Source organism: Sapajus apella, unplaced genomic scaffold, assembly GCF_009761245.1.
Source record: "Sapajus apella isolate SASKATOON/1434 unplaced genomic scaffold, GSC_monkey_1.0 scaffold2, whole genome shotgun sequence".
Taxonomy (NCBI): domain Eukaryota; kingdom Metazoa; phylum Chordata; class Mammalia; order Primates; family Cebidae; genus Sapajus; species Sapajus apella.
In genome coordinates, this window is record NW_022436942.1 from 84,601,424 (window position 1) to 84,667,968 (window position 66,545).

Consider the following 66,545-nt stretch of genomic DNA (forward strand, 5'->3'; position numbering starts at 1 on the left):
TGTGTGTGGGTGCGTGTGTGTGTGTGTGTGTGTGTGTGTGTGTGTGTATAATCTGCGCTCTGCAAGCTGGAGACTCAAGAAAGCTGGCGATGTAGTTTGAATCCCTGAGAGCCTGAAGCCTCTTGAATAGATTGGAGTCTGAGTCTGGAGGTCTGGGACCAGGAGTATAGAGGGGCAAAAGATTAGTGCCCCACCTTAAACATCAGGCAAAGTTAATTCAATTTTCCTCTGCCCTTTTTCCAGTGTAGACCTCCCATGGGTTGGACCATTTCCACCTACCATGAGGAGGACGTCTACTTAGTTCACCAATTCACATTCTAGTTTCTTCTAGAAACGCCCTCACAGACACATGAAGAATAATGCTTAACCAATGCATTAGTCCGTTCTTGCATTGCTATAAAGAAATGCCTGAGACTGGGTTATTTATAAAGAAAAGTGGTTTGATTGGCTCGCAGTTCCACAGGCCGTACAGAAATCATGGTGGCTTCCGGGGAGGCCTCCAGAAACTTTCAATCATGGCGGAAGGCCAAGGGGAAGCAGGCACATTGTACATGACCAGCGCGGGGGGAAGAGAGAGATGGGGGAGGTGCCACACACTTTTAAACCACCAAATCTTGTGAGAAGACACTCACTACACAGTACCAGTGGGGTATGGTGCTAAACCGTTCACAAAAACTCCATCCTCATGATCTGATCACCTCCCACCAGGTCCTGCCTCCCACATTGGGGTTAGTAACTCAACATGAGATTTGGGTGGAGTCACAGGTCCAGACCGTATCAACTCATTATCTGGGCATCTCATGGCCCAACCAAGTTGACACATAGAAACAACCATCACACTCACATTTCTCTACTCAGAGAGAACCATTTTCTACTCTTTTAAGCTATTTTGCTTTTAAAGTGATTTCTATATCTTAATATATTTTGATTATATCACTAGGTCTTCATCTCTTCTTTAACACTTTCTTCTCTCTACGTAGTCTCTAATTCCTAATAAGGGGACCCTTTACCTCTCCAATTCCAGCGATTTCTGCAAACCTCAATCCTCTAGCTTAGTAACTATGTTAAGCAACACTCACTCACTCACTTCATGGAAAATGATACATCTGCCAAATGATGGGTTTTTGGTATGTTTTACACGTTTTACACTAATAAGCTCAACATGTGTTGGACAAGTTGAAAAGAAACATTATGGGGAAAGTTTCTACCCCTCCTTCTTTCCTCTCCTTTGCAGTGTTTGGTCTATAGGAAAGAGAAGAAAACAGAAAGATGTCATGTATGTCGCTCACACAAAGAGACCACCAGGCAGGCTTTGTGTGGGCAACAAGGCTGTTTATGTCCCTCTTGGGTGCAAGTGGGCCAAGTCCGAGAAAGGAGTTAGGCAAAGGGGGTAGGCAAGGGGATTGGTTATGTAGGTTGGGGTAAATGGTCAGCTAAACGTCGCAATCTATCTTGTGGAGGGGAAGATGTCACAGGATGCATGATCACAAGGTAGGGGTCATCTATTACAAACAGGCATGATCACAAGGGTGGGGAGTATCGGTTGCAGTCGGAGGGGAGGGTGCGGTAGATAACGTAGTTACAGAGGTGGGGGTCTTCAGCAACCCAGTGTCTGGGGGAAAATATTCATAAGGTTGAATAGAAACAATGGTGGCAGGTTGCAGAGCAGTGAGTTGAGGCAGGAACAAGTTGTTTCACTTATTTCTGTGGCCACCTGGTTACTTCAGACTTTCTGGCTCCTGGGGACTATCCATAGGTGTACGTGTGGATCACCAAGGCTAAAATGGCCAGGCTTGGAATTGGAGGCCTAACAAAAGAGAGAACAAAAAGGGAAAAACGTACTCTAAATATGGTGAATTCCCACTTGTGGATGGTAAGCCAGCCATGTTTTTAAATTATAATCCTCTATTTGCATTTTCTAAAGACAAGTATTGCTTCACTCCAACAACTTTACTCTTTTGCTAAAGCTATAACCTCACTTTTATTTCCCTAAAAACTGCCTTCTATACTTTCTTAGACACTCAAGTTTTATCTTAAATTGACAGTGATTGCTATCTTGTTCCCTGAAAAATGGGGGTTAAGGGAGAAAAAACAGGACTGAGCTCAGAAAATCTCACACAAAAAGATTAATTGCTGCCACTCTGGGGACTTGGGTGCAGCATAGGATGAGTAATCCACAGAAGGCAGAGGAAACTGGAACTGGCACTGTTTCAACATGTGAACATCTGGGCATTTGCAAATATTCTTGCACTGGAATGGTAAATTGGGAGCAACCATCTGGATGTTTGGCTAAAATTTTCATTTCTTTAGATGGATTTTTAAGATTGCTATATAAAACCTTCCAGCGTTTCTCTTCATTCTTCTAGTTTTTAGTGGCAGCAGAGCATGTTACGATAAATTCCACAATATTTTAAAAAATGTGATAGTGGGCCTCTCTTTATCCCATAACTGCCTATAGCTTGTGATTTGTACAAGTCTTTCTTAGATTTAAACTTTGATATGTTTGTTCCTATCCCCCAGACTGAATTTTCTTTTTTTTTTTCTTTTTTTTTTTTTTTTTTGAGACGGAGTTTCGCTCTTGTTGCCCAGGCTGGAGTGCAGTGGCGCGATCTCGACTCACCGCAGCCTCTGCCTCCTGGGTTCAGGCAATTCTCCTACCTCAGCCTCCTGAGTAGCTGGGATTACAGGCATGCGCCACCATGCCCAGCTGATTTTTTTGTATTTTTAGTAGAGACGGGGTTTCACCATGTTGACCAGGATGGTCTCGATCTCTTGACCTCGTGATCCACCCGCCTCGGCCTCCCAAAGTGCTGGGATTACAGGCGTGAGCCACCGCGCCTGGCCTGAATTTTCTTTTGAGAAAATTCAGTCTGGGGGATAGAAACAAACATATCAAAGTTTAAATCATGCAGTTAATGCTGTTCTTGTTCTTAAAAATAGGTCTGGGATTCACCTTGCAACGGGGTGCCTCCATCACAGAGAATCTTTTGGGAAGATTCCAGTTCCCCTCCATTGCTCTGTTCCTAGATGCTTTTTGTTTTGTTTTGTGTGTTTTAATTTATGAAGTTGCTCTGGAATGTCTTTAGATCCTTAATGCCATCAGCACCGTTAAGGAGACTCTAAACACACCTTTCTCTAAACTGTAGGGATGCCGTGGTGACCCCAACACCACAGTGGGTGGAGTCCAGGCCAAAATAATTCCACCAGCACAAACTATGGGTTTAAGTCTCTTAGCACATTGGGTTTACTTGCAGGCCCTGTAGGGCGGTGTGCCTCTTTGCCCCACAAAGCCTACCCTCAGGAGGAAAGGAATGTTTTCCTTTCAGTGTTTGCTGCCTCATGCTGGGTCTTATTTGTGACTCCCTGAGCAGGCTGAAATGTGTGGGTGAGTCCAGTGGAATGTCTTTCTACACTACAGCCTCCGACAAGGTGAATGGAAAAGAGAGAGGGTGTATTAGTTTGTTTTCATGCTGCTGATAAAGACATACCTGAGACTGGGTAATTTATAAAGTAAAAGAAGCTTAATGGATTCACAGTTCCATGTGGCTAGGAAGGACTCATAATCGTGGTGGAAGGCGAAAGACACTTCTTTCTCACTGGTCTCAGCAGACCCCAAATCATCGTTTCCAGGAAACTCTAGATCAGGAATAGACCTCAGCATATTGTGAGTTCTGTTCTCTGACTTAGATGAGAATGAAGAGAAAACATTATCCAGAGTTTCATAACACAGGGTCCATGGAGGTCTTTAAGATGTGGGTAAAATCATATAAAATCATAAATCATAGGAGAAGTGTGTGTGTGTGTGTGTGTGTGTGTGTGTGTGTGTGTGTGATCGTGTTAATTGAAAGAACCTAGTGAGGTTAAATAGGAAAAAGTAAATTTGTTTATTTTATCTCAACAATATCACCCCTAAGCTATGCTAGGCCTTTGCACTGAAAGAGGAAGTTGCGTCCCTGGGTGGCCACAGCCTGGGGCTCCTGTTGTACAAAGCTAAGACTTCCTTTCCACTGAGGGACGGGGTGGTGAGCAGGACAGGCTGGATTTCTATGTCAATCCTCCCCCTTGTGTAGCCAGTCGTTGTACACCCTGAACAAATTTCACTACAACCCGCGTTTCTCACTTAAGGCACAGCAAGTAAAGACCTTGCTGATAAAACAGCTTGCATTAAAGAAGCTGGCTGAAAGTCACCAAAACGGAGATGGCAACAAGAGTGACCTCTGGTCATCCTCACTGCTACGCTCTCACTAGCAGCATGACAGTTTACAAATGCCATGACAATGTCAGAAAGCTACCCCGTACAGTCTGAAAAGGGGAGGCATGAATAATCCACCTCCTGTTTGGCAAATCATCAATAAATAACCATAAAAATGGGCACCGTGTCTATGGAGTAGCCATGCTTTTATTCCTTTACTTTCTTAATAAACTTGCTTTCACTTTACTCTGTGGATTCCTCCTGAATCCTTTCTTGTGCGAGATCCAAGAACCCTCTCTTGGGGTCTGGATCTGGACCTCTTTCCAGTAACATTAAGAGCCCACTCATCCTCTCTAGGCAGGTCCTGGCCAGGTATTCCTGAGGACCCTGCCAGGAAGAGAGGACTGCTCCTTGGCAACTCTTGCTTTGTTACCGGCCTTGGGACATTGTCAGAATGGGGATATTTTGACATCCTATTGTATGTGAACATATAGAGGAAAATATCAGCAACATTTATTTATGTCATCAACCGGGGCATGACTTCCAAAAGATCAGAGCCCTTTGCATTGGCAAATGCACCCTATCTCATTCATTTGTGAGAACTCGTGGGAAAACACACACCTCTCTGCCCATCATCTGTCCTAACTCGTGGGAAAACACACACCTCTCTGCCCAGCATCTGTCCTAACTCATGGGAAAACACACACCTCTCTGCCCATCATCTGTCCTATGTTTTCCTGTCTCATTCTTGGGACTCTAAAGAAAAAGCCACCCAGTGAGGATGACTGTGATGGCCCACAACTAAATTACAGGCCATGAGGTTGTTATAAAGGACACTTTTATTACAAAGCCAGTGCCATGCTTGTGTGTGAGACTGGAGATGTACGGCAGCAAACTCATTCCTGGTTCAAATCAGCAATTATTACATTAGCTTTACACATTTTGAGATATTAAAACATAGATCATGTGCTCTGATGAATTACTTTGATCCCTCCAGAAAGAAAAAGAAAATCCGGCTGGTATTATGTTTCATAATTGATTTTGTTTTTGAGACAGAATCTCCCTCTGTCACCAGGCTGGAGTGCAGTGGCACTGTCTCTGCTCACCTGCAACCTCCGCCTCCCGGGTTCAAATGATTCTCCTGCCTCAGCCTCCCAAGTAGCTGGGATTACAGGTATAAGCCATCTTGCCTGGCTAATTTTTGTATTTTTAGTAGAGACAGGGTTTTGCCATGTTGGCCAGGCTGGTTTCAAACTCCTGACTTCAAGTGATGCACCTGCCTTGGCCTCCCGAAGTGCTGGGATTACAGGCTTGAGCCACCATGTCCAGCCTGATATTTATTTTTATCCTTCAGGTGATTATAATGGACCTTTCCTTTAATTCGAAGTGAGAATATGCTAAAAAACATATAGATATCATCAATACAATATTATTGTATTGAACCAACTAATTAGTTTTAAAGCAGGATTGATGCTTTGGAAAAAGAATATCCATTTTCTTTTCTTAAATTAACTAAGTTCTCGATACAAATAGCCTACCAATTCTATCTTCATGCATATTACTCTACTAAGAATTTTGGTAGGTTAGTTCTTGATCTTCAGAAAGTCATAGGATATTTGTATGTTTATATATATAATTTATAAATACATAATGTGTGTTTACATATACAGATGCACACTTGCAAATATATATTATAAATGTAAAATACATATAATATATACTTAGAATAATTACTATTACTATTTGAATATTATTGTGCTAATTTTTAATAATATAATAATTGAGCAAAAATTAAATAACAGGTACTGTGCTAATTGTTTAATATGCATTATCATATTTATTCATCCAGCAATTATTAAAATAGATGTATAACACCTATTATTATTATTTAAATCAGTGTAGTTATTGCACATCTATTTTAATAACTATTGGACTGAATAAATTAGATTGTCTATACCGGGATGGATAGATACCCACAAGCACAGAAAATTTCATGCACAGAAGCACAGATTATTGTTATACCTATTTTACAAATGAGAAGAGGAGAAATGTTGATTTGGCTGAGGTCACACACAGCTAGTATCCACAGCTGTGAGAAGGAAACCCAGTCCTTTCTGACTACAAAGCTATGCTCCTGACCAAGGCAGAAAGAATTAGAATGGTCAATTCCTCAGAGCAGGAACTGTGGGCAGATGCCAGAAGGGCCACTTGGGGTAGGATCTGTCATTCAAGAAGAATCTTGAAGATGACTCACAGCGTTATCTGCCAGGGAGAGTGTGTCCCCAGAAGGATGGAAAAAAGACAACCAGTAGCCATAAACCAGCCTTAAAACACACACATAGGACCTGACAGCAAAATCTGCAGTGCACTGTGAATCACTATGTGTTAGGTGGTGTAATTAAGTGTTGCCAGTGGCCGGGCGCGGTGGCTCATGCCTGTAATCCCAGCACTTTGGGAGGTTGAGGCAAGCAGATCACGAGGTGAAGAGATCAAGACCATCCTCACCAACATGGTGAAACCCCATCTCTACCAAAAAATCCAAAAATTAGCCGGGCATGGTGGTGCACACCTGTAGTCCCAGCTACTCCAGAGGCTGAGGCAGGAGAATTGCTTGAACCCAGGAGTCGGAGGTTGCAGTGAGCCAAGATCGCACCACTGCACTCCAGCCTGGCGCCTGGCGACAGAGCAAGACTCTGACTCAAAACAAAACAACAACAAAAAAATGTTTCCAGTACAAGCACATACACATACATTCATATATTTAAAGTATTAATTTAGAGGATGTAAGCATTTGAAATACATGACAGTTTCTGTAATCTTATATTAGCATTCCACCATTGGAAAAAAAAAAAAAGAAAAGAAAAGAAACAGCTTGTCACGTCAAGAAATAGAATCATCTGGGCCTTCACTCGCCTCTGTTGGCCTGATCCATGAGTAAGTCGCTGACACCAGGATGGGAATTGCATGGAAATGATGGGGACACTGGCATTGGGAAAGTGGAGTGAAACTGGACATGATCAGTATTCGTTCGCCCAAATAGAATTCCAGATGTGTAACCACCCACAAGCACAGGAGAGTCCATGCACAGAAGCCCAGAACACCAGCAGCCTCATCTTCTCTTGAGCAATACCTTTTTTTCCCATGATAAGATGAAGAAGGAAACCCCCCCACAACACCTCCACCAGGCAGAGAGAATGCTGGGGAAGAAAGGTGGCCCTCTGCCTGCACAGATCAGTGAGCGGCAGCCAACATGGAGAGGTCACTGGGCAGGCAGAGTGGCCATGTCCCTACCCCCAGTTCAGCAGCCCCTACCTGAATATGCCACACTCAAAGGCCAGATGGAGGTGGAGCCACCCAGCCCTGTGGCTTGGAGATGCCCCCAGGCATTTGCCCAGAGAGGAAGCTTGAGATAACTCTCAGACTTTACAGACAGTGCTGATCTCAGTCACACAGCCATTCCATTGAGCCCTGTGATACCTTTCACTTCAGGAAATAGAACATTTAGTGTGCTCCATTTTAATTAGAGAGGGTGCTGTGCCTCCTATTTGGATGCTATCTCAAAGTTAATAAAATATTGGCCACAGCAGCCTAGACAGATAGTTCAAAAATTGACTGCTGAATGATGATATTGTTTTTACGTGTTTTTCAAAGGATAGTATTTTTCAGGTCTAAAGGATTAATTGGTCAGAGTATATACCTTAGCTTCTGAACATGAAACACTGTTTGATGTCGTGATTGAAGCGTTCAAACAATTTCTCTCAAAACTCTGTAGATCTCCATTCCTGTTCGGTGTTTCTCTAAATAAGATGATGTTAAAAGGCAATGTTCTATTTTCTAAGGTGGATTATTAGTTTTAGTGTCAGATATTTTCTAAATGAAGTGTTTGTTACATTCTCTGAGGCTTAAGCAAATGTTTTTTTCTTTGATACCCAGGTACTTTGAAGATGTTTCCACTTCCCTTCAAAGATATTCAATGTCCCTGCATAGAATGACAGTTGTCACTTTCTCCAGCATAAGACACATTCCCATATGATCTCTTACCACGTAGCGTCCTGGGTGAGTTAGAAAGAAAGGATGGAAGTCAATGCATCCCATTTATTCTCAAGACACACCCAAAAAGTATGAACTCAGATATTTCACAGAGCTTCCAATTTACCTGCCTGTATTTACAAAATAAGTGTATGCTTTCTCCCCAAACATTATGTTTTGAAAGTTACATGCCAATAACCACCACTGAACATAAGCTGATGTGTTTGCTGAATTGAGCAATGTGAATTATCCTGGTACTTTTCTTTGACTTCATCACACATTTCAGTTACTTCTGTAAACACTGACTGCCCCCTCTAAAATACCTTTAGTTCCTTTCCCCTATCAAATGTGCTGCCAAATAATGTTTTGCTAGAAGATAATGTACATAAATTAGCACGATCAAAACCTATAATTATAGAAAATATATTTCCTTTGTATTCAAGCAAATCTTTCTGGACAGAAACAAGCACCTTGTCACATTTCAAGTAAACATGAATTATGAAAAACAAGTTATTTGAAAGGAGGCAATACAAAAGTGGATGCTGGACTTCTACATTAGAGTGACAGACTTGATATGGAACTTTCTTTTAAAGTCTTAAGTTTTCAATGCTCCTACTGGCAAATGATGTATTAGACTTAGTAATGTAAAATGTAATGAAATAGATTATATCTACTGGAAACATTAGTACCCATTAGATCTGATAACTGTGAGTCTAAATGTGAAATCTCTGCTTTATGAATTATTGCAGATGGTGTTGTAGATAATGTCTTCATGCTCTCTTGCCAAAAAAAACTAAACTCCTTATTGAAGGAAGCCCTGAGAATGATTAAAACAGAATTTAGGGCAGTGGTTACGTCAAGGGAAAGCAAGGGAGAAGAAAATTGAAGTGCACCCAGAAGACATCAGCAGTATTCAGAATGTTTTATTTCCAAACTCTACCTTGTGTGCATGGCCATGTGTTATGTTATTCTTGTTATCTTTGACAAGTTGTTATGTACAGATTCTTTCAGGACGCAGAAAATGACAGAAGGCAAGTTCTCCCCCTTTCCAAAGTAAGGTGCTGACCACTGGTAATCCGGCAAATCTTGAGGATATCAAAGGATTGAAATGGGAGAGCCCGGAAAATTGGACATTAAAAAGGAATTAATTTCAAGAGCATTTTCTCTGCACTGTAATTTCCCCTCCAGTATGAGATTGTACTGGGAAGATGCTCCTCTCCACTTGTCCAGGTGTGAGATGAATTTTGTTCAGGTTGATGTCACTCAGAAATAGATCCAGAGACGAGATTTCAAGTTCTCAGGGTTTATGTGGGAGATGCTCCCAGAAAGCACTAGTAGAGAAGCGGGGAAGTGATACAGGAAAGAGAACCGGCAAAGGATGTGTTATCCAATGGATGTCAACTGGAGTAAATGTCCCTAGGATGAGGGTGTTCCTGCATTCTCATCTTGGGCAGAACAAAGGTAAGAGGACAGCCTAGGTCTGTAGACATGTGAGATGGGAGAGACATGACATCTGAAATGCAGATACTGAAGAAACCAGGGAACCATAAAACCATCACGATTTTGTAAATAACCTAGGGAGGGTACTGGACTTCCCAGTCCCTTTGGGGGAAAAAAACGTACATTTTTTTTCTTTTAATGCCAAATGACTGTATGAGCACAGGTACCATCTGGGTTGAATATCCACTGTAATTTTTGTTAAACATTATTAAATTTACCTGCTGGACTGCAGACTCCTCATGGGTAGGGTGAGATCTATATTTCTCATAGTTTTCTTCCTAGTTTCTTGCACATGCCTGGCTGGAGGGACAAAGCAAGAAAATGATGTTACTAAAACCCAGATTTGGCCGGGGGCGGTGGCTCATGCCTGTTATCCCAGCACTTTGGGAGGCCTAACTGGGTGGATCACTTGAGATCAGGAGTTCAAGACCATCCTGGCCAACATGGTGAAACCTCTCTCTACCAAAAATACAAAAGCTAGCTGGGTGTGGTGGTGCGTGCCTATAATCATAGCTACTCAGGAGACTGAGGCAGAGTAACTTGAACCTGGGAGGTGGAGGTTGCAGTGAGCCGAGATCACACCACTGCACTCCAGCCTGGGAGACAGAGCAAAACTCCATCTCAAAATAAAATAGAACGAAACCCAGATTCACCCAGTGGGAGCTGGAGCCTGGGGAGACTTGGCCAGTGCCGAAAATCTAGCCCAGGGCATGGAGCAAAGGGAAGAAACATGCTGGTCTCTTTCTTCCTCCCACCTCCCAATCTCCCAGCAGTGCCTTTCATTGGCTACATTGAGCCTGATGACAGCTGGCGAGGAGTCATGGGCACTGCAGTTTCCTGGAATCCTGGGCAGATGTGGGGAAGGGCTGGAGAAAGATTTGATCTGCAGGTGACCTTCCTGCATGCCCTGGGAACCATATGTGCAAGAGAGCTTGTAGGGAAAGGAAGCAGGCAGATGCCCCCAAGGACTGCAGTTTGGGAGATGGCCCCAGGGCACCATTCTCCAGGAGGCAGGATGTCACAACCTTAGCTAGAGCAGGGTACCTCAAAATTTAGACCCTTTGTTATGTGGGAGAAGATTAAACTGCTTTTGCATAAGGACGAGCCTTATTGTCACAGGAAAATAAGTTTTTTAAAAAAGTATACATGATTAAATTCTCATGTTAGTGATAACTGTTTTTAATTTTAAATACATTGATTGACATGACTTTTAAAATGATCTTCAAATATAAGAGGTTTGTGTCACTGCTATCTAAGAATTATGCAAATTTTAAAAGAAAAGAAAACATTGCCTCTGCAGAGCTCCAGTATAGAACTAGTAGAAAAAGAATATTATTTTCATTTTTATTATGAAGGCAATGGCTTGATCTAAAATGGGCTCCAGAATTTTCTTCTAAATCCTCCACACCACTTCTTCATCTTTGGATCAACTCTTTATAGTGTTACATCACCACGGATTGAAATTTTCTTTGAATGAAAAGTAAGAAACTCCTATAATATCATGGGGTTGAACCAAGATACGTGGGTGTAATAGGACTGGCTGACATTTGGCAATTCTTGTATCATTTATTTCTTTTTAAATATTACTCACCTTTATTTAGAGAAGAAGGAGAGAATTCTAGGTGAGGGGAGAAGGCCAGAAAATAATCATCAGGAGTAAGTTTATTTGCTCTGAACAAGTCAGCTCTGTCCTTGAGTTTGAGTTCTCACTCAAAACCAACAATAGCCAACCCAGAGGCTAACTAGAGACCTTATTCTTGATAGGTCTGACTGGAGACACACTTATTGTATACATATTCGTATATATATTTAAGTATTTATATAATAATACAGTTACGCACAAAACAAGCATTGTATATTTTATTTTCTCTTTGTTTTTGCCTTTTATGAATATTATTTTTATTTTCCCTGTTTTAATATATTTTAAACTATAATAACTACACTATTGCATTTTCATTTTCATTTTGTATAAATGAGTTGATATATTAAAATATAAAATGGTATCTCAAAAAATTTTGGCTATATCGTTATATTTTGAAATTCTTGGAACGCACCATTTTAAACAATATCAACAGTGCTCAAAATAGTTTCAGAGGCTTGTTTTCCAGCCAATGCATGTGAATTTTTTGCTCATTGTTCATCCTGCTGAATATACAAGAGCTTACCGCCAAGGCAGCTGCCAGCCTTAGCTATCCTAGAAATCCCTTAGTTCCCTTTATTTTTAAAAAGGTGAGCAAGTCACAGTCATACAAACCCCAATCAAGATCCCCACATCACTAAGGCAATGGAGAACCATTGACCACTTGAAGCACCATTGCCTGTCTTAGTTTACAATGTCCTTTCCCACCTCTTGTCACAGTAAAGAAAGAATGGGTAAAATTGCCTGTGTCACCTGGATTGGAACTGAGGTGTGTGGCCGAAGAATAACCCCTACACAGGAACAAATCCAGTCTTCATGGTAGAGAGAGATAAAGCCATCTTACTTGAAATAGGAATAAGGATATTTGTCATTTTGTGCAACCTCTATTGTTCCTGGATCAAACTGAGGGTCAGGCTGCTACTTCTCACAGCCCAGTAACGGGATGCAGATGAACTGAGAAGGAAGAGAGATTTTATTTCTGTAACTGGTTCCAGGGAGAAGTCTTGGAAAATATCATCAGATCAGCTCAAAATTACAAAGATTCCCAGAGCTTATATATGTTCTGAGCTATGTGTCTATGCGTAAGTGCGCACTCATCTAAAGACATACGTAATTAACTTCTTTTAATCTCTAAGACCTGAGTCTTGAAGACCTTCCCCTGGAGCCTCTGTAAATTTACTTAATGTAAATGGGTCCAGGTGCTGGGGTGATTACCCTTATCTTGTCTCCTGCTAAGCCACAGAGGTTTGGGGAGGTCCTTTAGTCCCCAATAAAGCTTGTTTGTGGAGGCCTGGGGAGTTTCTTCAGATCCCCAATAAAACTTGTTTAATCCTAAACATGTCTTGTTAAGAATTCCTTCATTATGTTGTCATGCTTCAAGGCCCAGGAAAGGCCTAAGCAAAGCTCTTACATTCCAGCCTTTGTATAAGCACACTGGCTCTTTTAGCTTTTAATATTTAACTTACGCACTCAGTCAGTGCTCAAACAGTAGTGATGGAGGCCTGCGTTAGTCAGACCTGGCCTGCCACACTGTCACCTGCACCTTGATTTAGATGCTTCCAACTCTCTAGACCTTAATTTCCCCAGATTCAAGAAGAAAGCAATAGTGCTACCTGTCTGCCTTGGAGGCCAGGCGGAGAAGAGGGAAGGACTCAGAAGTATTTTCCAGGAATATTGTTTGGTCCTGAGCCCTCAGCTAGCAATTCAGTGTTTCAGCTTCCTTTGCCCATGAGACTGAGATCCTGCTTTTCACAGTTAATTTATGTCTAAAGGCTTCCAAAACTCTACCATGTTTCTATCCATCCCAAATAATTAACCACCACTGGACAATCCATGTTCTGATTCTGGTGACACTACCAATATGCTCTGCAATTCAGATTTTTGACTTCCAGCCTTTGCAAGTTTATCAGCAGTGAACTGACACCTGTCTTGCATGGCATGATTCTCACTTAGATGATTGAGTTCCTGGAAACATTTGGCATCCATTAGGAAATGGACAAGTAGGGGCACCTCAGAAAAGCACTGTATATGTTACATATGTTAAGTGGTAATATGTTATCAGGGAGCATCTTCTCCAGTCTCTCCTCTTATAAATACCCATCCTAAATATTGCCATTCTACCTCTCCTTACTCATGGAAGACTAATCATTCGTAACAGCCTTCCATCGCCCCTCCTCTAGTTTCAATACTGGGATGTGCTTACTACCTAGAAAAAGAAATACATCTTTGAAACCACAGTTTTCTCTTGTATATTTGAGTAATAATACCTACATCCTAGAGTTGTGGTGAAGGTAAAATGAGATGATACATGAGATGCACATCATCAGAGGGCTAGACACATAAAACTGGTTCCATAAAGGGTAACTGTTATTATTATACTTTAAACCTCTTGAGGTCTGGAATGGTGTTTGTTTTTTTCTGGTTTGTTTGGGTCTTACTACTGATGTCTTTATTAAGGTACAGCTTTAAACAAGTTAAGTATGCAGTTTACCAAAGACAGTTTAATGGCTGCCTTTGTCAGACATCCGAAGCCCAGACACTTGCTGTTTTGTGGCTCAGTCATGCCTAGGGGGATGTGGTGATGTCACTGGTTCAAAATGGCTCTCCCCAATGTCCAATTACTGCAGCAGGGAGGGGACATGGGGAAGAGTAGGCCCTGTCCCTTCCTTTTCAATGCATAGCCCAGATGATACACACTTCATTTAGTGTACCCAAGTGACCACAACTTAGTCACATGGCCACATCTAGTTGCAAGGTATCCAGAAAAATAGTCTTTGTTCTGGTCATCTGGTTTAAAACACATGTTCTATTACCAAAAAAAAAAAAAAAAAAAAAAGACAGTGAAAGAATATTTGGGAAGAATTAGCTATCCCTATCACAACCATACAATAATGCCAAACACAGTGACACAGGTCAAGAGATACATGGATACACGGTGAACACATTATTATTATTTCCTTTTTTGAACATTGATATGTGATATTTGCAGATATTCTTTTATTTGAAATATTTCCATCTCATTAATTCAACATTATCCAGGGTCAATATTTTCTTTTAATTGCTAAATTTGCAGCGTTGAAAAATTAGTTCTAAAATATTTTCATCACCTGGCTGGGCATGGTGACTCATACCTGTAACCCCAGCACTTTGGGAGGCTAAGGTGGGTGGATCACCTGAGGTCAGGAGTTCGAGACCAGCTTGGCCAACATGGTGAAACCCTGTCTCTACTAAAAATACAAAAATTAGCTGGGAATGGTGATGTCCTCCTGTAATCCCAGCTACTTGGGAGGCTGAGGCAGGAGAATTACTTGAACCTGGGAGGCAAAGTTTGCAGTGAGCTGAAATAGTGCCACTGCATTCCAGGCTGGAGGACAGAGCAAACTCTGTCTCAAAAGAAAAAAAAAATCATCACCCAGAAGGAAACTCTGTTAACAGCCACTCCCCAACAAGCAGCTACTCCCTTATAACCTCTCTCCATGGCCCCCAACAATTAGGAATCTGCTTTTTTTCTCTGCGAATCTATCCTGGATGTTTCATGTAAATAGAATCATAAAATATGTAACGATTGGTGTCTTAGCATAAAAATATATTTTAAAGCAAAGAAAAAATTGTTACTACCCAATAAGACAAATAACACAATTAAAAAATGGGAAAAGGATTGAACAGATATTTCTTCAAACAAAATGGCCAATGAGCACAGTAAAAGGACGTTCGACATCTTTAGTCCTCAGGGAAATGCAAACCAAGACCAATGACTGTTAGGATAAAGTGCATCGTTGTGCTTAAAGGTTTGATTTAGAAATATGGGTAAATAATGACCCTCTGTTTCTGGATAGCTGTGTTATGATTGCTTGGGCAGAGTTAAGAGATGGCGCTCCAAGACATAGTCCAGTAGAATGCAAAGAGTTTGGAAATGAGTTAATAGAGTTTGACTGTGTAAAAACTCCTCCACCTTACCCAGTCATTTCCACACACTCTCAATATGGCTACCACCAGGCTATATTCTCCCATTCAGAAATGATGCCAGCTAAGTACAACTCATCCCAATTACTGAAAAAGCTTTTTTCAAACTGCAAAATTGCAAGCAAGGGGGAAATCAAACACGAAAGATGATGCATCACAGAACAAAAGGAGCAGCTGCAAACGTTCTGAGCCCTGGCTCCCATGTGACTTTCCTGTCAACTCTGCTTTCTTAAATGGCCAGAAAAACTACTTCATGGGGAAAAATGTATTTTCTGCAAATATGTTCATGCTTCTATGTGATTCGCATTACTTTTTATTTTCGTTATCAATGCAATGTCTGTGTTTTCCATGTTATTAATAGTTACTTCTCTAAATTAAGAAAAATGAGTTTGAACATAAGAGATAATATCCAGTCCAATATAGCACCATTTAAATGAGCATGAAATCATTCTTGTAAACAAAAGTTTCTGTCACTAGGTAACTGAGTTGTTCATCTATCACCCACATGTGATGCAGCCTCTCTTTATGTCTATTGTGTCAGCTAATTATTTATAGCGCTCTCTTTTCACTCTTAGAAATGCCCTAAAGTGGCTAATACATTAGTTTACCATTCTAATTAGAAGCTTCTTTCAGGTCCTTTACTTTTTAAAATGTTTTTTTAATTTAATTTTTTTTTTTAAGAGATGGAATCTTGCTCTGTTGCCCCAGCTGGAGTGCAGTGGTGCCATCTTGGCTCACTGCAATCTCCATCTCCTGGGTTCTAGCAATTCTCCTGCCCCAGCCTTACGAGTAGCTGGCATTATAGCTGCATGCCACCATGCCTGGCTAATTTTTTATATTTTAATAGAGATGGGGTTTCACTGTGTTACCCAGGCTGGTCTCAAACTCCTGAGCTTAGGCAATCCACCCACCTCAGCCTCCCAAAGTGCTAGGATTACAGACATGAGCCACCATGCCCAGAAGGTCCTTTACTTTCTTGGTGTATTAATAAATCACTTAATTTAAGACACTTTTCAGAGTCCTGTTGGCTGAAAACGATAAGGAGTGCATCCCCTGGCCACATGCCCATGTGCCCTTGGATTCGTGCTTGAGTGTAGAAGGGAGATGGGGCGAGGCTGGGATGGTGGTATCGGGAGGCAGCACCCATTAGGTCTGTTATTCGCACATGAGACTAAGTGCTGGGGTGACTTCAGGCTGGCCCGACTACTGTGCCTAGGTCCTGGAAACACACGCCACATGTTTATATTTGTGTCAATGTTCATGCATGGAGTTTTCCATTTTTCTTAAAGAAAACAAACAGTAGCAAAAAAGATGAATATTTTAGTTATTTAAAAACTGAGCACGCTATTTGCTACCCATGCAAAATAATGTATACCTTCGAGGATTCAGTGTTGAGATTCTCCTACCTGCTTAGCCACAAGAAGAAGGAAATCCCCTGGACATTACAATTGAAACCTGTTTAGAGCAGTTAAACTGCTTCCTGAAAGCCCAGGGTCTCCTTTGTCCACCAGTTCTTAAGGCAGAGGAAGCCCTTGTAAGAGTTAAAGAAAGAGGAAAGAAACCCTGAACACGACCTGGCAGTTAAAGATAAGTTTGCTTTAGGTAAAACCTGAGAAAGGCTTCTGGCTGTTTTTTTTTTTTTTTTTTTTTTTTTTTTGGTCAGGAGTACTTTCTCTTACAGACTAAAAGTATATATTGGTTTTAGGATGAGGACCTTATTAGAAGCTTGGAATGTTCCCATGTGAGGGAGAAGTTTTATGGTGGGGTTGGAAGGTCTCTGGGAGGAGGGAAGTTTATCTTGAGGCAGACATCTTTCTGGCAGGACAGGGGTTACTTTGGGGCCAGCCTTTTCCTGGTCGGAGGGGGTTTCTCTTGGGGCTAGCATATTTTCAGTTAGGGAGGAGTTTGGAATCTTTCTGGTCAGAGATGTTTTGTGATTTATGGTCATGCTGACCTTAGCCATTAGGCTTATGCCCTTTGGGTTTTGGCAGTTTTTTATTAAGGTGAACTTTAGAATGAGGAGCTTGTCCAAGATGGTGATGGTCCTGCTGTATCAGCCCCTAAGTCTGCAGAGACCCCAGAGGAAACTTAGTTTCACTGACCTGTCTCTGTTGCCTCTGAGAGTGGAATGCTCTGCCTTGAGTACCACTTCCCTTTAGGCCTCTTAAGATTCACAGAGTCTGTGTTCCATGCCTGGTGCTCATGGGAGGTGGAAGACTCAATATCGCTGATGTTCTGGAGGGTCAACCATAGAGGAACATGAGTGACAAGGGAAAGAACAGCATCTGAAAGTGGACCAGTCCATCTGCTCTGATTTGTGTCCCTTCCTACTCATTCCAGAGGCCTCTTAGAAAGAACCAGACATATCCTGAGGCTCCCAGCTTAAAACCCTTTGGTGTTCTCCATCACCTTCGCTCTGCATACCAGTCCTGCCCACCTCTCCAGCCACATGCCCACCCTCTACCCCTCATCCCTCACCTGGCACGCTGGCCTTTCTCCTCTTCCTTAAACACATCAGGCTTTTACCTAACCCATAACCCCTGACATGCCCTTCTCTCTCTCTCTCTTTTTTTTTTAAATATATATTTTATTGCATTTTAGGTTTTGGGGTACATGTGAAGAACATGCAAGATTCTTGCATAGGTACATACATGGCAATGTAATACAGGAGCACCCAGATACGTAAAGCAAGTTCTTAATGACTTACAAAGAGACTTAGACTCCCACACAATAATAGTGGGAGACTTTAACACTCCACTGTCAATATTAGACAGATCAACGAGACAGAAAATTAACAAGGATATCCAGGACTTGAACTCAGACCTGGACCAAACAAACGTAATAGACATTTACAGAACTCTCCACCCCAAATCCACAGAATATACATTCTTCTCAGCATCATATCACGCCTACTCTAAAATTGACCACGTAATTGGAAGTAAATCACTCCTCAGCAAATGCAAAAGAATGGAAATCATAACAAACAGTCTCTTACACCACAGTGCAATCAAGTTAGAACTCAGATTTCAGAAACTAACTCAGAACCGCACAGCTTCATGGAAACTGAACAACTGGCTCTTGAATGTTGACTGGACATGCCCTTCTCTTTGCTTGGAGAATCCTTCAATCCTCTGCCCTGTCTAACTTCTTTCACTGAGCTAAACCGTATTCATCTTCCTGGTCTCAGATTAAGTGTCTCTTCCTTAGGGATTCTACCTTGACCATTCCTACCCTAAAAAGCGGTTGAGTTGGATGGGAGAGCACAGGGGATGTTTAGGTCAGTGAAGCTACTGTGTGTGACACTACCATGCTATATACATGGCACTCTACATTTTTCCCAGCCCAGAATATGCAACACCAAGAGTGAACCCTGACATACAAATTGTGAACTCTGGGTGACAGTGATGTCTTACTACAGGTTCATTCATTGTAACAGGTGTCCCTTTCTGGTGTGGATGTTGATAGTGAGGGAGGCTGTGCATGTGGCAGGGCAGGCAGTATTAAAGAAATCTCTGTACCTTCATCTAAATTTTGCTGTGAACCTAAAACTACTGTAAAAAATTTTTTTTCTATTACAATGAAATGCAAAGCCAAACCACCAAGAGCAAACAAACAAGCAAACAACAACAGTAAAAAAAAAAAAGGGGGGTCTAGTGTGCTGTTACTTTGTTTTCATTTTTGTCAGGGTGGGAATGCTTGGTCATCAAACTACCCAGTGCTGGGCACAGAGTAGAAACCCATGGAGCTAGGCTTCAAAAGTGGCCACAAATTTTTATTCTCACTTAGTCACTCACCTTTGCAAATGATTTTCCCTTTCCTTCTAACCAAGGGGGAGATCTATTCATTCACATCTCTAACCTCAAGTTGGAACTGAGAATTTCTTTAATCAATAGTAAGTTAGTAAGTGTCACTTAAGTGGGGTCAAAAAAGTGCTTCCTTTTTAGAACTTGCCCTCTCCTGCTGCTCTCGGGAAGCCTGCAATGGTCACCCCTGAACAGGCTTGAGCTAGACTTTTGGGTGATGAACACATTTCCTATGATCCCCTATCCCCTCTGCCAGGAGCCAGCAACCACTGCCTGACACGTAACTACATTGCTGAACCCCTGGTGACTGGAAACACATGAGTGAACCCATCTCAGCGGAAGCTAGACCAAATTCCCAACCTACAAAATTGTGAGCAATCAAATAATTCTATTTAAAGCTACTTTGTTTGCACACAGTCTATTATGCAGGAAAACCCAACTGACATACCTAATAAGTATTTGTGGAATGAATGAATGAATGAATAATGGTCTCCAAACTTACAAAAACTAGACATCTGTGTCTGTGTATTTATTTTTACAGATATAAGGCAACATAGATATTATACATATGCAATCCCTTCTGGTAAAAATTAAGAAAGTACAACTCTCTCTATTAAATACTCATTTTGTCAGTAGGTTTTTATGGATATTGCCTTACTAAAATTATTAGCATAGATATTTTCAGTTCAAAAGAACCTGAAATATTGCCAACTCCAGCACCCAGAATTTAGTGGTGCAGAAACTGAGGCCAAGAAAGGATTGAGGATATGCCTTAGGTTATGCAGTCATCAGCAATCACTGGGGCTTCAATGCAGAGCCTGGAACATGAGGTCAGCAAGACTCCAAGAGTTGAGGAACAGGGTAACTTCCCAGAGTTCCACAGGATAAAAAGTCAGCACAACTCACTCTTGGGAAAATGCATTTCTGGGTGACTTCGGGAGGACTTGGAGGAAGTTTGCAGATCAAATGGGTGAATATGGAGGTGATAATGGTGTTGGTGGTGAGGGTAGTACTGGTGACTCTGTGTATGTTCATGCTCTTGCCTTGAAACTTGTGGAAGCCAGTGCAGAATGAGGCATTATTCAGGAGAGAGGAAATGGGCATCCCTGCTGCCACAGGATTGCAGGCAAAGTCGCTTGTTCCATTTTCCTGTGTTCTTAACATCTTCTACAAATGCAGACTTGATGCCGGGTACAGAAGAATCAGTATCATCGCAAGAGAAAAAAAAAAGTATTAGGACAAGAAGAAAAACAAATGGTCACTAGAATGAGTTGATTTCATAAGGTTTTTGCATGCATGCAATATTATCAAGTCATGTAATGTTTTGTTAACTTCTTTTATCTACCTTTATCTCGTTCTCTTTAGAAGTTCTACATTTGATCTCCACTTTCTTTCAGGAGAAAGAATTCTGATAACTCATGTCCTGAAAAATAAATTACAGAAGCCTACAGTGTGAAATTTTAATTTGTTCATGTGCACAATTTCCACAGGTTCTCTACTTAGGTATACATTCTGTTAATAAAAAAGACTTTTTCTGCTCTTTTTCCCTCCTTAGTAGACTTTTACATTTCTTATTTTTTTATATATAAAAAGCATAAGAGAATGTGGACATGGAAAAGTCAGATTATAACTACTCAAACATCGGCATGTTTGTTTATAAGTTATCATGATTTAAAAATAAAGATAAAAAACTTTTACAAGAAAATAAAAATGCAATTAATATAAATTGCAGCCAGCTGCTTATTCAATTCCCCTCCTTCCAGAAATAGAAAGGAGAGAGAGAGGAAGAGAAAGAGTGATAAATTAAAACTTTTCTTTTCAAAAAAATTATCATAATTTTTTTAATAGGTGTTTTGGGAACAGGTCGTGTTTGGTTACATGGATAAGTTCTTCAGTGATGATTTCCGAGATGTTAGTGCACCCACCACCCAAGCAGTGCACGCTGGGTATAGAGTATAGTCCTTTGTGTCCTACCCCCCACACTCTTTCTCCCAAGTCCCCAAAGTCCACTGTACCATTCTCACGCTTTTGCATCTTCATAGCCTAGCTCCCACTTATGCGTGAGAGCACACGATGCTGGTTTTCAATTCCTGAATTATTTCACTTAGAATAATGGTTTCCAATTCCATCCATGTTGCTGCAAATGCCACTATTTTATTGATTTAAAAAACTTCTAGAAGACAATTTTTTTGGGGTGGGGGAGTTGCTTTATATCCTTAGTTATTTAACATTTTACTGAAATCTCCTCACTCCGGCCTGCCTGGCCCACCTCTTGGCTAATCAGCATAAGGTCATCTTAAATTAGTCATCCGGGCTGCGCACAGTGGCTCATGCCTGTAATCCCAGCACTTTGGGAGGCCAAGGCAGGCAGACCACGAGGTCAGGAGATTGAGGGCATCCTGGCTAACACAGTGAAACCCCGTCTCTATTAAAAACAAAAAAAAATAGCCGGTTTTGGTGGCACACACCTTTAGTTCCAGGCACTGGGGAGGCTGAGGCAGGAGAATTGCTTGAACCCGGGAGGTGGAGGTTGCAGTGAACTGAGATCGCACCACTGCACTCCAGCCTGGGTGACAGAGCAAGACTCCATCTCAAAAAAATAAAAATATCCATCTGTAGGAGTCAGGACGTATTCAGTCCTAAAATAACAGTGTGGTGTCCAGATTGAAAGCAACTGGAGACTCCATTGGCTAATGGATTACTGGTTTCAATGGAAGAGTCAGATTTAGAAGATAAAGATTTGACAAGTGGGAAATTTTAGAGTGGCTTGGAAGGCTATATCAGAGAGAAAGAGCACCATAAAGAGCCATATGCTGAATATTGCTTCACCTGGGACACAGCAGAGTACAGGCACAAAAGGCATAAACAGGTGGCCACAGAGGCATGCCGTAATACAGAACAGTGGCCTTAAACTCCATCAGGAGTGAATCAGAGAAACCTGGTCTGACTCATTGCTTCTGCATCTTATAGTTGGGCTGAAATTCTACATTTCTGTACCCAGCAAATGTTCTTTGAAATTAATTTTACATTTTAGTAAAATATAGGACAATGTCCTAAACACCATCAGGAGTGAATCAGAGAAACCCTGTCTGACTCTTTGCTTTTGCATGTTATAGTTAGGGTGAAATTTTACATTTCTGTATCTGGCAAATATTCTTTGAAATTAACTTTACATTTTTGAAGTTTTGCTTATTTGTATCTGGCAAATATCCTTTGAAATTTTACATTTCTTAGAAACTAAAGACATTGCTGTTGTTGGAGAAAATACTGTATAACTGCATTTTTAGGTTTATATTTGTTTGAGAAATGCTACTAAAATATAAACTGTTTTTTTTTGTCTTGGTGGTAGTATACGGGTGACTATATTAGGCTGTTCTTGTGTTGCTGTAAGGGAATACCTAAGGTTGAGTAATTTATAAACCAAAGAGGTTTAACTGGCTCATGCTTCTGCAGGCTGTACAAGCATGGCACCAACATCTGTTCAGCTTCTGAGAGGCCTCAGGAAGCTTCCAGTCATGGTGGAAGATGAAGGAGGAGCAAGCACATTGTATGGTAAGAGCTGGAACAAGAGAGTAAGGGGTGGAGATGTCCCAGGCTTTTTTTTTTTTTAAATATATATTTTATTGTGTTTTAGGTTTTGGGGTACATGTGAAGAATATGCAAGATTGTTGCATAGGTACACACATGGCAATGCGGTTTGCGCCCTTCCTCCCCATCACCTATATCTGACATTTCTCTCCATGTTATCCCTCGCTAACTCCCCACCCCCGACTGTCCCTCCCCCAGATCCCCCCCACAGACCCCAGTGTGTGATGCTCCCCTCCCTGTGTCCATGTGTTTTCATTGTTCAACACCTGCCTATGAGTGAGAACATGTGGTGTTTGATTTTCTGTTCTTGTGTCAGTTTGCTGAGAATGATGTTTTCCAGGTTCATCCATGTTCCTACAAAGGACATGAACTCATTGTTTTTTATGGCTGCATAATATTCCATGGTGTATATGTGCCACATTTTCCTTGTCCAGTCTATCATCGATGGGCATTTGGGTTGGTTCCAAGTCTTCACTATTGTAAACAGCGCCACAATGAACATTCGTGTGCATGTGTCCTTATAATAAAATGATTTATAAACCTTTGGATATATATCTAGTAATGGAATTGCTGGGTCAAATGGAATTTCTATTTCTAGATCCTTGAAGAATCACTACACTGTCTTCCACAATGGTTGAACTAATTTACACCTTTAAACAACCAGATATCGTGTGAACTAGTGGAGGGTGAACTCACTTATCACCAAGGGTATGGTGCTAAACCATTCATAAGGGATTTGGCCTCCATGATTCAATCATCTCCAAATTTCATGTAGAAATGCACTTCCCAGGGTTCAAGGTTCAACATGAGATTTGGAGGAGCCAAACATCTAAACCATAACAATGACTTTAATTTTTATTTATATTTTTAAAAACAATCTGTATGTTCTGATTATTCTAAGGTCAATGTAGGATTGCATTTCACATAATTGAATACATTTATAACAAAAACTGAATGGTTTTAAAATGTGAAATGTCATTAGTTTGAAAATGAGGCTGCAGGGGTTATCCTCCAGCAGGGGAACATTCTCACACATACCTTGTTATTGTGCTCGTTATCATGATTCAGTCTGATGGGAAAATGATATCTTTCACTACTGTGATTAGCTCGTGTCAATTTATACTCACCCTGGCTCAGATTCATAACTCACAGAGACACGCTTCGTCCCCACTCCTTAAAATCACCGAGGACATGAATCATAGCTATGTACCATCTTGATTTAGGGCATATTTGTGGCAGAAATGCATGAATGAATATGATGATTATTTACTTATGAACCTAATCAGAGATTCAGGCATCAATCTTCTCAGGATGAATTCAGATGAACTTGGTTCAGAAGGAATAAATTACAGGGCAAGTCCATTTGTGATGCACATGCATTATACACAGATGTTGTTTTCACTGTATTATGACTGCCATAATACATGAATTTTGCATGGTTCTATTTTTAAGGGTATAGCTGTTAAATTGCCAAATTTATAATTTTAGATGTTTTTCCAATTTGTTTTTGTTTTGAGACAGAATTTCCCTCTGTCACCCAGGCTGGAGTGCAATAGTGTGATCTCTACTCACTGCAACCTCTGCTTCCCAGGTTCAAGTGATTCTCCTGCCTCAGCCTCTCTCGTAGCTGAGATTACAGGTGCCCACCACCATGCCCGACTAATTTTTGTATTTTTAGACATCACCATGTTGGCTAGGCTGGTCTCGAACCCCTGACCTCAAGTGATCCAACTGCCTCAGCCTCCCAAAAGGCTGGGATTATAGGCATGAACCACAGAACCCAGATGTTTTTCCAATTTGAAATGACCACCTGAAACTTTTTGTAATGACCATGAAATATGACTTGTCATTAAATGATCAGATTTTAAAAGGCCTAGAAAACTCAAAAGAGGTAACAATGAAGTAACTATTTTTAACATAAAATAATTTCCTTCTCACCCATCTTGCTCAGATTTCCTAGGTGATCTTGAAAGAATCTGTGCTTTAGAAGCAAACTTTAACAACGATGTTCCTATCATTTAACACTTAAAAAAAAAACCACCTTTTGATTTTAATGAATTGATGTATCTTTTTGATGGTAGTTTCTAACAGAGACAAGGAGCTTTATTCTTCTGGCAAGACACAATGAGGATAATTTTTACCTCTAGGAAAAATAGGGGTACAGTTTTAAAATGCATAAAAAGCAATTTTTTTTTGAGATAGGGTCTCACTGTCTCCCAGGTTAGGGTGCAGTGGTGGGATCTCCACTCACTGCAATCTCAACCTCCTGTGCTCAAGTGATCCTCCCACCTCAGCCTCCTCAGTAGCCTGAACTACAGGTGTGTACCACCACATCCAGCTACTTTTTGTATTTTTGTAAAGATGGGGTTTTGCTCTGTTGCCCAGGCTGGTCTCGAACTCCTGGGCCCAAATGATTCACCCACCTTAGCCTCTCAAAGTGCTGGGATTACAGATGTGAGCCATGGCGCCTGGCCTAGCAATTATTCTTGACTGCAATGTACTTTTCTTTTTGAGGACAAAGTCAGTTTTGGACTTAATTTATGTTTATTTTTAAATGATATTTTTCTACTTTTTCTTTCTCACCTTAAGTGCCAGAAAACTAGAGCTGAAAAGTCTTCAAATCTATTGGCCTCCTGCGTTTTTCAGTGTTTACTGTTTTTCACTGTCTCTTCAACAGCACTCTCCCCCTTCCTCCTATGACCAGGACTCTGGTTGGACCCAGCTGCCCATGTTTCCAGTGCCAGGAGATAAACGAAGTCAAACCTAAGCCACTCATGACAAATGTGTCTCCCGCGTGTTTGGTCTAGGCAAAAGCACGTGACCCATTTATAGATAATAAGACAGGAGGGGAAGTCTTAAAGCACTGGAAATATTTTTCTCCTCAACACATAGAAAGTAGTCACACCTGGTAAAGGCCTTTAGCAACGCTCACATTCCATCCTGCTTTGTGGGAAGCACAGGATGGTACCTGAATCTGAGGCAGCCATCTAGGGACCATGAAAGAGTCAGCCTTAAATAAGCTAGAGAAGTCAGGAGAGGATGAGAGAAGCCCTCCTGGAATTTCCAGGTCAACCCTGAGAGTGTCCACCGTGGTAAGCAAAACAGCGCCCTATCAAAGATGCCTGTGTTCTGATTCCTAGGACTTCTAGGCCACTCCCCCCATATAATTGAACCTCTATGGAATTGAAGGATCCATGGAAGAAAGATGAATACCACTGTTTATGTAAAAGACATAGTAAGCATACTAAAATCATAGAGGGGTCACTTAATAGTAGGCTCTGAAAAATTAATTTCTGTGGGAAAGTACTATACACAGTTTTAAAATCAAATTGATACTGTCTTGTTGCCATTAAAAAAAATCAGAACAGAAATCTGAATCTGCAAATCTGCCAACCCTGTAAGTATTGTTTTATAACAGAGTATGGTAATTTTTAAATTTCATACTTTTAAAACAGTGGATAAATACGGTTTCTGTAGTCTATATGTTAAATTATATTAATAGGCATGTATATGTTGTATACATTATAATTACATTTCCCATATAGTATGTCATTGAATCTTTACAAAAACCTGCTTTAGGTATCATATTTCCTAGCTAATTTTAATGCCCAAATGCTTATTATCTAGAAAATGTCAGAAAACTTTTTCTATAAAGACCCAGAGAGTAAATATTTTATGGTCTCTATTACAAATCCTCAACTCCGCTCTTGCAGCAACAAAGCAGACTAAAAAAAAATTTGTAAATCAATGGGTGTGGCTATGTTCTAATAAAAACTCATTTGTAAAAAAATAAGCAGCTCCCCTAGGCCACAGTGTGCCAAACCCTGATCTTGTATTCTGTCACCTTGCTGAACTCACTTATTGGTTTTCACCTTTTTTGGTATGTTTCCCGGGATTTTCTACATAGACAATTAAATACACACTGCTAAGTGAAAGAAACCAGACTCGAAAGGTCAAAGACCGTGTGACTTCGCTGAAAAAGGCAAAACTCCGGGAACAGGAAATTGAGCCGTCGCTGTCAGGAGCTGGAGTAGGACTTGGGTCGATTACTAAAGGGATGAGGGCAGTTTTGGAGGCATGAAACTAACCCCACACTGCATGGAATTAGAAGACAGGAGCCTGCCAATCACAGAACGTCTATTTCTGGCTACAGAAAGTCTGTTTTCATCTTTCCCCTTTAAGTATTTCTCAGTGTTGACATTTCTTCACCCTAAATATGTGTAGTATGCAGGCAATTTAGCTCATTTTCATCATTGTCTTATGTTTTAAAATGTCTTCCTTGATTGGCCAAGTTTAAAAGGGGGAGGTGCAGCAGCGCTGTTTGTGTTTGGTTTGTTTTTAAATCTTTGAAGTTGAACCCTTATAAAACTCATGGGTGCTAAGCAGGCTGGCTCAGTCCTCCACCATCATATGTCTATATTGTTTCTGTAAACTAAAGGTAAAATCCTAAGTTCCCAAACTGAGCAGGAGGTCTTGGCCAAGAGGACCCCAGAGAAATCTGAAAAACACAGTTCTGTATCAGGGTGTGATGGAAGGTAGGACACTCTCTTCTATATCCTCTTTTGGAGTTTAGGCAAATCTGGCCAGTGTTAATGTTAAAATAGAGATTGTATGACCTACAGAACAGACTGTCTGTGGCAATAAGATACCAAATTATAAACAAGACGTAAGGCCAGGCAAAGTAAGAGTTAAATCGTGCCCGCAGGCCACCAGTCTTGCTACCTGTCATCTTTTATCTTAGAATATTTCCACTTTGGGAGGCCAAGGCGGTGGATTGCTTGAGCCCAGGAGTTTGAGACCAGCCTCTATAAAAAAACTACACCTCTATAAAAAAATACAAAAACTAGCTTGGCGTAGTGGCACATGCCTGTAGTTCTCACTACTCGGGAGTCTGAGGTGGGAGGACAGCTTGAGCCCAGGAGGCCCAGGCTGCAATGAACGATGATTGTACCACCGCACTCCAGCCTGAGAGACAGCAAAACCTTGTCATAATGACAAAACAAACAAACAACAACAACAACAAAATCTTTTTTTCCCAGACCTCACTTTCTAAACAGAGCCTTACTCCTTTGATCCATAACAAATTGAAAACTCTCTGAATCCACCTATAACCTGTAACCACCCCCACTTCAAACTATCCCACCTTTTTGGGGTGAACATATGTATATCTTCCAGGTATTAATTTATGTCTTTTCCTATGACTCCTGCCCCCTTGAAATGTAAAAAATATACTTTAATCCAGGCAGGGCATGGTGGCTCATACCTGTAATCCCAGCACTTTGGGAGGCTTAGATGGGCAGATCACCTGAGGTAAAGAGTTTGATCCCAGCCTGGACAACATGGTGAAACCACTTCTCTACAAAATGTATATATATATATATTAGCCAGGGGTAGTGGCACGCACCTATAATCCCAGCTACTTGAATGACTGAGGAAGAAACCTGCTTGAACCTAGTAGGCAGAAGTTGCAGTGAGCTGAGATTGTGCCACCGCACTCCAGGCTGGGTGACAGAGCAAGATTCAGTCTCAAAAAACAACGGCAAATATGACTGCCTCAGCTGAGGCTGGGGTTTCTGGGGCCGTAGTCACGCATACCGGCTCAGAATAAAGCAGTTTAAAATATTTTACAGAGTTCGGTCTTCCTTCCTTCCTTCATTCCTTCCTTTCTCCTTCCTTCCTTTCTTTCTCCTCCCTTCCTTTCTCCTTCCTTCCTTCCTTCCTTCCTTCTTTCTTTCTTTCCTTCTTTTTCTTTCTTTGATGGAGTCTTGCTTTGTCGCCCAGGCTGGAGTGCATTGGCACAATCTCACCTCACTGCAACCTCCACCTACCTGGTTCAAGCAATTCCCCTGCCTAAACCTCCCAAGTAGCTGGGATTACACATGCCACCATGCCCAGCTACTTTTTTTTTTTTTTTTTTTTTGAGTAGAGACAGGGTTTCACCATATTTGCCAGACTAGTCTCGAACTTTTCACCTCAGGCAATCAGCCCACCTAGGCCTCCCAAAGGGCTGGGATTACAGGTGTGAGCCACCACGCCCGGCCTTGGTTTTTCTTTAACATTTTCATTCTCAGAGGATCCACGGGAACATGTGTCAGTAATTCCCTGAAGCCTGTTCTGGAGTTTTATGGAATAATCCCTACTGGCTCCATGTAGAATGACCCAACGGCAACTAATAAAACGTAAACACAGTCTTCTCTCCACCCAGGGTGCAGCACCACACCTATCAAGGCTCCGCTTGAGGAACGAAGCCAAGTCAATAAGCCACAACCTTCTTTGTCAGTTTAGATGAATGACACGTGTCAGTCTCCTTCCACCTAGTTAAAACCAGAGAGTCATTTTCTCGTTTGGAGCAGTAGAAACGAAGGCAATTTTGAGCTACTGGAGTGTGAGATTTTGACTTCTTGTTAACACTGATCTCTTCCCAAGTTGCAACCCCATGCTCCTGTGAAGATGCTTAGGTTGGTCTCCGAGAGGAACACACAGCAGGTCCTTCATTTCATTTTCACAGAGCAAATTGCAGGCACTGTTGTGAGTGGATGAGGTGGCAGCAGTGAGCTTTGCTTTCATTCCTGTGGGCTACGTTTGCATATGACTACAGATGCTAGATGTGTGCAGTTACCCTTTCTGGGATGTAAACTTACCCAGGGCTTGCCGATTCCTCAAGTGTAATCAACTCAGAGTGGTCTGACATAGGGTTGTTAGAATTCTGATTAAGAAAATTTGTAAAGTGGAGAAACTTGGAAAACTGAACATTTGAAACTAGATATGTTTGGATTTCATTGAATTTTCCTTTGCTCTTTTTTTTGGAGAAATTTAGGTCTTTGAAGCAAAACAGATGAAGAGAAAATGGCTGTCATGAGATGCGAAAATAAGAGAGAAGTTCAAAGTAAAGTGATTGGGAATGGACCAGTTTCTGCAGCACGATGGTAGGATTATCACTGAGAGAAGGCAGTGAGGATGGATACGAAGGTGTCTCCCTTCGACCTCTATTACACAGACAGCATCCATAGGGACAGTCAGTAAGGAAAGGTGAAAAGCTGAGGCATTCATGATTGGGCTAGCTATAATGATCTCTGCAACTGAAAGTTAGGAAAATGATTTCACTGACACTCTTATGAGGACTAGAACAAGTAGATGGGTACCACCATTTTGGAAAACCATGTGACACTACTAACAAATAACAAAGTGATATCATCTAAATCCAGCAGTTATTATCTATTCATCAGTACTACACTCAGTTATCTGCCAAGGAAAATGAGTGCAGATGTCCATCAAAACACATGCACAAAAAATGTTTATAGCAGCTATATTCATAACACCTAAACCCAGAAATAATCTTAATCACCACTTAAAGTTGAACAGATAAAAAATATTGCGTATTTATATGGAATACTGTGCTGGAATTAAAAATAAAAAAATTGATATACACATAGGAACTTGGATGGATCACACATAAATAATGTGCAAAAGATGCCACCCAAGGGCCAGGATTTGTGTTATTTCATTAATAAGAGATTTAAGGACAGATAACACAACAATAAAAAACATGGAGACAGAAGTGAAAAGGCTGGTCATTTTCCTCGCATGTGCTGAGTTTTTAAAAGGACAATAAGGAGTCTTCTGGGGTGTTTGTGTGTGTGTGTGTGTGTGTGTGTGTGTGTGTATGTATGAATGTAGATGTATATGTGTATATTTGCATGGTGCGTATATGTATATGCATGTATGTGTGTATATGTGTGTATGCATATGTATGTATGGGTGTATATGTATGCATGTGTATATGTGCATGTGTGTATATATGTATATATGTATGTGTATATACGTGTGTGCATAATATGCACGTGCGTATATGTATGTGTATATGCACACACAAACATATGCGTATACATACATATGCATGCATGTAGGTATGCACACACACATACATATACACATGTATGCATGAATGTTCACACATACATATGTATGTGTATGTGTAGATATGTGCGTGCATGTGTGTGTATATGTATGTGTGTATTCTTGTATGTGTGTGAATGTATGTGCATATATGTATATGAGTATATATGCATGTATGTGAGTATATATACTTGTGTATTTTGTATATGTACATGTATATGCTTATACATAGGTGTATATACATATATACATAATATACACATATATTTAGAAATACACTTGAGATTTCACCATACATATGTTATGCATTTACATGTTAGTAACTTTGTTAAATAGTAAATTTTCTTTTAAATTAGAAAAATCAGCAATAACAAAAATATATCATTGCTAAGAATTATTGAGCCTTTATGACATCAGGCATTTTATATTTATTTGCTCATTTTGTCCTAACAATAAACTTATAATGTACTGAATTTTAATCCCTATTCTATAATGTGGAGGCCATGGCACAAGAAGGCTAGTAAAGAATTTGTCCCAGACTCATCCACAGCAGATGAGCTAGCAATGTTGACACTTGAACTAGCACTTCACAGTGGAGTCTGAGAAGGAAAAAGACTGAAGTGGATGGAGTACTTAGAAAGACATTGCACAGAGGAAAAAAGACTAAAAGGAAAGTGGAAGGAGTCTGTCAACTCTGCCCCTGTGTTTGCAAGCCTCTTTCAAAGTGCTTTAAGAATCCTTTTCTAGGATGGCCAGCAATCCAGGTGTGGCACTGAAAGTTCTGCACCCTTGGAAATCCTCCTTGGGCTGTGAGCAATCCTGAATTTTAGTAATGGGTATCAAATATTTTAGGGGACAGTATAAGACTCATATGGCAGCCCCCAACAGGTGCTGAACAATACTGTTTTGAGTGTGAAAGGACCCTAGCATGGGTTATCTTCCTCTGCAGCAGGTATCTCTCTTTTTTCCCCAGAGCTCGTTGGATGCTGGCAACCATCATCTGAAGTTCACACTAAGGGATCACTCATTATTTTAGTTCCCTCACCTCCTGTGATGCAACTTAAGTGCATCCAAGTCATCAACACTAATGGTTCTCTTGAAATTTGCCTGTGGATTAACTACTGTGCTTTTTATAGAAATCATGTTAATTTATTTTTTAACATTGTGAATATTGTGATCATGTTTTGTAAAAGTCCAGATCATGAAAATGATAAATAATATTAATACCATCATGGCCTAGGCATAACTGAAAAAAATAATGTTTTTAAAAGGTGCTATTTCAATGACAGACACATAAAAATAGTTAGGGAGGTAAGTCACCAAAACAAAGCACCCCTTACGTTATGCAGAAAAGAATTGGATGTGGGCATGGTGGAAAAGAGGAGGTGATCCCATATATGGAGATTGGATCTCACAAGTTCTGGGGGAAACTGGTAAGCACTTGTAAATCAATCACATTTTCTCATCTCCTCAAGAAACCAATGCTCAATTGAAAATAGTGTCTACTGAATGAGTCTGGCAGATGTCACAAATGAACAAGCCTGGTTGTATGGTTCCCTTGCTTTGTCTAAGAAAATGACTGATGTTCCACATCTTAATCCAATGGTTGAGGCTAAAATGGCTTATGGGCAAATGAACAGGGGATTCTGATGACAGACGTATGGGCTCTCACCTATAGAACCGATTCTGTCAGCTCTCACCAAGAGTCATCCTTTCTAAGCTACATCCAGGGATGTGTCCAGTCCTAAAGACAAAAAAACAGTGTTCCCCTTAGCTCTTAAATACATTGCTTTGAAAAATAGAAGTTCAAATGTCTTTTTGATTCCACAAAGATTTTTTTTAAGACTGTGGAAGATATTAAGTAAATGTATTTCCATTTTACACACACACATACACACACACACATCTTCAGATGCCAACTTGAATTTCCTAACAACTACATATTTACATGAGAGTGCAAATGTAAATCTTGGCAAATCCCATTCTATCTATGAACGATTCCCCAGAATAAAAAGATCCTATGCCCAATATCCAGTATGTTCCATGCACACTGATATGTAGGGATGTGTTTTCCTACCTACAATAATGAGGTTTTCAAAATGAAAGTCAGCTTATTTTTCTGTTTCTTTAAAATGTGCTGCAGCACTTAAGGAGCTTATTTTACTTTTTAGAAATGGAAGAACACAGCCTTCTTAGATATTTACCTACAAGATGGCTATTAGGTTTGCTCTAGAAAAGATGTTAAAATTTCTGCTTGCCATAAAATCATATTTTCCAAGTTTAGGAGAAAAAGTATGTTTTTCTTTAATGTGGAAATACATAGGGATGAGAACAGAGAGAACTCATATTTCAACAAATCTATATGTTGTTTCTCTAAAGGTGTTTTATGGGATTTGAGAAAGTCATAGGAGCCTAGAAAAAAATGAACTGATTTATCTGAAATATTGTTGTTCAATGTATAGCTTGCAACAAAAACTCACACTGTGAAATAAATGACTCCTATTTTTGGAAATAAGCTATAAATTAAATAAAACAACAAAACATACAAGATCATCTGTAGCATACTACCATTCATGTAAGAAGTAGAGTTAAGGAACTAGGCATGAATGTAGTCATTTGTGTGAAAGAACTACAGGAAGGAACAACTCGAAATAAATGAGGTTGTCTGCAGGGTGTGGGTAGCAACAGAATGTGAACAGAATGTGATGAATGGAGAATGAAAATGAGATTGCAGGTGTAAGGAGGAGTAGCATTCCTCTGAGTACACCTTTTTTTAATTGAACCATGCAAATGCTTTACATACTTGCTAAATAGACAAATAAATAACCCAAAATGCATGTGGTGGGTGGGGCCGGGCGGGGGCAGAAAGGAAGGAATGCAGAGAGCACACAGAGACGTCTATATTGCAAATGAGAAATACCAACCTACTGAGAGTGAGAGCGCAAAGGGCTAACCTAAGCAACTTTGGAAAACAGCATTTTGGCAGTACATTAAAAGGCTGAAGACGAAAATAACTGTACACAGATGTTTTCATAAAGTAGTACATTTGTTTCTCACAAAGGTGTAAGTTAGCAATTTTGAAAACTCTATGAATTATGAAACTACTTTGTATGTTTACTAGGATTGAACACACACATAAACACCTGGTAGGGCCTGGTTTCTCAACATTGGAGGAAAGCTACAACTATGGAAATGGAGAAGGCTAGAGTGAACCAGGCATGTTCATTCAGAATGTGAGGTATTACAACAATTGACCCTTGAGCAACATGGGTTTGACCTGTGTGGGTTCACTTATATGTAGAATTTTTTCAACCAAAGATAAAAACACTATTCAGGGGATGTGAAACTCAGGCATACAGAGGGCTGACTTATCCTATATGTAGGTTTCATAGATCTAATCACAGGACTTGAGTATGTGCAAATTTAGTATACGTAGGAGTCCTGAATCCAATCCCTCACCTATATCTAGAGGCAACTATATTAACTCACAAACATACACACAAACACACACCCACATGCAGATGAATAGATATGTAAATCAATAGAGATGCATGTACACATGCCTTAATATACACACATATACTTCCTAGTCCTGTCTTTTAAGAGGACCTAAGCAATGGCACCACAGTAACAATGAGATCACCTATTTCCCAGATCTTGGTCTCTAATATCATTTTCCAATAATAGAAATCAGAGTTTCTTGGAAAAAAAAGATGATTATTGAGCTGAGACAGAGGAATTATTGAATGAGTGCAGAACATCTAAAGGTGCTCCAAAATAAGAAAGAACTCAACTGTGATGAACACCTGTTGAAAGGTTATAGGAACCAAATTTTGAAGGAGATCAAACTATTTGAATTTGGAACAATTTGAATAACAAACTATGGTATTATTGAGTAACTCAAGAATAAAATATGATATTGATGTTAACCAATAACTCAATAGTGGAGAAGGTATAGCTTTTTAAGGAGTAGAATCATCATGGAAAGGCAGAAAAAATATGTGAAATGGGAAATCATCATGAGACCAATACTACAGTAATAAAATTTTTGGCTAATGTCAGTATACTTTGGACTTTTAAAGTCGAAAGTTTGAAGAGAAGCCTAATATTTGCCAAGGCTCAAAGTATCTGTCTACAAGACACTTATTCATTACAAAGAGAGACCCGTCATTTTGAATGAAGAAACTTGGCAGATACCATTTTAAGCAATACAATTTAACATCACTAATAAAACAAAATATCAATGCCCTGAACCACCTGATATGATGCACTGAGAAAGGCACAACCTCTGTTATGTAAATTTATATCAAAATAAATAGGACATGGGAAAAATACAAATTGAGGGCCATTCTTCAAAACAATTGACCAGTACTCTTCAATACCGGAAGGTCATGAAAGATAAAGCAGTCTGTGGGACTATCACAGATTGGATGAGACTAGAGAAGCATGATAAACTTGGTCCAAAATGGATCCCGAATCAGAAAAAAAAGCTGATGTGGGAGGGAAAACAAACTTGTGAAATTTAGATAAAGTTTGCTGATTAGTTAATAGCATTACATCAATGTTAATTTCCTGATTCTAAGAATCAAATATGGTTATGTAAGTAACATCAGATGAAATTGGATAAAGAATATTTTGGAACTCTCTGTACTAATCTTTAAGCTTTTCTAGGAGTCTGAAATTATTTAAAAAGTGATTTATGCTATTTGGTATGAGCTATTCTAAAGATTCAATGCTCTTTAAAGTTGATGTATCTCTGCATCCCGAATGATTCAGTGGCTGGGTTTGAGTTACATTTTACCTGAATTTGCAAGAGCTATATGATTTTTAACACAGAATATGAGATGGGATATAAATTTATGTTTTGTTGCTATGGTGATTTATATTGTTACTATTTTAATAACCTCATCAAATGCAGGCGTTCAATGGCAATATGGCACCACTACATAATTTAACACCAAGTCATGCATAACAAAGTGTAGCACCATTTGCAATATAAAATGAGAAAATTAAAAGCAAATAGAAGTATATTACCCAAGTCCCAAATCTATAAATAATTGAACTGTAAGTGTGAACACTCTATAAAGGAGATTTATTGATAGGAATTGATATGTATAATAAACAGTGTAAAACTTTTATTAGTAATAAAGGAAATACCTTTGAACACCCACTTTTCAAAATCTCTAACTCTCAACCAGAAAGAAAGGAAAAACATTTTGGCTAATTTTCAGGACATGTGGCAGTGGAGGTTTTACACAGAGCTTAGTGATGAATTTTTAATCATTGACTACTGGAGTATTAGCTTTTTGTAAGAATATTGTCATATAAACATTATCATCTACTGCAGGCTGAATCTGTATCCTAAAAATTTCCAACCAGTTAAATCAGACGGTTTATGTGCATTCCTGCATTTTTCTTATTTTACCTATATTTTACTTAGTTCAAATGCCTATTATTAAGAAAATTTGCATCAACATTTTTCTCTGGTTTTTCATTTACACAGGGATTCATGGGGAATCATGGGGAAGTTGTTTTTGCTTTTATTAATGAGGAATTTCCCCTGCTATTGGTGCTTTTCTGGGTCCGGGGAGCTGCATTTATGTAACCAAGGAAAGCTTGTTTCCCCTGGAGGCTAATTTGAGGGGGAAATGTGGCCTGGAATGAATTTCAGAATTAGAACAGAAGCGAGTGCTTTATCACTCCATGAACAAGTGCTTTTCCAAATTGCACATCACAAGCCACATCATATATCAGGCTCTCAGTCAGCTCCTTAATGCAAGTATTTCCCATGAGAGGAAACTTGTCAAGGGCAACAAACTTTCCACATGCAGACATTTCAAGGTAGGATTTTCTAATTGCTTTGTGGTACTGTGAGAATTGTCACTGTTGGCATGCAAATTAAAGCATGAGTGAATTACAATATTAATTCAGCAAGCCTTTGTGGAATGGCTACTACATGCAAGGCTGTAAACTTGATGGTTTGGGATAAGTTCTTAATCTCTCTGTACTTCATTTTTCTTATGTGTGAAATGATAATAGTAATACCTACTTTAATATAAGTTAACTGCTTATAACAATTCCCGGTACAGAACTTCATGCATGGTGGGTTGTCATGCAGCAATAGAACACTAACACAATTATGATTGTATACTTCCGTTTTCTATGTGGATAAAATCTGTTACCATATTTGAACTAAGTGAGATTATCTGGGTGGTCTAGTCTAATTGCATGAGCCCTTTAAAGGCAGAGAGTTTTCTCTAGCTGAGAGCAGAAGAGGAAGTCAGTGACTCCAAGCCCGTGAGGGATTTGAAGTGCCATTGTTGTTCTGAAGACCAAGAGAGGCCAAGGAATGTGAGCAGCTCGTAGAAATTAAGGGTGGTCCCCGGCTGATGGCCAACAAAGAGATGGGGACCTCAGTCCTACATTTGCAAGGATAGGATTTTAACCAAGAACCTGAATGTGACTGCAAGCATATCCATCCCCAGTGCCTCCAGAACAGAGCCCAAGTAACTGACCAGCATTTTGCTTTTGCCCTTCTGACTCCCTGAGCACAGACCCAGTGGAGCCCCCTGAGACTTGTGACCTACAGCACTGTGTAATCATAACTAAGTGCTGAATTTATTGGCGTTTGCTAGGTATCCATGAGAAAAATCATGCAGTAACAATGCTGTATGACACTTTAGGGAGGGTTATCATATATCATATGATAGTGTATCATTGCTAACCCATATTGAACATGTACATCTACCAGACACTGTGACAGTGTTTTGCTTGAATTGTTTTATTTAACCTCCTCACAATGCCATACAGTGGGTTCTCTTACTAACACCATTTGCATTAAGTGAGGCACAGATAGGTTGGATCCCATGAAGAAGGTTACATAACTAGCAGGTAGCGGAGCAGAAATGTGGGTCCAAGAGTGCCTGGCCTGGGGCATACGTTCTCGATCACTGGGCAACATGGACTTGTCTTTGTCTTTATTGGAATTCGACGTCCCTGAGGCCAAACATGACAGGCATTACGTGGGGCATGCAGGCAAAGTGAGGTGAGTTCAGAGAGTTCTTGAGATTTTCTTGGGGCACTAATAGGAAGATGTTGTTATTTTTGGAAACAATATTTCTAAGGCAGTATATTTCAAATTGCAGTTGAAAGACTGAAAGCAGAAATTGCCTTATTTGGCAGTTTCCATTTTGATGACACAGCCAAAATCTTAGTATATCCCCTACCGTAGGATTCAACACCACCTGAGTGACCCCAGTCCATTTTAGCATGGGGCATTGAGTGTGTTTTTATAACTATTGTCAAGAAGTGCTTCTGTATACTTCACACTAATAAAGATGATAAAGTTTGATATGGAACATCAAATGGCATGTTTATGCTGGGTAATATTCCAGTGACCACTTGACACATAATATGGCCAGTACTGCACTGCGTTCCATTAGAGAAAGGGTGTAAGAGACTTGAGTTACTGAAACACACACAGGACTCTAGACTAGCTGAACAAGAATTAGCAAACAAGCAGCATCATAGCCACTACCACAATCATACTGCAAGTGGTGGACAAGTTTCAGAAAAAAATAATACCATTCTCACATTTAAATTGAATTGAACTTGCTGTGCAGTTTTGCTTTGCATTTGGTTTTTAAATAAGCCTTAATTGTATGCTTCTGTAAGGGCAATAAACCTGGGATATCTACTCCCAATTTTATGGGTATAAAGTTTAGGTAATATAATAATAATTTCAAGGCCAATTAGGGTCTGTAAATTTTTTATTTTCATAGATGTATAGGATACACTGTAATTTTGTTACGTACATAGATTGCATATTGGTCAAGTCAGAGCATTAAGGTATCCATCACTCAAATAAGATACATCGTACCCACTGAGCAATTTCTCATTATCTTTCCTCTCCCACCCCCCTCATCCTTTCTAGTTGCCGTTGTCGATCATTCTTTACATCCAACTGTGCACAATTTTAGCACCCATTTATGAGTGAGAACCTGCAACATTTGACATTCTGTTTCTGGCTTGTTTCAGTTAAGATAATGACCTCCAGTTCCACTCATCTTGCTGTGGAAGACATAATTTCAGTCTTTATATGGCTGAATAATATCCCATTGCATTTATATACTGTATTTTCTTTATCCATTTTTCCTTGGATGGACACTTAGGTTGATTCTGTATCTTTGTTTTTGTGAATAGTTTTGTGACAAACAAATGTGTGCAGGTATCTTTTTGATATAATGATGAATAATTTGATATAGTGCTTTATTTTCCTTTGGGTAGATATTTATCAGTGGGACTGCTGGATGGAATGGAAGTTCTATTTTTAGTTCTTTGAAAAATCTCCATAATGTTTTCCATGGAGTTTGTACTAATTTACATTTTGACCAACAGTGTACAAGGATTCCCTCTTCTTATTATTTGAGATTGTGTGTTTAGTCAAGTCGCCACAATGAATCAGCACATGCTGAACCATTGCTTTTAGGAGAAACACAGGGTTAGGTTTCTGGGAGCCTCTGGTGCCAGCATTTCATCAACCAGTAGACATGCCTGTTTTATGCATATGCCTATTTTAAAGACACAGATGTTTATGTTAATAACATTATATATTATGTAATATAAATTGTTGGCTCTTATAGAATGAGCTCATGGCCAATAGCTCTGTAACATATGCTTTTAAGAAGTGCATCTAACACACACATCTCTATAGGCTATATCACAACGTTCTTGAGCCTGAGAACACTAAATAGCACTTGAGCAGTGTGTTTGGGTGTCATTTATAACAGTAAGATCATCGACAGAAAGCATAAAAATGAAAAAAAAAAGTGGGATTAATTAGACCACAAAAAGACTCGTACGTACAACATGAAAGCTTAAACAAGAAGGCTGAGTTTCATCTTATTCAAAGAGAGTGATTTTGGGGTTACAAATAAATTTTAGCACATAGGCAAATTTGCAAATGCAAAATCCATAAATAATGAAGATCAGTGGGTAGGTCACTTATAGGGAAACCCAAAATGCAGTATCCTGAGGACAGTAGCAGCAAGGAACATCCTTGTCATCCCTGGTTCTAAAGGGACAAGGGCTCAGGAAAGTTTCTGGAACCAGGAGAAGAGGCGCGTAGAGTATTGTGTAGACAGGGCCACCTGGTGGGAGCTGGCCATGATTCAGTCAAGAATTCAGCTTGAGTGGCTAATGCCCGAATGAATATATAAATGTTATTATGAATCCCATTCTATGTGTGAGTAATCCAAGACATAGAGGGATTGAATAAATTATCTAAGGTCTCACACGGAGCTAGAAAATTACAGAATAAACATAGAAACCCAGGCAATCAGGCTCTGAAAGAATACTCTTTTTTTTTTTTTTTTTTGAGACGGAGTTTCGATCTTGTTACCCAGGCTGGAGTGCAATGGCGTGATCTCGGCTCACCGCAACCTCCGCCTCCAAGGTTCAGGCAATTCTCCTGCCTCAGCCTCCTGAGTAGCTGGGACTACAGGCGTGCGCCACCATGCCCAGTTAATTTTTGTATTTTTAGTAGAGACAGGGTTTCACCATGTTGACCAGGATGGTCTCGATCTCTTGACCTCGTGATCCACCCGCGTCGGCCTCCCAAAGTGCTGGGATTACAGGCATGAACCACTGCGCCTGGCCGAAAGAATACTCTTAATAACTACATTGGCAGAATTGTGCAGTAGTCCCAGCTACTCGGGAGACTGAGGCAGGAGAATCTCTTGAACTAGGAAGTTGGAGGTTGCAGTGAGCCAAGATTGTGCCACTGCACTCCAGCCTGGTGACAGAAAGAGACTCCGTCTCAAAAAAAAAAAAAAAAAAAGAATTATGCAATTGTGCAGTCTCTGGGAAAACAAGAAATGGTGAGTCGAGACACAAGCACGAGAACCTTTAAGTTACCCATGGCAACCACAGGAGGATGTTTGTTGGGTTTTGAAGGGTAGACGGGGATTCAAGAAAGACACACGGAGAGAGAGTTGGAGCCTCTACAGCAAACGCAGATTCTATTTCCAGCGTAAGACCTGCAGGGGTGGGGGACCAGCTTCATGGCAGTGTCCACTGCTGCTTATAGGCTGAGGCAATTATAGGCCTGGGTGAGAGGGGTCTCAGAGAGGAAGGGGCATGGCCTGCTCCCTGGAAGAATGTTGATGACATGTTCCCATGATGAGGCGGTTTGGCCCCCATCCTGATGGAATGTGATGTTCCTTGGACTTTTTCCCCCAGAATGTGATAAAGTCAGGCAGTTGGGCAGGCTGGTTCTCATGGACCAAACCCCTGTGAAATGTTTTCCTTTGACCAAGGTCTGTGAAATGGTGTGGGGTGAGGAGCTTACAAAGTGGTGCAGTTTGGATTAACCATGTTTCTATATTGGTTTGGGAGCAAGGCATTGCCATCCCCATCAAAATTTCTTGAGTATTCTGAATTGCTAATATCTAAGAAGGCAGAAAAAACAAAACCAATAACATATATTTTTCTTTTTACCATAGAAGCTTTCATTTATGCATGGACACAGTGATTACTGAATCCCACTATGTGCCATGGACTTTACCAGGCTCTTAGTAAACACATTAATAAAACAGGAGGCTAGGGATGGTGGCTCACGCATGTAATCCTAGCACTTTGGGAGGCCAAGGTGGGTGCATCACATAGTCAAGAGATCTAGACCATCCTGGCTAACATGGTGAAACGCTGCCTCTACTAAAAAAAAAAAAAAAAAAAAAATTTCCATTCTGTTAGTTGCCGATTCACTGTAATGATGGTTTCTTTTGGAACCAACCCAAATGCCCATCAATGATAGACTGGACAGGGAAAATGTGGTACATATACACCACAGAATACTATGCAGCCATAAAAAACGATGAGTTTGTGCCCTTTGTAGGGATATGGATGAACCTGGAAACCATCATCCTAAGCAAACTGACACAAGAACAAAATCAAACACTGCATGTTCTCACTCATAGGCGGGTGTTGAACAATGAGAACACATGGACACAGGGAGGGGAGCATCACACACTGGGGTCTGTGGGGTGGAACTAGGGGAGGGACAGTGGGGGGTGGGGAGTTGGGGAGGGATAACATGGGGAGAAATGCCAGATACAGGTGATGGGGAAGAAGGCAGCAGACCACATTGCCATGTGTGTACCTATGCAACAATCCTGCATGTTCTTCACATGTACCCCAAAACCTAAATGCAATAAAATAAAAATAAAAAACAAAGCTGGGCATGGTGGCACACACCTATAGTCCCAGCTAGGCTGAGGCAGGAGAATTGCTTGAACTTGGGAGGTGGAGGTTGCAGGGAGCTGAGATTGAGCCACTGCACTCCAGCCTGGGCAAGGACAGAGTGAGACTCTGTCTCAAAAAATAAAATAAATAAATAAATACAAAAATACAAAAAAAAATTTTTTAAATGAAGCAGGTACGGTTTATCCCCTCAGACCATGTGCACTGAGAGGAGGTTTCTATTTTCCAACACTAGCACAGTTCACCACAACACTCTTTCAGCATGGGCCACTTCCATGCCCTGACATTGTAGGGCATGGTGAAGCCTCCACCTGGGTCACCATGGCCCTCTGTACCTGTTAATTGATGCGCCTTATCATGGACCTGGGGTATTAAACAACAAATGAGGCTTTCTGAAGTCACTAAGGGTCATGATTCTAAATAAACCTGGGAAGTTCAGCAACAGAGGTCCCCCCCGAGGTGGAGTCCTTGTTATTTGAAGCAAGGCTTCACATCATCTGGCATTGAACTCTGGGGCTGCTTGAAGGAAGAATTTATCTTATTCTGATGTGGGATGACCACAACATCTGGAGAAACAAATTGGGGTGAGCCCTCTCCAAGTGTGTTAATGAAACACTGGTTGTCAGGATAAGACAGACGACAAGGCAAGGTCAGCAAGACTTGAGGCTTAATTGATTTGTCTTCCAGGAAATTAAGGCAGTGAGCACAGGGACTCACACCCAGATATCAGGTGAAACAGTCATTAAAAGCCTATTAAAGGAATAGATCCAGTCAAGAGACCCAAAAGAAGCCGAGAGAGGGGATAAAATTGCTCTACCACAAGCTCTGTCTCAATCCATTTCTTCATAAAAACATCTTTTTTGTTTTACTGTGTCTGAAATAATTAATAGACTAGGACGACTTGAAGTGCAAAAATCCCTGTGCCTGAAGCCAAAGGCTAGTACAGACGAGGGAAAGTCAAGCTCTCAAACTCTCGTTTCTAGAACCTAGAAGACTAAAAGGGATTTCTCCTCCAGACACAAGGTTTATTCCAGCTGAGATGTTAAAATCCATATGATTGCTGGCCATGGTGGCTTACACCTGTAATTCCAGCACTTTGGGAGGCCAAGGCAGGAGAATTGCTTGGGCCCAGAAGTTCAGGACCAGGCTAAGCAACATAGCAAGATCCTGTCTTTACAAAACATGTGAAAAAATAGCCTGACTAGGTAATGCATGCCTGTGGTTTCATCTACTCAGGAGGCTAAGGCAGGAGGATTGTTTGAGGCCAAGAGGTAAAGATTGCAGTGAGCAATGATCACACCATCACACCCAGTCTAGGCAATAGGGCAAGATTCTGTCTCAAAAAAAAAAAAATGAATGTGTTTCATAACATCTCAATATCTGGAAATGTGTGGCAGAGATAAAGAGAAATCTACATACATATCAATGAAATAGCCCATATTTCTCAGATTCACCCATAGCTAAATTGGGGGTCATGTGACTCATTCTGGGAGAGCAAGTGACATCTATCACTTCTGGAATGACGTACTCAAAAGCTGGCGTGCCTTTTTATCTCTCTCTCTTTTCTCTTGCTACAAGGACCCAGAAGCCACTTGCAGTTACAATGCAGCAGACAGTTGCAAGAACCAAGCCACAGGTGCTACTGTGATTTTAATGTGTGTTGGTGGTTGGTGATAAACACCCTGACTAATCCAGAATGTGTCTTTCCAATTCCTTCTCAAAAGCCTAAACCAGTAAATATAGAAATGGCTATTTTTCCAGGCAACACAATTCAGAAATAGAGTTCCTCTGTTTTAGCCCGAGGATACTTTATAGGTGGCAGAAATGTTTGTTACCAGGTTCTAAAATAGTAACAATATGTCCATGGTGGCACAATTCCCAAATCAGATGGAAGCTCGGAGCTCTCTGGGCTTATAGTGATGAATTATGTTCACATGAGCTAAGCAGATTCAATAAATCATAAGATGATTCTGTTGACTATAGTGTGAATAGAGCTTGGGCCAGGAGCCTGACATTCCATACAGCTTCAACTAAGAATAATAGCTCCTTCTCTGGTCATTTACCCAATAGGTAGAATAAAATATCAGAACTGAAAGAGCTTTCAAAAATGATCCTAATGAATCCCCTTGGTTTAGTCCAAAGATTTATTATGTTCCGTGGTGTTGGACAGACACAGAGATAAAGGATACATGAGACTCAACACCTTTCTGCAAGCTTATAGTTTACATAAAACAAATTCAGAAACTAAAAACTGACAAACCAACACATTAGGTTTATATAAAGGTTACTATGCAGACTTAGAAGAGGGGTACCTAGCTCAGCTTGGAGTTGAGATAAAGCTTCCAGAAACAATGATAACCAAGTTAGATTATGGGGAGTTTCAGGCAGAAAATATAGAGATGTTTCAGAAGGAGAAATCTGTGAACAAAGGAATGAAACTATGGAACAGCGTGGCATGTAAACATCAAATGCATGCATGATCCTTTCTGTGTTTCACAGATTGAGCTCAGTTCTAGTTGGATATTGCTAGACATTGCTGGACATTGGATATCACATTTAGTTGGGTATTGCTCAAGTATAAAATGGAGAAACGGTGGTGTACAAAGTTGGATAATATGGACCAGAAGGGAAATCTATGTAGTGAAGGTGTGATATACTCTGTTATTAGTAAATGTTTAATTTGTTTAAAGGGCTTTAGAGGCATTAGTATGTGGTAATATGGGAAACCTAGTATAATTTTAAATAGGCTGTATCAAATTAGTAAGTTTAGGGGAAGACATCTTAGTAAGAAATGGTATGAAAATACAGGCAGGAAAATAAAGAAGCAATATTGGGGAGACTACATCCTTCTAAGGACAAAAATTAAGGGATCCAAGTATGTTAGTTGAGTCTAACCTGGTGGGTGAAGATGCCACAGGATGAGAAGTTATGTCAGCATCTGTCTGCATCAGCCTGACTTAAAAGATCCCCTCTGCATGATAATGATATTATACATCAATATCAATGCACAGGAAATACATGAAAGTGAGTGGTGCCACGATATCTGGTGTTGCAGGTTCCACTTTGGAAGAGGCTCTGGACTAAAGTTTGTGAAGAGTTTTCACAAAAGACAGAGAGCGAATTCCTACGAGAAAGAGTCTGGGTACCTAAGGCATGAGATGCACTGTGAGCCTGGGAGCATTTGTACCTGGCCTTGGAAATCATATGGGGATCCAGAGGTGTTACCCAAGTACAGAAAAGTCTAGGAGGCTGAAACCTGAACTCTCATGGACAGAGTCCTGATGGAAGAATTTACCCAAAACTCTTAGATGACTTAGCAGCAGCTCTTCAGTGACAGGCATCCTAGGCTGGACACGCGAGTGACGCCATTGGGCTCCACGCAGTAATTTCAAGGTGAGGAAGGCTGAGTTGTTCCCTGGGGCAAGTAAAATTTTAATCTGATTTTGTATTTTCCTCATGCTTCCTTTTTTATCCCTCTGACCTTGTTTTATCTTATCATTGAAAGAAGATATATTCACTTTGCTCAAGTAGGAATGTTGTACGTAAGAGTATCTCTGATCATCTGCAGATGTTTCACAGCCAAACTGTAAGATGGGGAGATTGTTTATCAGTCAAACTTTTCCTAAGGCACTTTTGTAATATTTTAAAAATTTGAACAATATATAACCTTTTTTTCTTTAATGTTTTGCACACATTTCTGCAGCAATATATAATCTTTAACCTAGCTGCCTTACAGTTTTTGTATTAATCCTAAGATTTAGTCAAATAATGAACATATTTTGGTTCAAATATTCTCATTTTTACATTGCTTAAGATAATAAAAATTGGGAACAAACTAAATGTCTAAACTTCATGCATGAGTTAAAGTTGAGTTAAATTCATATAAGGGTTGCAAACTGGAAGTTAGGGGACAATCCAGCCTAGAAGTATTTCTTTTTGTGGCCAACACAGTGATTTTTTTTTTTAAGTTCATTCACTTGACAATCTTTATAAATATGCTTTTAAAATAAAAGCTGGAATGTTGATTTGCCTTGAAAAACCAGAACATCCATAAACACTGCATCTTAACACAAGAGAAATTGGCCATGGTAAAATGGGAACTGCTTTCCTTAGACTGTGTAAGCATTTTCCTGTTTATCCCAGTACCCACCACTCTATTTGTCTAACTTAATCATTACTTTAATTATTTCTATCATCTGTCTGGATCTTGAAATAGTTGAGTTCATAGTTCCAGATATTTATAAAATATAGCTCATTTATATAATATAATATTAGCCAGCCACTAAAAAGAAGGTACTGCTGAAAAATACTAATAGAAAAAGATATGCATGATATTAAAAAGCAAACATGTTATCAACTATTGTTTACAACAGAATTATTTTCTTGACTCCAAAATGGAAGGAGTAAAAGACTAGATGATCTGCATCCAAATCCTAACAGAGGCTGTCTCTGACTGTTAGAATAGCTGGAGTTTTTATTTTCTTCCTTCTCCTTATCTGTGTTTTCCAAATGTTACGACGCCCACCTTTGCCCTCATCTCCTTCTGTTCCTCGTCTCTTGCCTCTATGCACTCACCCCAGCGCCTTATCTGCTCCCTGTAGGCTCTGCTACAGGTCTGTGTCTTAACCTGTCTTGGCTCCAATGATACCCCATGGCCGACTCCAGGGAAGAGGATAGTTAAGAGCAAAGGCTTCTTAGCACTGTCCAGTTCTGCTCCTCCACCTTGGAGCTCAACTCTGAGTCTCCGTCACTTAATTTTAGCTTGAGCCTGGTAAAACCTTAATAACAGCCTACAAGACTCAGAGATCTGAAATGTGTCACAAGATTATCTGTTAAAAAATAATTGTAATAGGACATGGAAGGGGGAGAAAGTAAGACTCAGAGAGGAGAGAAAAAAATATTGCTCTTACTGTCTTCATTGTATCCATGACTGGCATACAATTTTGATTGACAAAAATCTTTCTGCAGGAAATTTCCCCCAGGCCTGCTAAGAGGAGAAAGCATATCTGTCCTAGGTATGTAAATAATTGTGTCCTTTGCTTCTGTAGAGGGTCTGCAACGTGGCATTTCATTTCTAATTATGGGCACTGAGGTCAGTCCTCCCTGAGTTTCCAAAATACCATCTCAGTGGACTCCCAAGGCTGGGGTTAAAGCCATGAAAAAAATTAATTCTCACATTTTCCCTTTTTGTTTGGGCTTATATTCTGATGACCTTAAAAAACAGAGGATGCTTTTACAAATCCTAATCTACATATGACTCTGAAAATGCACAGATATATTATTTCCTTGCACAGCAAGGGAAAAAAAGAAAAAGATTAAAATGAAGACACTTTCCTCCTCTGCAGGGAAAACTTTTCAAAATATCTCAGTGTCATGTTTTTTACCATAAGTAAAGATTCCATGTTAATTAGAACCACCACCACTTCTCCTCCTCCAAAAGTACTTCTGCAAGAAACAATGGCCTCTTTTTCCCTGTAGTCTGCTGGAAATGAATTCATGATTTTGCAAAGGTCTTTTCTCTACGTGGGCTTTCTCAGCAGACATCCCTGCTGCTGTGTGTCTGAAGAGATGCCCAGCTGCTGATATGCTAATTCCTGCTTACTTCCAAAGAGGCCTGGGTTTGTTTTGTACTTCATCAGCTGTCAACAAAGACATTAGAGAAATAACTCCAGGACTTTCAAAAGAGAAGATAGTAGTGTTTTACTGCGGGCCTTCAAAGCATCAGCCCAGAGAAGAGCACTGTAGAGAACAGATGTTGCGCCCAGCCCTTGGGACTGCATTCCCGACTCAATGAAGATGGGTTACTTTTGCAATTGGAAAAAGACAAAAGAGGTCAAAGATTAGTACCTGTAAGCTCTTTAGCCTCGGAGGCAGAAAGTCATCATTTTATGATTTTTATCCCATTGTTCTCACTAGGAAAATGAGAGATACTAAGCCCACACACACATACAGACATTCACAAATACATGGCTTCTTTTGAAATACTGGAATATGGTCAATGCTGACTTCACATTTCCATGGGCACATCTACGGGAGCTGAGTAACAGGCATCCTTTCAGCGGTACGAATGTTCAAGTTCACCAGCCTCCCTGGTTAGAGTCCCATGTCGTTACACCACGCACTTTCCCTCATGTGTGTTATCTGCTGAGCGATTTTAGACATTTGTGATGTTGCTTATTTTTTCTTTTGGAGAAAGGATCTCCCTCTGTCACCCAAGCTAGAGTGCAGTGGTGTGATCACAGCTCACTGCGGCCTCGAACTCCCAGGCTCAAGCTCTCCTCCCAGGCTCAAGCTGATCCCCCTCAGCCTCATGAGTAGCTGAGGCCATAGGTGCATGCCACCACACCCGATAACATTTTAACGATTTTAGTAGAGACAGGGTCTCTCTATGTTGTACAGGCTGATCTTGAGCTCCTGGGCTTAAGCAATCCTCCTCTCTGGCCTCTGTAGACATTTGAATGTGTGACCCAGATAAATTTTTGAACATGTTTTGTTAATTTAATTAGAATAGAAAGTTAAGAAATTATCAGGGATAATAACTCTGGTACTAAAGACACCAAGCCAATACTGTATCCCTGATGATGGCCAGACACCACCTGTTAGTAACCACACCAAATGCTGTTTGTTCTTTTACTCTTTCTCCCATGAGTGGGCAGTGGAGTTTCTCAGAAGCTGCAAGATACTATAACAGACAGAACACACATACAGCTGTTTCCTTTTAAGTTGGACAATAAAGAGATTAGCAAATATGCAAAATACTTCCATTCCCCTCTCTCATTATTTTGGAATAATATAGTTATTTCTATAAAATACGCTCTTTATATTACCATGTAATGGTTTTAATATTTTTAAAACCAGACATTTTTGTTTTAATTTCTAATATGATAAAAATTGATGGATAGGACTCTCAATAAATAGAGTATTAATGACTCCTTTAGAGTCATTAATACTATTTAACAGTGTAAAGGGGTCCTGGGGCTAAAATAATTGACAATTACTGATTTAGGGCCCTATGAGAAATTTAACTACTTTCCTTCTTTCTTTTTCTTTCTTTTTATTTCAATGCCTTTCTCTGAACTTGATTATCTGAACATTCCAAGCTATTTTCAATTTGCACATATTCTAATAGTTTGTTATTTATTACACAGTCATTTTTTTTAATAAGTTCAGGGGTTCAAGTGCAGGTTTTTTACATAGGTAAACTTGTGTCATGGGGGTTTTTGTATAGATTATTTTATCACCCAGGTATTAAGCCTAGTACCCATTAGTTATTTTTCCTGATCCCCTCTCTCCTCTAACCCTTCACCCTCTGAAAGACACAACCATTTTAATAAGCAGGTTCTTATTGAGACAAACATGTATATATGCATGTGTGTGCATATCTGTATCTATGTATTTATGCATATGTATATGTGTATGCACACGCGCGCACGCAGAGACGCACGCACATGTGCACACGCACACACACACGCACACACACACACACACGCCCCTCTTTGCAATTCTGCAAACTTAGCTCTGGATTCAGAAAACCTGCTACTTTCTCTTTATGTTGTTCTTATTCAGTTCATCCTACTCCCTGAAATTACAGATGTTAGAGATGGAAATAATGAATACAGTTCACCATAGTCTATTATTTTACAGACGGGGAAACTGAGGCCTGGAGTAACCAGTCGTATTGCTTCCATGCTGGGAGCTCCCCAATGACATCTCCCACAGCACAAAGCCAAGCTAAAGTCTCCCATCATAGACCACAAGGCTTTGCAGGTTCTCACCTTGCCCAATTCCCTTTCTATACCCTCACTCCAAGTGCCTCTGTGATGATGGACGGAGTCCCTCTCAGCTTCTTCTGGAGGGGCAGAACTGCTCTAGCAGGTTCCTCATGGCATTGGCAAAGATCTTATCCTGTGCAACTTAAAGAGGTTACATTGACTTTGCTTTTGTTACATAATTAATGGTTAAAAATAAAATTCCGACCATTTTAAAGGAAATTTTTATCCTAAAGAAGGTTTTGTGTGTCTAAGTGTTGGTATATTTTCCCACTCAACACTCAGAAATAAGCAGGAAACTTTCTAGAATAAATAACTGTGTTATTCTTTATTCATTATATAAGTCCTGGAGGGAAACTCCAAGACTTACATTTTATCTATAAATGCATTCGTATTTTAGTTTACTTTATTTAGGTAGAATTAAAGTAATTTTAACTTCATTTTCCCAATGAAATTAGATTTTAGATAAATGAGAGAAAAATTAGTAAGTCAAAGCCCATTTAATTTCTATTGATTGAAGTGGTCATTATTGCCATCTACCCTCTCAGCCAACTTTGCCTTTATTTAATGGGTGTTGAATGAAATCGCTCAAGTGTACAGGAAAGTCTTTTGACCCTCATATCTAGTCTAATGAAACAATGTATTTGATCTTGGCTTCCCACAATGGCTTGGTTTACATCTTAAATCCTGATTTATTATACTCAGTGAAGAAGAAGAACACATTCATTCACCCTCTGGGCCTTTTCTCAGCTCATTGTTTTTGGAGTTTATGTTTTCGTGCCTGTCCAGCAGAAAAGGCTACAGCCACTGCCCATCCTCTAAAGCACTGGATGCGTTTTCTCTGCCAGTCCCTGGATTGTGATAGATTATCGCACCCTAGCACTGCTCACCTGTGCAACCAGACCCTGCAGCTCCTCATTGCAGGGTATCTCGCTCTGTCACACACACAGCGTAGCCCCCTTCTCCTGGGCTTCCCAAGCACCATCACTGAGAGCCTGGCCAAAAGGAAAAACCAAAACAAACAAACAAACAAAAAACCCCAAAACCAAAAACAAACAAAATAGAAAATAACAAAACATACAGGCACAATGATATTTGTGCTGTTTGTGATAGCATAATTAACATAGAAAACTAGGAGAAAAAACCATGGAAATGCAGTTGTAGCTACCAGTATTTTCTCAAGGACTTACAGAGCCTTACAGATACTTACAGAGCCCAGTATCCCAGGAACGATCCCTTACTCAGAAGAGAGGATGTAAGCTGCAAGATTGATGGGCCATAAGCGTTTTTGTTTGAAAACCTGTTTTTCATTTTTTGAGGCAAATGCCTAAGAGCGGAATTGCTAGGCCATATGATATCTCTATGTTTAACTTATTGAGAAACCAACAAACTGTTTCCATAGAAGCTGCACCACGTTACCTTCTTACGAGCCATGAATAAGGGCTCCAGTTTCTCCATATTGCCACCATCCCTTGCCATGTTCCTTCTTTCTTTTTTCTTTTCTTCTTCTTCTTTTCTTTCTTGCTTTTTTTTTTTTTTTTTTTTTTTTGAGATGGAGCATCGTTCCGTAGCCCAGGCTGGAGTGCAGTGGCTCGATCTCGGCTCGTTGAAACCTCTGCCTCCATCTCCAGGGTCCCGGTTCAAGAAATTCCCCTACCTCAGCTTCCCAAGTAGCTGAGATTATAGGCACGAGCCACCATGCCCAGCTAATTTTTGTATTTTTTAGTGGAAATGGGATTTCACCATTTTGGCCAGTCTGGTCTTGAACTCTTGACCTTGTGATCTGCCCACCTCAGTCTCCCAAAGTGCTGGGATTACAGGCATGAGCCACTTCACCCGGCCTTTTCTTCTTTCCTTTCTTTCCTTCTTCCTTCCTTTTATTTTTCGATTTTCCATGGCCATCCTCATGTGTCTCAAGTGATACCTCATTGTGGTTTTGATTTTGCATTTCACTAATAAGTGATGTCATGGAGAACATTTTCATGTGCTTATTGATCATTTGTATATCTTTGGAGAAACGAATATTTATCTTACCAATTTAAAAACTATCATTTGTCTTTTTGTTGTTGAGTTGGAGTTTAAAAATATATTCTAGATAATAGACCTTCATTATATAAAATATCTGGAAGAAGCAAATCCACAGAGATGAAAACAGATTGGTCATTGCTGAGGACCGGAGAAGAAAGAAATAGGAAGTGACTGCTTAATTAATGGGTAGGAGGTTTTTCTTTGGGTGATAAAAATTTCTAGAAACTACATGCTACTTTGATTGCACTACATTATGAATATACTTAATGGCAGTGCAGCATACACTTTAAAATGCTTAACATTGGCCAGGCATGGTGGCTCACGCTCATAATCTCAACACTTTGGGAGGCTAAGGCCAGAGGATTGCTTGAGCCCAGGAGTTCAAGACTAGTTTGGGCACAGTGGTGAAGCCCCATCTCTACCAAAAAAAAAAAAAATAGTTGGGTGTGGTGGTGCATGCCTGTAATCCCAGTTATGCAGGAAGCTGAGGTGGGAGAATCGCTTGCTTGAGCCTCGGAGGTCGAGGCTGCGGTGAGCCAAGATTGCACCACTTAACTACGACCTGGGTAATAGAGTGATACCCGGGTTCATAATTAATAATGTAATATAATATAACATAATATAATATAATACAATATAAAAGTGCTTGAGATGGTAAATTTTGTTATGCATATTTTATCAAAATTAAAAACAGGAAGAAGAGATTAATGGGGCACTTCTTGCCTGGTGAATTTTACTGTTGGACAACGCTGAAGGAGAACATGTGTCTTGGGACTGTTGGCAATATCTCACTGAAGCCATGTGCATCGTCGGGAGTCAGTTTGAAAACAGCTACTCAGCCAGGCGTGGTGGCTCACGCCTGTAACCCTAGCACTTTGGGAGGCCAAGGCGGGAGGATCACCTGGGGTCAGGAGTTCAAGACCAGCCTGACCAACATGGAAAAACCCATCTCTACTAAAAATACAAAATTATCCAGGCATGGTGGCACTTGCTTGTAATCCCAGCTACTTGGGAGGCTGAAGCAGGAGAATCACTTGAACATGGGAGGTGGACATTGTGGTGAGCCGAGATTGTGCCATTGCACTCCAGCCTGAACAACAAAAAACGAAACTCCATTTAAATTAGTAAATAAATCAATAAATAAACAGCTACTCTAGAGATCAAAGAGAGCAGAAAATAGAATGGCGGGGGTATCTCCATGTCACGAGAGTGGGGAGGACACGTCCAAAAAAGCCGAGCAGAGTTCAATGTGATCAGGAGAGGATTTACTAACAAACAGCAAACAGAAAAAAAAAAAAATGCAAAGGAAGACAAACAGACAATAAACACCACATGGATGGGGGGCTTTGATGCACTGTCTCCCCGAGACACGCAGGAGTCAGGTGGAAATGCTCAAATTGCCCTTTCTGTCTTTAACACCATGCAGTCTCAACAGCCAAGGTGCCAACCTTACAGGGGCAGCACTTGCTGGTGGGGCTGGTAAGGAGTACAAACTAACACCAGCTTAGATGTGGTGTCCAAACAGATAAGCAACAGGTCTGCAGCATCAGCAGTTCATGGAGGGAGGAAAGTGATTAGGAAATAGGCTTAAACGTCTCCTCCGGGGAAGAGAGGTGAATAATGAAAAACGAAGTTTAGAAACACTGTCTTACACAACAGCCACACACAAACATACGCACACACAGTCGTAAAATGGAGTAACAGCGAAAACATCTAGTTATAATAAAACAACTCAGTAGACAGGTCATGCATGAAAACCCTGAAAAAGCAAATCAGCAGCAATAAAAGAAAATCTAAAAAATAAGCGTTTGAGACATAAATCAACCTCATTAGTAGCTAAAGGAATCCAAATAAAATTACAAATTACTTTTTCCACTGATCAAACTGAAAAGTATTTTAAATGGTTGTATTTTCATTGTTGGGAGAAAATGTTGACGTATGCACCCAACAGGATTAGTAGGAGGTCAAAAAATTACTCTAGGCATTACGGAGGGTGATGTGACAATTGCCTTAGAAGTGAACATACCAATTACCTCAATACTTTCTCTCCTACATATTTATCGCAAGCAAATAAGCTAAAAATGTTTAGAGGCTTCTCTGGCAGAGAAATTTTTATCTCAGAAAGGTTCCAGCAGAAGTAGGTGGCAGACTAGTGAGAATTTCAGTGAAACTTTTTCCTAAAGATAATGAAAGGATGAGATGCTGTGTAACATCTGAAATGTTATGAATTAACCATGCACTGTAGAAATAGAACTACATTAGAACCACGAAGATGTTCTAAGTTGTAATTACAGTAGCAATAATAATAAAATTAATGGCTCATATTTATTAGGCCCTCAGCATGTGCCAAGCTCTGTTTTAAGCATATTTGCATGTTAACTCATTAATACTACAAAATGCCCCCATAGTGTGTTTGTTGCAATTCTCATTTACCATGAGCAAAATAAGACACATAGTTTCCAAGCATCACACTGTAGGGCAAACAGTGCCCAAGTCACAGAACGAGGGTCTTAACCAGGCACTGTGTCCACAGTCATCTACTTACATTGCATTTCATGAAGTGGCTTCACTTGAACTCAGTACCTGAATGTTGTTTCTCTTTAACTCCACTCTAGTAACTCACCAAATCTCTACGCCCTTCTCAAGTTACGAAACACTTTAGGTTATGTTATTTCATCTTCTCAACAAGCCTATGGAGAGAGTGAGATAACAATATTACCCATTTGTGTGGAAACTAAAGCTCCCAGGGATTTGTTTTATCTCAGAGAGTTCACCATAGAGTATGGGAGACACTCCCGCTATAACCCTCAATGGCTCCCAACTGAATACAGGGGCGTAAGCTCAACTCGGACCTACTGGAGACGCCCTTTGATGATCAATGCATTTTTTTTTTTTTTCTTTTTTGGAGACAGAGTCTTGCTGTGTTACCCAGGTTGGAATGCAGTGCTGTGATCTCAGTTCACGGTGACTTCTGCCTCCCGGGTTTAAGCGATTCTCCTGCCTCAGTCTCCCCAGTAGCTGGGACTACAGGCACACGCCAGCATGCCTGGCTAATTTTCGTATTTTTAGTAGAGATGGGATTTCACCAAGTTGCCCAGGTTGGTCTTGAACTCCTGACCTCAGGTAATCCGCCCACCTCGGCCTCCCAAAGTACTAGGATTATAGGCATGAGCCATCATGCCCAGCCGATGGATTTTTATTGCACCTGCAATATTTCTCAGTCAGAAAGGTGACATGATCGTATGTGTCTGTTTGGTCTTGCACACATTCCTTTTCTGCTGCTTGAGTTCTAGAATGCAAGATGTTTCCTTCATTATTGTTTCAAGGATCTACTCCAAATTAGGAGCTGAAAGCAATCATGTATTTGCTCACCATTTTTAATATCAGGAATACAGACAAGATAGGGTGAGAGGGGCTTTCTCTGCTCCCCAGTGTTTGGATCCTTGGCTGCAATGTCACAAATAGTGGTGGCAGGGAGCTGGCTGGGATGGCTTTACCGGGATCACACACTTCAGGCCTCAGTGGTCGCTGGCAGTCGAGTGGCTTGGGTTATCCCTGTCCTCAGTCATTTTAGGTGTCTTTAAATACAAAATTTCAATGTTACCTCAGTTGGGACACACTTTTTCAAAAAGCATGGTCATAGATATCCATTTAACAGCTTCCTCATGGCATGGCAGCCACAGGACGGTTGGACTTCTTGCACAGTGCCCGCCGTTCTCCAGAGAGAAAGCAAAGGCTGCTGGAGCTTTTACAGGCTGTGACTGGAATCGTCATAGTGACCCTTTACCACCTCCTCTTGTTCAAGCTAAGTTATAGCGCTAGCCCAGATAAGTTATAGCGCTGGATACAAGGGGAGAAGAAATGGACTCCCTTTTTTGACGGTTTGAGTGTAATGTGCATACGAAAAGGAATAATATTTATGGTAAGCCTCTCTGGAGCCTAGAGTAACAATTAGATCTCTTATTAAAAATTAGTATAAGCATTTGATCAATTGCTAAATTGTTCAGATATATCTACTGCATCCAATGCTAAGAGATCTTTGTGATTTATGCACTGTGCATTTACATTGTGCATAGAGAGAGAAGATGTGGTTTTTGTTTCTTTGTTTTTTTGCGCAAATGGAAACATACTACATATGCTCTTCTGCACTTTACTTTTACATGGGAGCAGGATGTAGGTCTGATTACTTTTTGCTCTATTTGTGGAAATGCGTTTCTTACTAATGTTTTCCAAAGGTATTTAAGTAGTATTTAAGCAGGGGACACAAACTCCAATGCCCGTAGCAGCCTGACAAGTGACACAAATGAGTGTCAGAACCAGGGTAAGGCAATTGGGAGTGGTGGGGACTGTGGTGTAGTGGAGATCTAATGTCGCCTCTGTGGCAGGCAGCTGCTTCTCTGCTCCTGGCCTATGCTGCTATGCAGAAACACAGGCCAAGCATTGCCACATCTTCTAAACTTTTAAGAGCAGCCTGAAATCCAGGACCCTACATATAAAATTCCCTGAATTTTGACTTTTGAAAATCAACGTGATTTTAAAAGCAATGATATGTGGGCCAAGAAAACATACCTATGGGCTGTATTCAGCCTTCAGCCCACCAAGTTACACCTTCTACAATGTTCTCATTGAGGAGCCCCAGTGTGTACCATAACGCTCCCCTTCTAAGCTCTTTCCTAGATTTCGTCTTACCACATATGGGCAATGTTAGAGGCATTTCTACCTCATTTTATAAAATTTGACCATTTTCTACTAGGCCTTAAAGGGAAAAAGAGATGGAGTTAAGTGAGAAAAATATGGCTATGTGGGGAGTAAAGTGAATGTTACAAGAGTAAGTATCCTCTGGGATTGAAGAAAGAACCAAGTGGGAAATCATTCAAGTGACTACTCCATCTAAACCCGCCTTGGGTAAGAAACTCTGCCCGTAGGCTGCTCTGTATTTTTCTATGCTCTGCGGCCCAGCAGCTTACCTGGCCGAGGTAATGACTTTCAGGGACTACCCTTTAGCTGGGCAAAGCACAGCTTTTCTGGGTTGTTACGTGCAATTTCAGACGAACCTTCAAAGTCTACCCAGGATGATTCATCTTGAAGTAATTTCAGATGCCATTTATTGCTGCTAGGGGCCAAGGAATATCTTCCGATCCATTGACGGGAACACGGACTCCCGAAAAGTCATTTTAGGTGTCTTTAAATACAAAATTTCAATGTTACCTCAGTTGGGACAAACTTTTTCCAGAAGCATGGTCACATCCATTTTACAGATCAAAAAAACTCAGTTGCCAAGAATAGTAGGACTTCATATATCAGAGTGAATTTGGAAGATCAAAATCTATGAGCCTTTAGATGTCTGATTATTGTTGGGTCATCCTGTCTGGCTGTGTGAGATGAATCCATGATATCTGTTTGGTGCCCACAATATTCCAGGATTGTCTTAGTTGCTTACACATATTTGTTCTAATTTTTTTGGTGTGGAAAGGAGCCCTCGTCTTCTTTCTACTTTAAAATGAGATTGAAAGTTGTTTCAGCTCAGATAGGAACTAAACACTCTTTATGAACCAAAGATTCCCACCCATGGGGCTCAAGAGTTGCATTACGGCCAGTTGACTTTATTGTATTCAGCCTAATAAAAAATGTGTCATTTCTTCCTTGATGGATTGATTCTGCATCCTTTTTCAAGTTTTGTTGGTATGACCAACTATCTGAAGTATGTCTAGCTCTGTTTATACGCTGACTCGGAGGAATTCTGGGAACCGAATCATAGCTAAAGATACGAATCTTCATTGATCAAAATGGGTGGAATTTTCTGTAAAAAAGCAAACTTGTGTGACAGTGTCCAGTTATTGCTCCTGGCTCCTAGCTGCATTGAATGGAGGGCTGTGCAGTGTAGTACGCGAGAGGGTGGGTCTTGAAAATTGGACTCCCTGGGTTCCAGCCCTGTGTCTAACTTCTTGTGCAGGTTTAGACAGATGTTTATTTCTGTGCTTTAGTTTTCTGATCTGTAAAATGGATATGATAATAATTATGTTAACTTACAATATAAATCTCTTCAATGAGTAGAAGCAGTAAGAGATTTAGTATACGTACTCAATGCCTGCTAAATGCCTCAGGTGTCATCCAGAACATTAGTGTTTTGTGTTTCTTTATACTTTTATTTTTAATTCACAAATAGTAATTGTATATATTTCTGGCATACAATGTGATGTTTTGATGCCTTTATGCATGACTAAATGATACAATTAGGCAACTTAGTATATCATCACCTCAAATATATATCATTTCTTTGTTGTGTGAACATGTGTTTTTGAACTAAATGAAATGCAGACTGTTTGGAAAGCCATAGAAAGTAGCCACCCTCTTTTTATCCTCAGACCAAAGAAAAGCTGGCCACTTGCTAACCAGCCCAATTATTTCACCTTAAAGTAAATTGAATCTGGAAACCTGGATCATTCTATGACGTTTTCAGAAAATCTAGTGAGAGGCTGGGCGCAGGGCTCATGCCTGTAATCCCAGCACTTTGGGAAATGGAGGTGGGTGGATCATCTGAGGCCAGGAGTTCAAGACCAGCCTAGCCAACATGGTGAAACCCCGTCTCTACTAAAAAAAACAAAAATGAGCTGGGCATGGTGGCAGGCACTTATAATCCCAGCTACTTGGGAGGCTCAGACATGAGAATAGTTTAAGCCCAGGAGGCGGAGGTTGCAGTGAGCTGACATCACACTATTGCACTCCAGCCAGGGTGACTAGAGTGAAACTCTGTCTTAAAATAATAACAATATTAATAATAATAATTAAAATCTGGTTAGAAAGCGAAGGAAACTCAAGGAAGGCTCCGGTTTTGCGATTTTGCTTTGTTATTCCTAAGCGTTGCCTCACCTGCTCTGGTGTGGTAGCTGAGTTGTCAAGGGGAAGACGATGAAATTGCTGGAAGTCATCATCTCTCCAGGCATTCTTCTGTAATAACTGTCACCGCTAACAGAAGAGGCCTCCCTCCTGCAGTGGAAATACGAGGTGCAGGCACTGTCAAGATACCCAACTTTGACTTCAAATGCCACCCAGAGGGACAACTGCTCACTTCCAGAGAAGGCGCGGGAGGCCAGCAGAGACCTCCTGCTAACAGGACCTCTAACGTGCACAGCGAGAAGTCCAGGAGGAGCAAAAATGAGACCCAGGCTGGAGTGGCTGTGCCAGAGTAACTGTTCCAGCGGATGTGGGGGAGGGTCCTTCAAAAAGACTTTAACCTAAACGGAACGAATAGACAATAGGAGCAAAGGCTGGGCACGATGGTTCACACCTGTAATCCCAGCACTTTGGGAGGTTGAGGTGAGTGGGTCATGAGGTCAGGAGTTCGAGATCAGCCTGGCTAATATGGTGAAACCCTGTCTCTACTAAAAATACAAAAATTAACTAGGTGTGGTGCCAGGTGCCTGTGATCCCAGATAATCGGGAGGCTGAGGCAGGAGAATCCCTTGAACCTGGGAGGCGGAGGCTGCAGTGAGCCAAAATCGTGCCTCTGCTCTCCAGCTGGGGCAACAGAGAGACAACATCTCAAAATAATAATAAGAATAGGAGCTAGAGAGAGACTGTCATTTCATGGTGGGTTCTGTTATGACCTCCTACAACAACATCTTAGAAATTAGATAAAGATATAGACATATAGCTAGATAAAGATACAGATTTGAGCTAGGTATACTTATAGACATCGATATCATAGAGAAACATGTTTTCTTTTTATATTGCCAATGTTTTGTTGCTGGAAAAAGGGGTCCCTATGCCTCAGACCCCGAGAGAGGGTTCTTGGACCTCGCGTGGAAAGGGATTCAAAGTGAGTCGTAGAGTGCAGTGAGAAGAGATCATTTATGGAAAGTTCTTCAGATTCAGAGTAGGGTGTCTTCAGAAAGCAAGAGGAGGAATGCCTGGTCTATGTTTTAAACTCTTTTTATACAGGGCTCTTATCTACGTAAAAGCTAAGCTGTCTCTATGTGTGGGTGAGCTGACAGTCTGACAAAATTTAGCACTTTGGCAATTTAAAGAACGTTATGCTTGGCATTTTAGTTTATAAGTACATCGTAGCATGGTTATACATTTCTTAAAAGTGTATATTGCTACGTGATGTTGGAACATCTGGGCTTTCTGCAGCTGTAGGAGTTCGTCTTTGCAGGCATTGCCAAGCCGTTTCCTCAGCAGTACACGTTTTATGACCACCGGTCATGGTTGGCAAGGAATGTGTGTTGCGAGTTTGAAAATGGAGTTAATTTTAAAACGGTGTCGCCCTGGCTCTCCTAGGCGCCTGTTTTTCTAACATTCCTATGTACAAACCTTGTCTTCCTTGCTAGATCACAACCTCCAATGATGTATTTTTCACCTACGGTTGTACCAAGCACCAGCCCAGCCCATTCTGCAAGTGTCTCGTGCTCATGGAAAACTGATAAAGCAGAGCTCAGGAGGCTCAATGGATAGAAATGACAAAGAATCACTAGGTTTGCATAGGTGCTTTGATTGTGGCCTACCAAGGAAGGAAGTGGAGAGGGTGTGTGGGAGAGAGGACAGTAGATATGCAGATACAGCTTTATTTGCCTCCCACTGGGAATGTTGCTGGAGACTTATGGAGAGAATGGTCATTGTCAGATTCTGAAAGGGTTGATTTAACAAATGATTCTGAGGCCTGATGCATTTGCTGAATTGTTTTGGGGTCTCTGTGGCATTAGTTGAGGGACTTTTTAAATTTATTATTATTATTTTTGTCATATGTCCTTTGTTTCCCACGTTTCAACCAAGACTTTGGGAAATCAGGGCTACTTGCAGTGTTCAGAGAGGGAGGGAACAAAAGCCTCTGGAATTAGTAGCTGGAAAAAAGCCCTCAGGTTGTCCTGTGGACAGCAGACGTCCTGGACAGAGCCAGAGCATACGAACATGGGAGGTTTTATTGTTGTTTTTGTTTTTGTTTTCGATTTGAGACAGAGTCTTGCTGTCATCCAGGCTGGAGTGCAATGGCATGATCTCGGCTCACTGCAACCTCTACCTCCTAGGTTTCAGTGATTCTCACACCTCAGCCTCCCAAGTAGCTGGGATTACAGGCACCCACCACCACACATTGCTAATTTTTATTTTTTATAAAAATGGGGTTTCACCATATTGGCCAGGCTGATCTCAAACTCCTGACCGCAAGCGATCTGCCTGCCTTGGCCTCCCAAAGTGCTGGGATTACAGATGTGAGCCACTGTGCCTGGCCAACATGGGAGGTTTTTAAATGTCTGTGTTTCCAGAATGAACCAAGGAGCCTTTGAAGGCCTTGTTTGAACAGGAGTGGGCACAAATCAACCAGAATAACTTGCAGGCATGCAAGCTGTTTGTATCCAGCAGATCAATAGCAACCTGTTTTAGCTTCTACCTTTCTTTAAGGAAATGTCCTAACTGCAATACTACTGTGGAATTCTAGAGCATAAGAAGAGAATAGAGTCTTGATGTAGGGTTTGGTTGGTAGGCAGAGCTCCATCCCACCATCTCCTTGGTGACAGTGCCCCACTCATGAGAAGGATATTGTCTCTTCCCTGGTGTTCGTGTTACTTCGTATAATGCCTACGTGACAAAGCTGAATTTCTACCCTATCCAAACTCTGCTAATATATAAGGATGCCTGCAATAAAAAGTTCCCTTTGTAACCAAATCAGCTGAAACTGGCTAGAGCCAAGATACCAAACAGAATGACAAAAGTCCCCTGGCCCTTGGAATGTCCGGAGACCCCTGCCCTCGTCCCCGCCCAGGAGGTGAATTACAGAATCCCCTGGCCCTTGGAATGTCCGAAACCTTTTCATCCCCATCCCCGCTCCTCACCCCGACTCCCAAGGTGGTTTTTTGGGTATAAAAAGTCTTGGCACCCTCCTTTCGATGCCACAGGTTGGAGAGACGTGAGTCCTCTGTGGTTGCCGGCATAATAAATGACCCTGCAATCTGGCATACTTTTGTCTTGGTGCTAACTTTCTACGCTCGATCCAGTACAACACACACACACACACACACACACACACAATGGTAAATATGTGAGACGGAATATATTAAATAGCTCAATGGTGGTAATTATTCCACAATGTATATGTATATCCCAGAGTGCTGGGATTACCACATGAGCCACCATGCCTGGCTCAACTCTTTTGTTTTGTTAAAACCAGTTTGAGCATGGCTTCTAGAAACCTGCATCCCATATAGCATCAGCTGGTACAGAGATCTTGGCAGAACCCCCCGCTGTGTTCAACTTTGAGTGAGAGTGGGCACATGGAGAGGGCAGCCCACCAGGCAGGTGCATCTCACATCACTGGGTAGCTCTTTTCATTCAAGGATGATCAGCTTATAAAGGACCAGTGATTGGAACTCCCAGGCAGGGCCCCCAGGACCTACAGCAGGGGCCAGGCAAGAGTGGTCATCCTTCTCTCTGCTGGGTCAGAAAGAAATAATAAAAGGAGCTGAACTTGGCCATGTGAGCTGTCCAGCATGGACTCCAGACCACACCGAAATCCAGATTCAGACAGCTGCTGCCTACAGCAGTGGAAACCCAAAACACGGAGAAGACAAGGCAACAGAACAACTTCCTTACCCAGACCACTGTCAGCCCCCATCCTTCATCTTCCAGGCTGCTTGCTTACCGGACATTTACTTTGACTGTGCTCCATTGGAGAATGTTAGAATGAAAATTTGGGTAAATGGTGAAGGAATTCAAGGAAAAGAAAATGCATCCGCCACGTTTATGTTACAATGCCATGCTGGACCAGATATTTTCTCATTCAAGGATGAATGGATGTACGCCATCAAAAAGTTTCACTAACATGATAGAAAGGAAAAAATACAGCCTTAAGATGCAATAGGAGATGTTATAACAAGGATTTTACTAAAGGAAGCTTCTTTTTTCATTTTGTATAAAATGTCTGTGAACCCAGAAAATCTGAGACAGGTCCCAGTTAATTGAGACAGTTTATTTTGCCAAGATTGAAGACACGTCCGTGACAGCTCAGGAAGTCCTGAGGACATGTGCCCAAGGTGGTCGGGGCACAGCCTGATTTTATACATTTTAAGGAGACAGGAGATATCAATCAGTATATGTAAGAAGTATATGGGTTCCGTCCAGAAAGACAAGAGACTACGCAAGCAAGCCTCCCTCTTTTCCACTGAAGGCTTTCAGGCCACAGGTAGGTCAGAGACAAATCGTTGAAATTCTTTTGGATTTCTGGTTAAGTCTTTCCAGAGGAGGCAGTCAGATGTGCATCTATCTCAGTGAGCAGAGGGGTGACTTTGAAAGAATGGGAGGCAGGGTTGCCCTGAGCACTTCCCAGCTTGAGGGGGCCCAAGATGTTTTCCTTTGACATTTCTTAAACAGCCCAGACTTTGAACCCACAAGTAGGCTGACCCTGTGGGCAGAGGTAAGAGATTTTTCATTCTTTTCACTGAGGCACCTGAGCAGCTTAGCTGTAAATATTGTCTTTGGCCCTCATCCATTTTGGAGCTGAAGGGATTAAGGAGAGAAATCTGGGGACAAGTTTAAGAAGCTGAAAACATAAGTTGAGTGACAGCATTCAATTTGTCCAGTCTCCGTGTGCATTGTTAAAGCAAAGGGTTGAGACAGATGAAAGCATTCACTTTGTCCGGCCCAGAAACTGCCTTGTTCTTGTGGTAGTGAAAAAGTCTCATGAAATTTGATGGTTTTATAAAGGGGAGCTCCACTGCACACGCTTTCTCTTGCCTGCTGCCGTGTGAGACGTGCTTCACCTTCTAGCATGACTGTGAGCCTTTCCAGCCACGTGGAACTGTGAGTCCATTAAGCGTCTTTTTCTTTATGAATTATCCAGTCTTGGTGTCAGGCACGTCACTTCCGTAAAAAGACCACCAGGCAGGCTTTGTGTGAGCAATGTGGCTGTTTATTCACCCGGGTGCATTGGGCTGAGTCTGAAAAGAGAGTCGGCAGAGGGTGGTGCGATAGGTGCTGGTTTTATAGGTTTGGGGTTGCCAGTGGGAACTTACAGAAGTTACGGTTCAGGGTGGTTTTGCAAGCTGGGGGCGGGGGTGTTGTCGGGAGCGAGGGTGTCACAGGATGCATGGTCACCAGGGTAGGGGTCATCTACTACAAACAGGCATGATCGTAAGGGTGGGGGATATCCCTTGCAAGCAGAGGAGAGGATGAGATAAATCACTTAGTTACAAGGGTGGAGGTCTTGAAAAACCCAATGTCCAGGGGGAAATTTTCACAAGGCTGAGCAGGAAACATGGTTGCAGGGGGAGAGCAATTAGTTGAGGCAGGAGTAAGTTGTTTCACTTCTTTCTGTGGCCATCTGGCTACTTGTGGTTACTTCAGACTTCCTGGCTCCTGGGGACCATTCAGAGGTGTACATGAGGGTCACCAAGGCTATAATGGCCAGGCTTGGACTTTGAGACCTGACACTTGGGTATGTCTTTATTAGCAGCATGAGAACAGACTAATACATCCCCTCCACCCACTCTGTTGCCTGATTTTTCACCAATATCCTGCCTTGAAGACTTCACAAACTATAAAAATTAATTCTTCCAAATGCACAGATTATATACGCCATGTAGCTAAGAGAAGGTAGAGAGGAGAGAGTTTTCTCACAAATTAGCACATCTCAAAAAACACGTGGAAGAAATGAATCGAGAGATACCCAGAGCATCTGCAGTGAAGCTTGTTTAGAAACTTAATCAGGATAGTTCTCCATGGAAAGAATCTCTGGAGTCAGGCAGGCATTTATTTTTTTCTCCCTGTAATTGTGTATCTTATTCCAGAGACAAATGGATTTTTTCTTTGGTGTTCTAAGGCCAAGGTCAACTCTGTGCCTTAGGATCAGGCATTGCCATTAATGTCAGCAGCAAACACAGCTTTATAGTTATTGCTCCCATTAAAATTTAACGTTCAGAAGTCAGACGCTAAAGAGGACCCTTAAAAAATCCCCATGCTGTCAAGCCAACTCTTAGATATTTTCCCTCTTTGGTTATCATTGTAGAAATGAAAAAAAAAATCTCAAAATAGCTACAAAATTAGACCCTCTCAAAATATCAATAATTCACATTAAAAATGGATTCTGGCCAGGTGCAGTGGCTCACGCCTGTAATCTCAGCACTTTGGGAGGCCGAGGTGGGTGGATCACCTTAGGTCGGGAGTTTGAGACCACCCTGGCCAACATGGTGAAACTCCGTCTCTACTAAACACATGCACACACACACACACACACACACACACATACTCACATACACATGCAATTGCCAGGTGTGGTGACATATGCCTGTAATCCCAGCTACTCAGGAGGCTGAGGCAGGTGACTCACTTGAACCCAAGAGGCAGAGGTTGCAGTGAGCAGAGATCGCACCACTGCACCCCAGCCTGGGTAACAGAGGCAGACTCTGTCTCAAGAAAATAAATGAATAAATAAAAAAAGAAACAGCCAGTTTTAGTAAGAAAGTGGAACTCATTATTTCCCTGCAATCATTGTTGGTTATTCTCTGATGAAGAAATGTTGAAATTCAAAACCTGGTTCATAGAAATTTTGGTAAAACAAATACAAACTGGCGACTCACCTCACTCAAATGGACATTTTGGGAGTTGAGAATAATGCTGATGGGTTTCACAGGTCAAATTGGGAGCTCACATATTCTAAAAGGTCCAGCATGATAACTGTTTGTTTCTGACATTGGCTTGAAAGTAATAATGCTCCATTTTCAATATTTCTCTATATTCTGTGTTTGCCACATGCATTGCCTTTTTCAAGAGGCTATGTAGTGTAGTAAGGTGACTTTCCAGATCTACCATTTACTATCTGAGGGATCCTGGATAAGGCATACAGCCCTTTTAAGCGTAATTTTCTCACCTGCACTGGAAGATCTAGAACAGCACCTGTCCACAGGGCGAAACACACAGAGCACGGTGCCTATCCAGAGCCCACAGTGATGAGGCCATTGCTGTTATTCCCCATGAGAGTCAGATCACCAGCTTATTTTTAAACCATGCTCAGAAATAAGTTCCCAGCTCTTCAGCATGGCGTGCAATACCCTTCACACTACCTCCTGCCCGTTTATCCATGAGCAGGTGTGACTCTTCCATTTTCCTACTTAATTTCAGAACTTGGGACCCTTCAACTCTGCCTGAGGATGCGCCATTCCATGCCTTGCCTGGAAGTCACTCCTCCTGTTGTCTTTGGGGCACTCTTACTCATCCTTCAAGTCCTCAGTCAATAATCTTGGGAGGTGCCTGCCTGCCCAGGGCAGAGACCAACCTCTTCTGAGAGCTGCCACAATGCTGCTTTCTTTCTTTCTTTCTTTTTTTTTTTTTTGAGATGGTGTCTCACTATGTCTCCCAGGCTGGAGTACAGTGGCACGATCTCGGCTCACTGCAACCTCTGCCTCCTGGGTTCAAGCGATTCTCCTGCCTCAGCCTCCCGAGTAGCTGGGACTACAGGCACACTCCACTATGCCCAGCTAATTTTCATATTTTTAGTAGAGACAGGATTTCACCATATTGGTCAGGCTGGTCTTGAACTCTTGACCTCAGATGATCCGCCTGCCTCAGCTTCCCAAAGTGCTGGATGATGGGCGTGGGCCACCGTGCCCAGCCCACAATGCTGCTTTCTAGCATGTCTATGCTAGCCCCTCACAGTGTGCTGTGATTGTTGAGTGACAGCTCTGTTTTTCATAGTGAGTGTGTGCCCTCTTCAAGGGGCACGTACATGTCTTTCTTGTTTTTGGATTTTCAGCAAGCAGCAGCATCTGCTTGCCTCTGGTAGACACTCAGAGGCTTACTGAATGGATTTATATTGAAATCTCATAGTCTCCAAGTTTTTGTTGGATCCTACTCCAAGGCTGTCTTCTCCCTTTTCTTAGCAGGGTGCACCCCAT

General features: G+C 41.0%; 2 long non-coding RNA genes across 2 annotated transcripts; both read right to left on the reverse strand.

Moving 5' to 3' along the window:
- Positions 1-9,880: 9,880 nt before the first annotated feature.
- LOC116557206 lies at positions 9,881-13,186 on the reverse strand. Its single transcript, XR_004271413.1, has 3 exons — positions 12,974-13,186; positions 11,313-11,339; positions 9,881-10,021 (listed from the first exon to the last, which is right to left on the reverse strand). It is a non-coding gene; the product is annotated as an uncharacterized LOC116557206 (long non-coding RNA).
- Positions 13,187-19,643: 6,457 nt separating this feature from the next.
- On the reverse strand, positions 19,644-24,825 carry LOC116557208. The gene is made up of 2 exons (XR_004271417.1): positions 24,756-24,825; positions 19,644-20,549 (listed from the first exon to the last, which is right to left on the reverse strand). It is a non-coding gene; the product is annotated as an uncharacterized LOC116557208 (long non-coding RNA).
- Between the last annotated feature and the right edge of the window lie 41,720 nt (positions 24,826-66,545).